The sequence below is a fragment of the Salvelinus fontinalis genome, unplaced genomic scaffold, assembly GCF_029448725.1.
Source record: "Salvelinus fontinalis isolate EN_2023a unplaced genomic scaffold, ASM2944872v1 scaffold_0132, whole genome shotgun sequence".
Taxonomy (NCBI): domain Eukaryota; kingdom Metazoa; phylum Chordata; class Actinopteri; order Salmoniformes; family Salmonidae; genus Salvelinus; species Salvelinus fontinalis.
Genome location: NW_026600341.1, coordinates 305,091 through 377,179, shown reverse-complemented (window position 1 = coordinate 377,179; position 72,089 = coordinate 305,091). Strand labels below are relative to the sequence as shown.

The following is a 72,089-nucleotide window of genomic DNA, read 5'->3' as shown; positions in this document are numbered from 1 at the left end:
TTTTGATTAATTTAATGGAGTGAGTTAGGTCTGCTCTATACCAAATTAGCATTCCCCCTGAGTCCCTTCCCTGTTTCACACCTGGTAGTTTGGTGGATGGGACTACCAGCTCTCTGTAACCTAGAGGGCAACCAGTGGGTCCGTCTCCTCTGTACCAGGTTTCTTGCAGGATGACAATGTCTGCATTACCGATTTCTTTGGTGAAGTCCGGGTTCCTGCTCTTTAGGCCAAAGGCAGATGACCTCAGGCCTTGGATATTCCAGGATGATATAGTGAAGGCTTTTTGTTCCATAAAGTGTCCAATGTTGTTGGTCGTGGTTTGGCCTCAGGCCAGTAAGTGTGAGCAGAGCCTGCTGAGCATCTGGTACATGCCGTTGGCTTGGGCGAGTGTAAGAGTGGGGGTTGGGCCTGTTTGCCCGCTCACTACCTGGGCGTATGTGTGACTTCCATGTTGATGCCCTCTTTGCGGGGGTGTGGTGCATGGGGTGGGCAGGAGTGGCATAGGTCTGATCTGAGGGGGCCTAAATTGGGTGTGGGCATGGTTGATGTGGGGGGGTGTTGATTGGTTGGGGTGGGGGTGTGTCTGGGGGTGCTGTGGTCTGGATGTAAGTCCTCTTGGTGTGGGTCCTCTATGTGTAGGTCCAGGGGGGGGTCCTGAAGGTCTTGGAGGGTGTCTCGCTGGTCTGGGTGGGGTGTCTATTGATCTGTTGCTCCTGTGTGAAGTGTTGGGGCTGCGTTTGAGAGCGATGTCCTTTAGAGTCCGGGCAAAGGTGGGCACTGCTGCCTTGTAGAGGTGGACCTGGTCATAGAGGCTGTTCAAGTCCAGGGTGGAGTGATGGGCCAGAAAGACATTTGGTTTTGAGGCACAGTCACGGGAAATGCTTGCGTTTACCCGCTGTATTGTAGCAGGGTGGAAGTCTTTTCGTGGTAGCAGGGTGGAGATAACCACTTGTGCGTTGGGGAAAGTAGAAGAAGCTTTTTCAATCACTCCCTTCAGTGCTGTGGCCACCCTTTCCTGCTGTGCTCTCAGGTCGTTTGTGCCTGTGTGTATTATTATGTGGCTAGGTGAGCCTAGTTTGTCCTCAGACAGAAGGTCTAGGGCGCACTGGGTGTTTGGACACCAGAGTTTAGACACACTGTGTTTGGGGAAAAACATTTTTTCTTCTATATATTTCCCATTTGAGTCCATAAGGAGGACAATCTGTGTCTTGTGTTTGTCCTCAGTGGGTGTGGGGGGGTTATCAGGGTGGCTGACAGGGGGGGTGCTCAGAGGGGGTGAGAGCTGCTGGACTTGGGGTTTTTCTTTTGTCTGTTCTGCTGTGATGTCGACTCTATGGTCAGGGTCTGGTGTGGACTGTTCTGCTGTGGTGTTGAGACTTTTATTTTTTTATTTTTTATTTTTTTAATTTTTTTAAACCTTTTTATATTTTTTTATTTTTTTATTTTTAAAAAATTTCTCCCCTTTTCTCCCCAATTTTCGTGGTATCCAATCGCTAGTAATTACTATCTTGTCTCATCGCTACAACTCCCGTACGGGCTCGGGAGAGACGACGGTTGAAAGCCATGCGTCCTCCGAAGCACAACCCAACCAAGCCGCACTGCTTCTTTAACACAGCGCGCCTCCAACCCGGAAGCCAGCCACACCAATGTGTCGGAGGAAACACCGTGCACCTGGCCCCCTTGGTTAGCGCGCACTGCGCCCGGCCCGCCACAGGAGTCGCTGGAGCGCGATGAGACAAGGATATCCCTACCGGCCAAACCCTCCCTACCCCGGACGACGCTAGCCCAATTGTGCGTCGCCCCACGGACCTCCCGGTCGCGGCCGGCTGCGACAGAGCCTGGGCGCGAACCCAGAGACTCTGGTGGCGCAGTTAGCACTGCGATGCAGTGCCCTAGACCACTGCCCCACCCGGGAGGCCCGGTGTTGAGACTTTTGTCGGGTGCTGAGGTGGGCTGTTCTGCTGGCTTCTCTGTGGGGATGGCCACCTCCCTAGTGGGTTGTTCTCTGTCACATGCCATCCCCCTCCACCTCTCCTCCAGCAGTCTGATCCTCTCCTCCATCCCCCTCTCCCTCTCCTCCAGCAGTCTGATCCTCTCTTCTTGTGCTCTGTTCTGCTCCTGCTCCTGCTTCTGCTCTTTCTCCTGTTGAAGTTGTCCCACCACTGTCCAGAGTGCAGATATGTCTCTCTCCACCTCCAGCACTCCGGGTCTGGTTAAAGGGGTGTTGTTGTGCTGGACTGTTGTCTGGGTCTGTGCTGACTGGAGTGTAATCACCTGCTGTTCCAGCTCCACCTGCCTTACCTCCAGCTGGGTGAATTTATCCTTCATTTCAATGAGGGAGAAGTACTCTGTGCTGGGAGGTTGACTGTCTGCTGAGGGTTGCTCGTCTGTGGGGTTATATGATGATGATGATGAAGAGGTCTGGTCTGACCCGCTTGGGGTGGGGGTATCTTTATCAAGGGAGAGCTTCTCCAGCTGGGCTAATTCTTTGATTAGGTGAAAGTCCAGCTGAAATTGTTTGGGGTTGCCCTGTACCAATACTGTTCCAGACTTATAAAGATTTATGTTAGCTGACTCCTCGTCCTCGTTGTCAAGCATCCTGAGTTTCCACCCCTCGTTAACCCCCCCTCTCTTAACAGAGGGGTAGTGTGCTAATATAGCACTGTGCCATGCCAGGGGATGGTTTGTGTGGAAGATAAGGTTGCTGATGTTCCCATTTTTGTAATAGTCAGCAAAAAGTGTCTCTTGATTTTCCATAAGGAGCTTCATTTTGTGCTCTTTTCTTGCCTTATCATTCTTTACACTCACCGGGTACTGTATTTTAATTGCCTCTGAACAGCAGGAGGGAGCTTCTAAGGCCTCTCCATTTGGTTGGGGTAGACTATTCGACTCTCCTGCCATTGTTGGGCTAATGGTCTTTGACACCTCTCACTTGACACGTCAGTGCTAGTTGAAGCTGTATCAAGCTTGGCAATTATGTTTCATTCAATGCTTATGAAGTAATGTCATGTATTTTTCTTCTTGGCTTTTGGAAATAGAATATAGTTTCAGACTAAACATTACTCACTCAGTTCCAGGTTGGGTGGTGTTTTCAGGTTTCTGTTGTTTTCCAGAGAATTTGCTGTATAATAATCCTTGGTATTTGTGAATCTTTCAGGTGATTCCGTAATTCCGTCCAAAATCAGGTTGTAGGTTTTGAGTTTTGATTTGAATTTAGGGTTATGTTGTAGAGGGTAGCATCCTGTATGCGTTCCTGACAAAAAAATCAGAGTTTAACTAACTCTAAATCTAAATTTTTTAAAGAAAATGCTGAAAAATGCAGGAGCTCATCTGATCATGACCTCTCTCTCTCACTCTCTCTCTCTCTCGCATTCATCTAACCATCTATCTCCATACAGACAGAGAGATATGCATTCATCTAACCATCTATCTCCATACAGACAGAGAGATATCCATTCATCTAACCATCTATCTCCATACAGACAGAGAGATATGTATTCATCTAACCATCTATCTCCATACAGACAGAGAGATATGTATTCATCTAACCATCTATCTCCATACAGACAGAGAGATATACATTCATCTAACCATCTATCTCCATACAGACAGAGAGATATGCATTCATCTAACCATCTATCTCCATACAGACAGAGAGATATGTATTCATCTAAGCATCTATCTCCATACAGACAGAGAGATATGCATTCATCTAACCATATATCTCCACTGCCAAGCCAGTGTGTCTTGTTTGCAATGAAAATTTCAATGTTTTCAAATAATTCAATCTCAGTCTGCATTATGAATCTAAGCATGATACTTTCAAAGTGGACTTCCTGCCCCAGACAGAGGCCTTCCCGCCCCAGACAGAGAGATATGCATTCATCTAACCATCTATCTCCATACAGACAGAGAGATATGCATTCATCTAACCATCTATCTCCATACAGACAGAGAGATATACATTCATCTAACCATCTCCATACAGACAGAGAGATATGCATTCATCTAACCATCTATCTCCAAACAGACCGAGAGATATACATTCATCTAACCATCTATCTCCATACAGACAGAGAGCTATGCATTCATCTAACCATCTATCTCCATACAGAGAGATATGCATTCATCTAACCATCTATCTCCAAACAGACAGAGAGATATGCATTCATCTAACCATCTATCTCCATACAGACAGAGAGATATGCATTCATCTAACCATCTATCTCCATACAGACAGAGAGATATCCATTCATCTAACCATCTATCTCCATACAGACAGAGAGATATGTATTCATCTAACCATCTATCTCCATACAGACAGAGAGATATGTATTCATCTAACCATCTATCTCCATACAGACAGAGAGATATACATTCATCTAACCATCTATCTCCATACAGACAGAGAGATATGCATTCATCTAACCATCTATCTCCATACAGACAGAGAGATATGTATTCATCTAAGCATCTATCTCCATACAGACAGAGAGATATGCATTCATCTAACCATATATCTCCACTGCCAAGCCAGTGTGTCTTGTTTGCAATGAAAATTTCAATGTTTTCAAATAATTCAATCTCAGTCTGCATTATGAATCTAAGCATGATACTTTCAAAGTGGACTTCCTGCCCCAGACAGAGGCCTTCCCGCCCCAGACAGAGAGATATGCATTCATCTAACCATCTATCTCCATACAGACAGAGAGATATGCATTCATCTAACCATCTATCTCCATACAGACAGAGAGATATACATTCATCTAACCATCTCCATACAGACAGAGAGATATGCATTCATCTAACCATCTATCTCCAAACAGACCGAGAGATATACATTCATCTAACCATCTATCTCCATACAGACAGAGAGCTATGCATTCATCTAACCATCTATCTCCATACAGAGAGATATGCATTCATCTAACCATCTATCTCCAAACAGACAGAGAGATATGCATTCATCTAACCATCTATCTCCATACAGACAGAGAGATATGCATTCATCTAACCATCTATCTCCATACAGACAGAGAGATATCCATTCATCTAACCATCTATCTCCATACAGACAGAGAGATATGCATTCATCTAACCATCTATCTCCATACAGACAGAGAGATATGCATTCATCTAACCATCTATCTCCATACAGACAGAGAGATATACATTCATCTAACCATCTATCTCCATACAGACAGAGAGATATGCATTCATCTAACCATCTATCTCCATACAGACAGAGAGATATGCATTCATCTAACCATCTATCTCCATACAGAGAGATATGCATTCATCTAACCATCTATCTCCATACAGACAGAGAGATATGCATTCATCTAACCATCTATCTCCATACAGACAGAGAGATATGCATTCATCTAACCATCTATCTCCATACAGACAGAGAGATATACATTCATCTAACCATCTATCTCCATACAGACAGAGAGATATGCATTCATCTACCCATCTATCAGTGTGTCTTGTCTGCAATGAAAATATCACTGTTTTCAAATAATTCAATCTCAGTCTGCATTATGAATCTAAGCATGATACTTTCAAAGAGGACTTCCCGCCCCAGACAGAGGCTTGACACTCCTGATATGGTGGGCAGACACAGGGGCCTGGTCAGCAGGTTGAAGGAGATCTCCCCACAAATGAATGGCTGGCATTGTCTCATCCATCAGAGTGTGCTGTATGTCAGACTAAACATGGTTTACATTGTCTCATCCATCAGAGTGTGCTGTCTACCAGACTAAACGTGGTTTACATTGTCTCATCCATCAGAGTGTGCTGTGTACCAGACTAAACATGGTCTACATTGTCTCATCCATCAGAGTGTGCTGTGTACCAGACTAAACATGGTTTACATTGTCTCATCCATCAGAGTGTGCTGTGTGTCAGACTAAACATGGTTTACATTGTCTCATCCATCAGAGTATGCTGTGTGTCAGACTAAACATGGTTTACATTGTCTCATCCATCAGAGTGTGCTGTGTGTCAGACTAAACATGGTTTACATTGTCTCATCCATCAGAGTGTGCTGTGTACCAGACTAAACATGGTTTACATTGTCTCATCCATCAGAGTGTGCTGTGTACCAGACTAAACATGGTTTACATTGTCTCATCCATCAGAGTGTGCTGTGTACCAGACTAAACATGGTCTACATTGTCTCATCCATCAGAGTGTGCTGTGTACCAGACTAAACATGGTTTACATTGTCTCATCCATCAGAGTGTGCTGTGTACCAGACTAAACATGGTTTACATTGTCTCATCCATCAGAGTGTGCTGTGTACCAGACTAAACATGGTTTACATTGTCTCATCCATCAGAGTGTGCTGTGTACCAGACTAAACATGGTCTACATTGTCTCATCCATCAGAGTGTGCTGTGTACCAGACTAAACATGGTTTACATTGTCTCATCCATCAGAGTGTGCTGTGTACCAGACTAAACATGGTTTACATTGTCTCATCCATCAGAGTGTGCTGTGTGTCAGACTAAACATGGTTTACATTGTCTCATCCATCAGAGTGTGTTGTGTACCAGACTAAACATGGTTTACATTGTCTCATCCATCAGAGTGTGCTGTGTACCAGACTAAACATGGTTTACATTGTCTCATCCATCAGAGTGTGCTGTGTACCAGACTAAACATGGTCTACATTGTCTCATCCATCAGAGTGTGCTGTGTACCAGACTAAACATGGTTTACATTGTCTCATCCATCAGAGTGTGTTGTGTACCAGACTAAACATGGTTTACATTGTCTCATCCATCAGAGTGTGCTGTGTACCAGACTAAACATGGTCTACATTGTCTCATCCATCAGAGTGTGCTGTGTACCAGACGAAACATGGTTTACATTGTCTCATCCATCAGAGTGTGCTGTGTACCAGACTAAACATGGTTTACATTGTCTCATCCATCAGAGTGTGCTGTGTACCAGACTAAACATGGTCTACATTGTCTCATCCATCAGAGTGTGCTGTGTGTCAGACTAAACATGGTCTACATTGTCTCATCCATCAGAGTGTGCTGTGTGTCAGACTAAACATGGTCTACATTGTCTCATCCATCAGAGTGTGCTGTGTACCAGACTAAACATGGTTTACATTGTCTCATCCATCAGAGTGTGCTGTGTGTCAGACTAAACATGGTTTACATTGTCTCATCCATCAGAGTGTGCTGTGTACCAGACTAAACATGGTCTACATTGTCTCATCCATCAGAGTGTGCTGTGTACCAGACTAAACATGGTTTACATTGTCTCATCCATCAGAGTGTGTCAGACTAAACATGGTTTACATTGTCTCATCCATCAGAGTGTGCTGTATGTCAGACTAAACATGGTTTACATTGTCTCATCCATCAGAGTGTGCTGTGTACCAGACTAAACATGGTCTACATTGTCTCATCCATCAAAGTGTCAGACTAAACATGGTCTACATTGTCTCATCCATCAGAGTGTGCTGTGTCAGACTAAACATGGTCTAGATTGTCTCATCCATCAGAGTGTGTCAGACTAAACATGGTTTACATTGTCTCATCCATCAAAGTGTGCTGTGTACCAGACTAAACATGGTTTACATTGTCTCATCCATCAGAGTGTGCTGTATGTCAGACTAAACATGGTTTACATTGTCTCATCCATCAGAGTGTGTTGTGTGTCAGACTAAACATGGTTTACATTGTCTCATCCATCAGAGTGTGCTGTGTACCAGACTAAACATGGTTTACATTGTCTCATCCATCAGAGTGTGCTGTATGTCAGACTAAACATGGTTTACATTGTCTCATCCATCAGAGTGTGTTGTGTGTCAGACTAAACATGGTTTACATTGTCTCATCCATCAGAGTGTGCTGTGTACCAGACTAAACATGGTCTACATTGTCTCATCCATCAGAGTGTGCTGTGTACCAGACTAAACATGGTTTACATTGTCTCATCCATCAGAGTGTGTTGTGTACCAGACTAAACATGGTTTACATTGTCTCATCCATCAGAGTGTGCTGTGTACCAGACTAAACATGGTTTACATTGTCTCATCCATCAGAGTGTGTTGTGTACCAGACTAAACATGGTCTACATTGTCTCATCCATCAGAGTGTGCTGTGTACCAGACTAAACATGGTCTACATTGTCTCATCCATCAAAGTGTCAGACTAAACATGGTCTACATTGTCTCATCCATCAGAGTGTGCTGTGTGTCAGACTAAACATGGTCCACATTGTCTCATCCATCAGAGTGTGCTGTGTACCAGACTAAACATGGTCTACATTGTCTCATCCATCAGAGTGTGCTGTGTGTCAGACTAAACATGGTTTACATTGTCTCATCCATCAGAGTGTGCTGTGTACCAGACTAAACATGGTTTACATTGTCTCATCCATCAGAGTGTGCTGTGTACCAGACTAAACGTGGTTTACATTGTCTCATCCATCAGAGTGTGCTGTGTGTCAGACTAAACATGGTCTACATTGTCTCATCCATCAGAGTGTGCTGTGTACCAGACTAAACATGGTTTACATTGTCTCATCCATCAGAGTGTGCTGTGTACCAGACTAAACATGGTCTACATTGTCTCATCCATCAGAGTGTGCTGTGTACCAGACTAAACATGGTTTACATTGTCTCATCCATCAGAGTGTGCTGTGTACCAGACTAAACATGGTTTACATTGTCTCATCCATCAGAGTGTGCTGTGTACCAGACTAAACATGGTTTACATTGTCTCATCCATCAGAGTGTGCTGTGTACCAGACTAAACATGGTTTACATTGTCTCATCCATCAGTGCTGTGTACCAGACTAAACATGGTTTACATTGTCTCATCCATCAGAGTGTGCTGTGTTCCAGACTAAACATGGTCTACATTGTCTCATCCATCAGAGTGTGTTGTGTACCAGACTAAACATGGTCTACATTGTCTCATCCATCAGTGTGTCAGACTAAACATGGTCTACATTGTCTCATCCATCAGTGTGCTGTGTGTCAGACTTAACATGGTTTACATTGTCTCATCCATCAGTGTGTCAGACTAAACATGGTCTACATTGTCTCATCCATCAGTGTGCTGTGTGTCAGACTAAACATGGTTTACATTGTCTCATCCATCAGAGTGTGCTGTGTGTCAGACTAAACATGGTTTACATTGTCTCATCCATCAGAGTGTGCTGTGTACCAGACTAAACATGGTTTACATTGTCTCATCCATCAGAGTGTGTTGTGTACCAGACTAAACATGGTTTACATTGTCTCATCCATCAGAGTGTGCTGTGTACCAGACTAAACGTGGTTTACATTGTCTCATCCATCAGAGTGTGCTGTGTGTCAGACTAAACATGGTTTACATTGTCTCATCCATCAGAGTGTGCTGTGTGTCAGACTAAACATGGTTTACATTGTCTCATCCATCAGAGTGTGCTGTGTGTCAGACTAAACATGGTTTACATTGTCTCATCCATCAGAGTGTGCTGTGTGTCAGACTAAACATGGTTTACATTGTCTCATCCATCAGAGTGTGCTGTGTGTCAGACTAAACATGGTTTACATTGTCTCATCCATCAGAGTGTGCTGTGTGTCAGACTAAACATGGTTTACATTGTCTCATCCATCAGAGTGTGCTGTGTACCAGACTAAACATGGTTTACATTGTCTCATCCATCAGAGTGTGTTGTGTACCAGACTAAACATGGTTTACATTGTCTCATCCATCAGAGTGTGCTGTGTCAGACTAAACATGGTTTACATTGTCTCATCCATCAGAGTGTGCTGTGTACCAGACTAAACATGGTTTACATTGTCTCATCCATCAGAGTGTGCTGTGTACCAGACTAAACGTGGTTTACATTGTCTCATCCATCAGAGTGTGCTGTGTGTCAGACTAAACATGGTTTACATTGTCTCATCCATCAGAGTGTGCTGTGTGTCAGACTAAACATGGTTTACATTGTCTCATCCATCAGAGTGTGCTGTGTACCAGACTAAACATGGTTTACATTGTCTCATCCATCAGAGTGTGTCAGACTAAACATGGTTTACATTGTCTCATCCATCAGAGTGTGCTGTGTGTCAGACTAAACATGGTTTACATTGTCTCATCCATCAGTGTGCTGTGTACCAGACTAAACATGGTTTACATTGTCTCATCCATCAGAGTGTGCTGTGTGTCAGACTAAACATGGTTTACATTGTCTCATCCATCAGAGTGTGCTGTGTGTCAGACTAAACATGGTTTACATTGTCTCATCCATCAGAGTGTGCTGTGTGTCAGACTAAACATGGTTTACATTGTCTCATCCATCAGAGTGTGCTGTGTACCAGACTAAACATGGTCTACATTGTCTCATCCATCAGAGTGTGCTGTGTGTCAGACTAAACATGGTTTACATTGTCTCATCCATCAGAGTGTGCTGTGTACCAGACTAAACATGGTTTACATTGTCTCATCCATCAGAGTGTGCTGTGTACCAGACTAAACATGGTTTACATTGTCTCATCCATCAGAGTGTGCTGTGTGTCAGACTAAACATGGTTTACATTGTCTCATCCATCAGAGAGTGCTGTGTGTCAGACTGAACATGGTTTACATTGTCTCATCCATCAGAGTGTGCTGTGTACCAGACTAAACATGGTTTACATTGTCTCATCCATCAGAGTGTGCTGTGTACCAGACTAAACATGGTTTACATTGTCTCATCCATCAGAGTGTGCTGTGTACCAGACTAAACATGGTTTACATTGTCTCATCCATCAGAGTGTGCTGTGTACCAGACTAAACATGGTTTACATTGTCTCATCCATCAGAGTGTGCTGTGTACCAGACTAAACATGGTTTACATTGTCTCATCCATCAGAGCTGTGTGTCAGACTAAACATGGTTTACATTGTCTCATCCATCAGAGTGTGCTGTGTACCAGACTAAACATGGTTTACATTGTCTCATCCATCAGAGTGTGCTGTGTGTCAGACTAAACATGGTTTACATTGTCTCATCCATCAGAGTGTGTCAGACTAAACATGGTTTACATTGTCTCATCCATCAGAGTGTGCTGTGTGTCAGACTAAACATGGTTTACATTGTCTCATCCATCAGAGTGTGCTGTGTACCAGACTAAACATGGTCTACATTGTCTCATCCATCAGAGTGTGCTGTGTGTCAGACTAAACATGGTTTACATTGTCTCATCCATCAGAGTGTGCTGTGTACCAGACTAAACATGGTTTACATTGTCTCATCCATCAGAGTGTGCTGTGTACCAGACTAAACATGGTTTACATTGTCTCATCCATCAGAGTGTGCTGTGTACCAGACTAAACATGGTCTACATTGTCTCATCCATCAGAGTGTGCTGTGTGTCAGACTAAACATGGTTTACATTGTCTCATCCATCAGAGTGTGCTGTGTGTCAGACTAAACATGGTTTACATTGTCTCATCCATCAGAGTGTGCTGTGTACCAGACTAAACATGGTTTACATTGTCTCATCCATCAGAGTGTGCTGTGTACCAGACTAAACATGGTTTACATTGTCTCATCCATCAGAGTGTGCTGTGTACCAGACTAAACATGGTTTACATTGTCTCATCCATCAGAGTGTGCTGTGTACCAGACTAAACATGGTTTACATTGTCTCATCTATCAGAGTGTGCTGTGTGTCAGACTAAACATGGTTTACATTGTCTCATCCATCAGAGTGTGCTGTGTACCAGACTAAACATGGTCTACATTGTCTCATCCATCAGAGTGTGCTGTGTACCAGACTAAACATGGTCTACATTGTCTCATCCATCAGAGTGTGCTGTGTACCAGACTAAACATGGTCTACATTGTCTCATCCATCAGAGTGTGCTGTGTGTCAGACTAAACATGGTTTACATTGTCTCATCCATCAGAGTGTGCTGTGTGTCAGACTAAACATGGTTTACATTGTCTCATCCATCAGAGTGTGCTGTGTACCAGACTAAACATGGTTTACATTGTCTCATCCATCAGAGTGTGCTGTGTACCAGACTAAACATGGTTTACATTGTCTCATCTATCAGAGTGTGCTGTGTACCAGACTAAACATGGTTTACATTGTCTCATCCATCAGAGTGTGCTGTGTGTCAGACTAAGCATGGTTTACATTGTCTCATCCATCAGAGTGTGCTGTGTACCAGACTAAACATGGTTTACATTGTCTCATCTATCAGAGTGTGTCAGACTAAACATGGTTTACACTTCCCACACTGCCCCTACTCGGATGGTATCGCGCCGTCCCAACCTTCGCTCTCTCTCCCCCGCTACTCTCTCCTCTTCCATCCTATCATCTCTTCCCTCTGCTCAAACCTTCTCCAACCTATCTCCTGATTCTGCCTCCTCAACCCTCCTCTCCTCCCTTTCTGCATCCTTGGACTCTCTATGTCCCCTATCCTCCAGGCCGGCTCGGTCCTCCCCTCCTGCTCCGTCGCTCGACGACTCATTGCGAGCTCACAGAACAGGGCTCCGGGCAGCCGAGCGGAAATGGAGGAAAACTCGCCTCCCTGCAGACCTGGCATCCTTTCACTCCCTCCTCTCTACATTTTCCTCTTCTGTCTCTGCTGCTAAAGCCACTTTCTACCACTCTAAATTCCAAGCATCTGCCTCTAACCCTAGGAAGCTCTTTGCCACCTTCTCCTCCCTCCTGAATCCTCCTCCCCCTCCTCCCCCCTCCTCCCTCTCTGCGGATGACTTCGTCAACCATTTTGAAAAGAAGGTCGACGACATCCGATCCTCGTTTGCTAAGTCAAACGACACCGCTGGTTCTGCTCACACTGCCCTACCCTGTGCTCTGACCTCTTTCTCCCCTCTCTCTCCAGATGAAATCTCGCGTCTTGTGACGGCCGGCCGCCCAACAACCTGCCCGCTTGACCCCATCCCCTCCTCTCTTCTCCAGACCATTTCCGGAGACCTTCTCCCTTACCTCACCTCGCTCATCAACTCATCCTTGACCGCTGGCTACGTCCCTTCCGTCTTCAAGAGAGCGAGAGTTGCACCCCTTCTGAAAAAACCTACACTCGATCCCTACGATGTCAACAACTACAGACCAGTATCCCTTCTTTCTTTTCTCTCCAAAACCCTTGAACGTGCCGTCCTTGGCCAGCTCTCCTGCTATCTCTCTCAGAATGACCTTCTTGATCCAAATCAGTCAGGTTTCAAGACTAGTCATTCAACTGAGACTGCTCTTCTCTGTGTCACGGAGGCGCTCCGCACTGCTAAAGCTAACTCTCTCTCCTCTGCTCTCATCCTTCTAGACCTATCGGCTGCCTTTGATACTGTGAACCATCAGATCCTCCTCTCCACCCTCTCCGAGTTGGGCATCTCCGGCGCGGCCCACGCTTGGATTGCGTCCTACCTGACAGGTCGCTCCTACCAGGTGGCGTGGCGAGAATCTGTCTCCGCACCACGTGCTCTCACCACTGGTGTCCCCCAGGGCTCTGTTCTAGGCCCTCTCCTATTCTCGCTATACACCAAGTCACTTGGCTCTGTCATATCCTCACATGGTCTCTCCTATCATTGCTATGCAGACGACACACAATTAATCTTCTCCTTTCCCCCTTCTGATGACCAGGTGGCGAATCGCATCTCTGCATGTCTGGCAGACATATCAGTGTGGATGACGGATCACCACCTCAAGCTGAACCTCGGCAAGACGGAGCTGCTCTTCCTCCCGGGGAAGGACTGCCCGTTCCATGATCTCGCCATCACGGTCGACAACTCCATTGTGTCCTCCTCCCAGAGTGCTAAGAACCTTGGCGTGATCCTGGACAACACCCTGTCGTTCTCAACTAACATCAAGGCGGTGGCCCGTTCCTGTAGGTTCATGCTCTACAACATTCGCAGAGTACGACCCTGCCTCACACAGGAAGCGGCGCAGGTCCTAATCCAGGCACTTGTCATCTCCCGTCTGGATTACTGCAACTCGCTGTTGGCTGGGCTCCCTGCCTGTGCCATTAAACCCCTACAACTCATCCAGAATGCCGCAGCCCATCTGGTGTTCAACCTTCCCAAGTTCTCTCACGTCACCCCGCTCCTCCGCTCTCTCCACTGGCTTCCAGTTGAAGCTCGCATCCGCTACAAGACCATGGTGCTTGCCTACGGAGCTGTGAGGGGAACGGCACCTCCGTACCTTCAGGCTCTGATCAGGCCCTACACCCAAACAAGGGCACTGCGTTCATCCACCTCTGGCTTGCTCGCCTCCCTACCTCTGAGGAAGTACAGTTCCCGCTCAGCCCAGTCAAAACTGTTCGCTGCTCTGGCACCCCAATGGTGGAACAAACTCCCTCACGACGCCAGGTCAGCGGAGTCAATCACCACCTTCCGGAGACACCTGAAACCCCACCTCTTTAAGGAATACCTAGGATAGGATAAAGTAATCCTTCTAACCCCCCCCCTTAAAAGATTTAGATGCACTATTGTAAAGTGGTTGTTCCACTGGATATCATAAGGTGAATGCACCAATTTGTAAGTCGCTCTGGATAAGAGCGTCTGCTAAATGACTTAAATGTAAAATGTAAATGTACATTGTCTCATCCATCAGAGTGTGCTGTGTGTCAGACTAAACATGGTCTACATTGTCTCATCCATCAGAGTGTGCTGTGTACCAGACTAAACATGGTTTACATTGTCTCATCCATCAGAGTGTGTTGTGTGTCAGACTAAACATGGTTTACATTGTCTCATCCATCAGAGTGTGCTGTGTACCAGACTAAACATGGTTTACATTGTCTCATCCATCAGAGTGTGCTGTGTGTCAGACTAAACATGGTCTACATTGTCTCATCCATCAGAGTGTGCTGTGTACCAGACTAAACATGGTCTACATTGTCTCATCCATCAGAGTGTGCTGTGTACCAGACTAAACATGGTTTACATTGTCTCATCCATCAGAGTGTGCTGTGTACCAGACTAAACATGGTTTACATTGTCTCATCCATCAGAGTGTGCTGTGTACCAGACTAAACATGGTTTACATTGTCTCATCCATCAGAGTGTGCTGTGTACCAGACTAAACATGGTTTACATTGTCTCATCCATCAGAGTGTGTACCAGACTAAACATGGTTTACATTGTCTCATCCATCAGAGTGTGTACCAGACTAAACATGGTTTACATTGTCTCATCCATCAGAGTGTGCTGTGTACCAGACTAAACATGGTTTACATTGTCTCATCCATCAGAGTGTGCTGTGTACCAGACTAAACATGGTTTACATTGTCTCATCCATCAGAGTGTGCTGTGTACCAGACTAAACATGGTTTACATTGTCTCATCCATCAGAGTGTGTACCAGACTAAACATGGTTTACATTGTCTCATCCATCAGAGTGTGTTGTGTACCAGACTAAACATGGTTTACATTGTCTCATCCATCAGAGTGTGTTGTGTACCAGACTAAACATGGTTTACATTGTCTCATCCATCAGAGTGTGTACCAGACTAAACATGGTTTACATTGTCTCATCCATCAGAGTGTGCTGTGTACCAGACTAAACATGGTTTACATTGTCTCATCCATCAGAGTGTGCTGTGTACCAGACTAAACATGGTTTACATTGTCTCATCCATCAGAGTGTGCTGTGTGCCAGACTAAACATGGTTTACATTGTCTCATCCATCAGAGTGTGTTGTGTACCAGACTAAACATGGTTTACATTGTCTCATCCATCAGAGTGTGCTGTGTACCAGACTAAACATGGTTTACATTGTCTCATCCATCAGAGTGTGCTGTGTGTCAGACTAAACATGGTTTACATTGTCTCATCCATCAGAGTGTGCTGTGTACCAGACTAAACATGGTTTACATTGTCTCATCCATCAGAGTGTGCTGTGTACCAGACTAAACATGGTCTACATTGTCTCATCCATCAGAGTGTGCTGTGTACCAGACTAAACATGGTTTACATTGTCTCATCCATCAGAGTGTGCTGTGTACCAGACTAAACATGGTTTACATTGTCTCATCCATCAGAGTGTGTTGTGTACCAGACTAAACATGGTTTACATTGTCTCATCCATCAGAGTGTGCTGTGTACCAGACTAAACATGGTTTACATTGTCTCATGCATCAGAGTGTGCTGTGTGTCAGACTAAACGCTGAGCTGAAAGATGTGATGGACAAAGTCACACGAATAATCAACGACATCAAGCACAACACCATCTTTTCAGCGTTCTGTCTGAGTAAAGGAAAAGCAAGCTGGTGACAGAATCAGAGGAGGCCATCAGGATGATCTCCTGCTTCACAACAACATGCGCTGGCTGAGTAAAGGAAAAGCAAGCTGGTGACAGAATCAGAGGAGGACATCCAGGATGATCTCCTGCTTCACAACAACGTGCGCTGGCTGAGTAAAGGAAAAGCTCCAGAGCCATTCTGTCAGCTGCATGACCAGGTTGTGGGTTTTGTCAGAAAAAGCTAAATGAGGGCAGCAGCTGATCACCTTCGTATTCTGGAAATTGAGGAATTCAGGGAAAACAGTCGTGGACTTGAGACCTTTACTTGTAAGCTTGAGTTGTTGGATTTGGACTTGTCCTCTGGAAGACTACTGCACTTCAGCACACTGAAGAAATGACAGGCAGAGGGACCAGGCCGATTTGGAAGATTTCATCAAGCAGATGAGGGACAACTTCTCCACCAGATTTGAAGACTACAGCAGCCCAACGATATCAGGATATCAGTGCGTTTTTACGTGATCCTTTCACAGTCCACCCAGGTGTGGAATTCTCCTCCCTTGCTAAGAAAACGATACTCTCGCTGGATGAGGCTGCAATTCAAACTGAGCTGATTGAATTTCAAACATCGAGCCAAATCAGGGATTCGCTCAGGAGTGTTGAGTCCCTGTGTGTGTTTTGGGTGTTATGCTCAGAGGAATAAGGCACAATAAAGAATCATCTAACAATATATAGTACAGTACAGGTATAATAACTAATAATGTTGTGGGTGTTATGCTCAGAGGAATACAGCACAATAAAGAAACAACTAATAATATATAGTACAGTACAGGTATAATAACTAATAATGTTGTGGGTGTTATGCTCAGAGGAATACAGCACAATAAAGAAACATGCCTTTTATCTGCTAACAATGTTTGGATCGACTTACACCTGAGAGTTTCACCTTTTCCTCTATGAACACAATCAGGACTCACGACAGGAACCAGCTTCAACATAAGTCAATCAAGACTCAGGACAGGAACCGGCTTTCACATGAGTCAATCAAGACTCAGGACAGGAACCAGCTTCAACATAAGTCAATCAAGACTCACGACAGGAACCAGCTTTCACATGAGTCAATCAAGACTCAGGACAGGAACCGGCTTCAACATAAGTCAATCAAGACTCAGGACAGGAACTGGCTTTCACGTAAGTCAATGTAGGACTGCCTGCACATCAACCTCACATCCCTCTCACACGACATCCACAAGATCGTGTCCGAGGGGAAATGCAACTTTTCCCATTAAGTAAATAACTTAGTATTTAATACATAGTGATATAGGCTGCTAACATTATTATTATTATTATTATTGTTATTATTATTTTTATTGTGATTATTATTATTATTATTGTGATTATTAGTGCTTATCCATGGCTATTTTAGGTCTCATGCTGACAGTATTTTCTGTTTGTTTTGTCATTACAGGAGCAGGTTATCCCAGACTCCCGAAACAGGACTACAGACATTCAGACACAGACATCACCTTTTTTTCTTTAAATTATTGTTTTATGTAGGATGCTGCCTTTTAAACTATGTTGCAGTTGTTAGTAGCCCTAATAAATAAATACAAACCCCACTTCTATGAGGCCATTTTGTTTTCTTGTGAAAGATGCTGTTTAGCCACATAGCCTAGCTCAGCCAGTTAAGTTACTTTATATGGGCCTTCGCTCTGAAGAAATAGACTCCAATTAAGCCATCTTGTTGTTTTTAAAGTCAAATTAAAATGAAGATTATTGTTGAAATGAATTATTCAACTGGTGTAGGTTTTCTCCATCTGTTGCCTAACAAGTTATCTATATTTTCAGCACCAGGCGCTGTTCACTTCCTATTGATTGTGCTGCAGTTGGCGCTTTAGGTTTCAGCACCACAAAATGGTCCCCTGCTTTATTAGTCTCCTGCATTCTCTCCTCATGAATGAAGTTAACATGTAACTTGTGCATTATTTAGGGAGGTCACATTGTAGATACACTACACCACCATTTAGAATACAGTAGGAACTCTTTCCATTTGTCCTATTGAAACACACAGAAAACTATAGTATTTAGTCTAAAGCAGCATCTGATTTTACAGTAGACTATAGATGTAGGCTACTGTATAGTCACATGGCTCAGTGTTAATATGTTAAAGCAGCATCTGATTTTACAGTAGACTATAGATGTAGGCTACTGTATAGTCACATGGCTCAGTGTTAATATGTTAGAGCAGCATCTGATTTTACAGTAGACTATAGATGTAGGCTACTGTAGAGTCACATGGCTCAGTGTTAAAATGTTAGAGCAGCATCTGATTTTACAGTAGACTATAGATGTAGGCTACTGTATAGTCACATGGCTCAGTGTTAATATGTTAAAGCAGCATCTGATTTTACAGTAGACTATAGATGTAGGCTACTGTAGAGTCACATGGCTCAGTGTTAATATGTTAAAGCAGCATCTGATTTTACAGTAGACTATAGATGTAGGCTACTGTAGAGTCACATGGCTCAGTGTTAATATGTTAAAGCAGCATCTGATTTTACAGTAGACTATAGATGTAGGCTACTGTAGAGTCACATGGCTCAGTGTTAATATGTTAAAGCAGCATCTGATTTTACAGTAGACTATAGATGTAGGCTACTGTAGAGTCACATGGCTCAGTGTTAAAATGTTAGAGCAGCACATTGGTCTGAACAACTTATATCCTCTTAGTGAATGTCTCTTAATGAGAAAGAATCATCAAAATGGATGAGAGTACTGCATTTTGAAATGAAAATACTATTGAGTCTGCAGACAAATTGAAATAGTGATTCCGACGTCAGTGGATCTGCGTGAGGGGTGAGTCAGGACTACAACTCCCTGTTTCACGTTGCATCACGTCCAGTGTTGAGGAACTGTAATGGTTTGAAAACACCTGCTCTTTAAGAAGAACTACAACTCCCTGTTTCACGTTGCATCGCGTCCAGTGGCGGCGACCGGGAAATGGCGCAGGAATTGTAGTTCTGACCCCTTTGTGGTTTGTTTAGAATAATGATGTATTAAATGTGCTACTGTGACCACACCATGGCCTCCAGTCTCTTCTCTCCAGCAAAGTCCATTTATCTGAAATGACGAGTCTACAAGGCTTGATCTCTAAATGTGTTTCTCTGTAGGCTACATACTGAACCCTTAAAGATACAATCCTTAGTTACTAAACCCATTTATGGACCGTTACATGTTGAGGGATTCAGGCAGGATCAGAAGTTATTATTTATTTAAAGATGACAATGGTGATCTAGATATTCACATGACAATATTTACACAATAATATATATTAACTTGCCTTGTTAAATAAAGGTTAAATAAAATATATTTACAAACTCCACAACTAACAGGTCAAGGAAAAGACAGTACTTTGGAGGAAGCAAACCTGTCTATTCCATTAGACTCTTGGGGTTTATCAGACTCAGGTTCTCCTCACCATGACATCAATAGTAAATGACCTGCAACAATGGCCTGTATCACATCTAACAACTAAACAGAAATGTGCTTCTATTAACCCCAAAAGAGCAATAAAACATTCCATTATAAACAAAGGGCAGGAATACAATGACATCAATTAAAACAGAATGGACATGTTAAAAACACACCCTCAGCCTTCTTCATCTATTCCTCATCAATATCACCATCGTTGTTGTAGTCATCACCCTCAGCCTTCTTCATCTATTCCTCATCAATATCACCATCGTTGTTGTAGTCATCACCCTCAGCCTCATTAATCTATTCCTCATCAATATCACCATCGTTGTTGTAGTCATCACCCTCAGCCTTCTTCATCTATTCCTCATCAATATCACCATCGTTGTTGTAGTCATCACCCTCAGCCTCATTAATCTATTCCTCATCAATATCACCATCGTTGTTGTAGTCATCACCCTCAGCCGCATTCATCTATTCCTCATCAATATCACCATCGTTGTTGTAGTCATCACCCTCAGCCTCATTCATCTATTCCTCATCAATATCACCATCGTTGTTGTAGTCATCACCCTCAGCCTCATTAATCTATTCCTCATCAATATCACCATCGTTGTTGTAGTCATCACCCTCAGCCTCATTAATCTATTCCTCCATCAATAACACCATCGTTGTTGTAGTCATCACCCTCAGCCTCATTAATCTATTCCTCCATCAATATCACCATCGTTGTTGTAGTCATCACCCTCAGCCTCATTAATCTATTCCTCCATCAATATCACCATCGTTGTTGTAGTCATCACCCTCAGCCTCATTAATCTATTCCTCCATCAATATCACCATCGTTGTTGTAGTCATCACCCTCAGCCTTCTTCATCTATTCCTCCATCAATATCACCATCGTTGTTGTAGTCATCACCCTCAGCCTCATTCATCTATTCCTCCATCAATATCACCATCGTTGTTGTAGTCATCACCCTCAGCCTCATTCATCTATTCCTCCATCAATAACACCATCGTTGTTGTAGTCATCACCCTCAGCCTCATTCATCTATTCCTCCATCAATATCACCATCGTTGTTGTAGTCATCACCCTCAGCCTCATTAATCTATTCCTCCATCAATATCACCATCGTTGTTGTAGTCATCACCCTCAGCCTCATTAATCTATTCCTCCATCAATATCACCATCGTTGTTGTAGTCATCACCCTCAGCCTCATTCATCTATTCCTCATCAATATCACCATCGTTGTTGTAGTCATCACCCTCAGCCTCATTCATCTATTCCTCATCAATATCACCATCGTTGTTGTAGTCATCACCCTCAGCCTCATTCATCTATTCCTCATCAATAACACCATCGTTGTTGTAGTCATCACCCTCAGCCTTCTTCATCTATTCCTCCATCAATATCACCATCGTTGTTGTAGTCATCACCCTCAGCCTCATTAATCTATTCCTCCATCAATATCACCATCGTTGTTTTAGTCATCACCCTCAGCCTCATTAATCTATTCCTCATCAATATCACCATCGTTGTTGTAGTCATCACCATCAGCCTCATTCATCTATTCCTCCATCAATATCACCATCGTTGTTGTAGTCATCACCCTCAGCCTCATTCATCTATTCCTCATCAATATCACCATCGTTGTTGTAGTCATCACCCTCAGCCTCATTCATCTATTCCTCCATCAATATCACCATCGTTGTTGTAGTCATCACCCTCAGCCTTCTTCATCTATTCCTCATCAATATCACCATCGTTGTTGTAGTCATCACCCTCAGCCTCATTCATCTATTCCTCATCAATATCACCATCGTTGTTGTAGTCATCACCCTCAGCCTCATTAATCTATTCCTCCATCAATATCACCATCGTTGTTGTAGTCATCACCCTCAGCCTCATTAATCTATTCCTCCATCAATATCACCATCGTTGTTGTAGTCATCATCCTCAGCTTCAATCATCTATTCCTCCATCAATATCACCATCGTTGTTGTAGTCATCACCCTCAGCCTCATTCATCTATTCCTCATCAATATCACCATCGTTGTTGTAGTCATCACCCTCAGCCTCATTCATCTATTCCTCATCAATATCACCATCGTTGTTGTAGTCATCACCCTCAGCCTCATTCATCTATTCCTCATCAATATCACCATCGTTGTTGTAGTCATCACCCTCAGCCTCATTCATCTATTCCTCATCAATATCACCATCGTTGTTGTAGTCATCACCCTCAGCCTCATTCATCTATTCCTCCATCAATATCACCATCGTTGTTGTAGTCATCACCCTCAGCCTTCTTCATCTATTCCTCATCAATATCACCATCGTTGTTGTAGTCATCACCCTCAGCCTCATTCATCTATTCCTCATCAATATCACCATCGTTGTTGTAGTCATCACCCTCAGCCTCATTAATCTATTCCTCCATCAATATCACCATCGTTGTTGTAGTCATCACCCTCAGCCTCATTCATCTATTCCTCCATCAATATCACCATCGTTGTTGTAGTCATCACCCTCAGTCTCATTAATCTATTCCTCATCAATATCACCATCGTTGTTGTAGTCATCACCCTCAGCCTCATTCATCTATTCCTCCATCAATATCACCACCGTTGTTGTAGTCATCACCCTCAGCCTCGTTAATCTATTCCTCCATCAATATCACCATCGCTGTTGTAGTCATCACCCTCAGCCTCATTAATCTATTCCTCCATCAATATCACCATCGTTGTTGTAGTCATCACCCTCAGCCTCGTTAATCTATTCCTCCATCAATATCACCATCGCTGTTGTAGTCATCACCCTCAGCCTCATTAATCTATTCCTCATCAATATCACCATCGTTGTTGTAGTCTTCACCCTCAGCCTCATTCATCTATTCCTCATCAATATCACCATCGTTGTTGTAGTCATCACCCTCAGCCTCATTAATCTATTCCTCCATCAATATCACCATCGTTGTTGTAGTCTTCACCCTCAGCCTCATTCATCTATTCCTCATCAATATCACCATCGTTGTTATGAGACACAATCACTTCCTATTGGTCAACTGCAGGGAACCGCCCACGTCTCTGAGACACAATCACTTCCTATTGGTCAGCCGCAGGGAACCGCCCAGGTCTAAGGAGATATGTATTTTAGGCAGTAAGTAGAACTGTCTGGGCCTTGGAGAATCAGGCCCTAATAGACAGACCATCTGTTTATCTGTAATGTACTTATCCTCATACAGTTTATCTCCTGGATTCATCTTTGTGTTTTCTGGTTGTGTTGAGTGGAACAATGGAACATAGTGTTTAACATGATCCTATTGTCTATTGGCTTCAAGAAGATATTCACTTTATCCATTACAACAATCTGAGCCCCTTATCTGCTGGTTTCATCACTATATTCTGATTGATGTTCAATGTTTCTAGAGCTTGATTAAAATAATAAATGCTTCTGAATTGTGAAAAGGAAGCCACATCCCTACGTATAAGAGTCTGTATAGTTTCTGACACTGACTCCAACTGAGGTTCCCAATGTGAGGGGTTTGGAAATAGTATATGAGGAAAATCTGTTTAATATTCAAAATGATCTGTTTAGGAGTTGGAATGAAAGTCAGTCCTCTTTCTAGAACCTCACTCTCGGCTTGGTTGAGCCCAATGGGACATTGCTGGTCAAGACCTCAAATCAGTTGTGAAGTAGTATGGACATATTGATGGAACAAGGTCACTAAACTGGTGGTTAGACAGGGTAGATCCAAGAGCCTCTGCTGTCATCTAGAGGGTGTTTCTCTGTACTGCTTGACACATGGAGACTCAATGGAGGCCCAGTGGTTAGACAGGGTAGATCCAAGAGCCTCTGCTGTCATCTAGAGGGCGTTTCTCTGTACTGCTTGACACATGGAGACTCAATGGAGGCCCAGTACAAGTGCTCAAAGTAAGGCCCAAACAATTGTTTGTCAGGTTGGGATCTATAAAGCAGTATGTTCTTTATTTAATAGCAACTGGTTCATAAAAAGAGAGTGCCTGGAATACTCGGTTACTGAAGACATTGCCGAAAGTTATTAATTTATTTTTAATGAATAAAGCTTGTTTTACAAATCATGATCCTCATCTTGAAGAGTCACCTGTGACAGTATTCATAAAGAGTAGGAGAGCTGATCTAGGATCAGTTTAGCCTTTTAGATCATAATGAATCAGATTACATGGAGAGGAGGGACCTGATCCTAGATCATAATGAATCAGATTACATGGACAGGGGAACCTGATCCTAGATCATAATGAATCAGATTACATGGAGAGGAGGACCTGATCCTAGATCATAATGAATCAGATTACATGGAGAGGAGGACCTGATCCTATATCATAATGAATCAGATTACATGGAGAGGGGACCTGATCCTAGATCATAATGAATCAGATTACATGGAGAGAGGGGGGACCTGATCCTAGATCATAATGAATCAGATTATATGGAGAGGAGAGACCTGATCCTAGATCATAATGAATCAGATTACATGGAGAGGGGGACCTGATCTCAAAAATCCCCCAAAGGCTCTTTTAAAGAATATAACTTTTATAAATCATGAGCCTCATCTTGAGGAGTCACTTGTGACAGTATTCATAGAGTAGGAGAGCTGATCTAGGATCAGTTTAGCCTTTTAGATCATAATGAATCAGATTACATGGAGAGGAGGACCTGATCCTAGATCATAAGGAATCAGAATACATGGAGAAGGGGACCTGATCCTAGAACATCACTCCTCCTCTGGGACACCACCTGTATGAAACAGAACACATAGTTGTAAAGTCTAGTTACAGCATGTGTTTACTGCCATCTAGTGGAAGATACCAATAAAACACTTTATTATCAGGGTGGGGAGACAGCTGAGCTGAAACAGAAAGTAAAGCTGTTCTATTTTAGAGGGTCCATTTTGCGACGACAGAGTAGAAAACGCAATATGGAGAGAAGAAGAAAAAAGAGGTGAGAATCTCTATCTTTGAACAATAGTTTATTCTAAAGGACAGAGTAAGATAATGAATACCTGTAATGAGATATTACTAGTTGGTAGAACTGCTACTTGAGCCGAGTTGCTGACAGACAGCAGTTTTCAAAGTGGAAACTAATCAGAAGGCCGAAATGTTATCAGTAAAACGTCTGTTAAATATGGTGGAGGAGCTTTTCAATTATATGGTTTTATGTTTATCTCAGGGTTTCTCAATCCTTTTGTTCTTACCAGCACTTACACACCTGATTCAACTAATCATCAAATATTTTAAGACAGTTTAATATTTGAGGCATACAAATGAACATTCTCAAATTAAAACCTTTTGGTTTGTAGGCCTGTTTATAATTATTAAAGTCCGACAGTAACTCACATTTTGGAGGAAAAAAACACAGCTAAACTTGGTTTCAAGTAAATTATATGTTTATCAAAAATAATGTAAGAGAGATGTCTTGAAGAAACGCGTCTGGGTTTAGAACTCTGTGTCTCAGTGCGCTGCGACAGTGGGAAGTTCGTTTTGCATGGCCCGGTGCTACAGCTGAGTGGACATTTATTTTAAGGACCAATGGAATGGTATTAAATGCGCAAATTATTCTCACCCGGGGAGCCGGGCAATACAAAACGAATTCCCCCAGTGACCGTTACTTTGTTTCCTGATATGAAATGTAAAGTAACTTTGTACCCGACGCAGTTCCAGAATGTCTGTTGAAACTGTGTCTCATATGGAACGTTAGAACAGTGGTGGAAACAGAACTCAGTTCTCAAACTGGAGTAAAAGGAAAGATTCCTTCATAGAACATGACTCAAGTAAAAGTGAAAGTCACACAGTAAAATACTACTTCAGTAAAAGTCTAAAAGTATTTGGTTTTAAATATAATTAAGTATCAAAAGTAAATGTAATTGCTAAAATATACTTAAGCATCAAAAGTAAAAATAAAGTAGTAATAATTTAAAATTAATTTTATTAAGCAAACCAGACGGCACAATTTTCTTGTTATTTTAATTTACGGATAGCCAGGGTCACACTCCAACACTCAGACGTCATTTAAAAACAAAACATTTGTGTTTAGTGAGTCCACCAGGTCAGAGGCAGTAGGGATGACCAGGGATGTTCTCTGTTTAATGAGTCTGCCAGATCAGAGGCAGTAGGGATGACCGGGAATGTTCTCTTGATAAGTGTGTGAATTGGACCATTTTCCTGTCCTGCTAAGCATTCAAAATGTGACGAGTACTTTTGGTGTCAGTGAAAATGTATGGAGTAAAAAGTACATCATTTTCTTTATGAATGTAGTGAAGTAAAAGTAAAAGTTGTTAAAAATATAAATAGTAAAGTACAGATACCCCCCAAAAAACTACTTAAGTAGTACTTTAAAGTATTTTTACTGAAGTACTTTACACCACTGCATTAGAAGACAGATACATGTGTTGATTTGAAGGAAAGACGGGCAGATTCTGGTAGGTAGGCTACAAACTATTATAAAGTTCGGTCGTCGTCAGACATTCAACAGTCACAGTAGGTTTGAGCTACAGTATGATCACTAATCATGCCGACCAACCTGATGGTCTCTGTTGGAAATGTTGTGAAAAGTATCTGGCCCAGGCTATAAATATCTGGCATTACTCATCTCATATGTATATACTGTATTCTATACTATTCTACTGTATCTTAGTCTATGCATTACTCATCTCATATGTATATACTGTATTCTATACTATTCTACTGTATCTTAGTCTATGCATTACTCATCTCATATGTATGTACTGTATTCTATACTATTCTACTGGAACATTAGTCTATGCATTACTCATCTCATATGTATATACTGTATTCTATACTATTCTACTGTATCCTAGTCTATGCCGCTCAGACATTGTGACCAATAACATTTGATCTGATTTGATTTGATTTAGATTAGGCTTTATACACTACATTACCAAAATGTGGACACCTGCTAGTCGAACATCTCATTCCAAAATCATAGGCATTCATATGGAGTTGTTCCCCCTTTGCTGCTATAACAGCCTCCACTCTTCTGGGAAGGCTTTCCACTAGATGTAGGAACATTGCTGCGGGGACTTGCTTCCATTCAGCCACAAGAGCATTAGGGAGGTCGGGCACTGATGTTGGGTGATTAGGCCTGGCTCGCAATCGGCATTCCAATTCATCCCAAAGGTGTTCGATGGGGCTGAGGTCAGGGCTCTGTGCAGGCCAGTCAAGTTCATCCACACCGATCTCGACAAGCCATTTCTGTATGGACCTCGCTTTCTGCACGGGGACATTGTCATGCTGAAACAGGAAAGGTACTTCCCCAAACTGTTGCCACAAAGTTGGAACACTAGAATTGTCTAGAATGTTATTTTATGCTGTAGCGTTCAGACTTCCCTTCACTGGAACTAAGAGGCCCGAACCATGAAAAACAGCACCAGACCATTATTCCTCCTCCACCAAACTTTACAGTTGGCACTATGCATTCGGGCAGGTAGCGTTTTCGAGGCATCCGCCAAACCCAGATTCTTCTGTCGGACTGCCAGATGGTGAAGCGTGATTCATAACTCTAAAGACCACGTTTCCACTGCTCCAGAGTCCAATGGCGGTGAGCTTTACATCACTCAAGCCGATGCTTGGCATTGAACATGGTGATCTTGTGTGCGGCTGCTCTGTCATGGAAACTGATTTCATGAAGCTCCCGACGAACAGTTATTTTGCTGACGTTGCAGTTTGGAACTCAGTAGTGAGTGTTGCAACCGAGGACAGACCATTTTTATGCGCTTCCTCACTCGGCGGGCCCGTTCTGTGAGCTTGTGTGGCCTACCACTTCACGGTTGAGCCGTTGTTGCTCCTAGACGTTTCCCCTTCACAATAACAGCACTTACAATTGATGGTGCCACGTTGAAAGTCACTGAGCTCTTCAGTATCGGTCGTTCTACAATGTTTGTCTATGGAGATTGCATGGCTGTCTGCTCGATTTTATACACCTGTTAGCAACGGGTGTGGCTGAAATTGCCGAATCCACTAATTTGAAAGGGGTGTCCACATACTTTTGTATATTTAGTGTACATGCTCTGTCCTGCTACTGGAAGGACTTTAACATTATGTGAACTGACCTGAACAGGTTTAGACTGGTCATCTATGATATGTAGGTTATATACAGTACATTCTCTGTCCTGCTACTGGTAGGCCTATAACATTATGTGAACTGACCTGAACAGGTTTAGACTGGTCATCTATGATATGTAGGTTATATACAGTACATTCTCTGTCCTGCTACTGGTAGGACTATAACACTATGTCAAATCAAATCAAATTTATTTTATATAGCCCTTCGTACATCAGCTAATATCTCGAAGTGCTGTACAGAAACCCAGCCTAAAACCCCAAACAGCAAGCAATGCAGGTGTAGGAGCACGGTGGCTAGGAAAAACTCCCTAGAAAGGCCAAAACCTAGGAAGAAACCTAGAGAGGAACCAGGCTATGAGGGGTGGCCAGTCCTCTTCTGGCTGTGCCGGGTGGAGATTATAACAGAACTATGCCAAGATTTTCAAAATATTCATAAGTGACAAGCATGGTCAAATAATAATCATGAATAATTTTCAGTTGGCTTTTCATAGCCGATCATTAAGAGTGTGAACTGATCTGAACAGGTTTAGACTGGTCATCTATGATATGTAGGCTATATCTGAGGTATAGACCTTGATCTGCATATCACTAACAAACCTCTACTATACATTATAACCTAGCCTACTTTACATAATATAAACTCTCTTACTTGATGCAAAAAAACTTTATGAATGGATCAAAGATTTCCCCCTTCGATCAATCATGACCGTTTTTGCCCTTCTGTCTACATTCTCAGATACGTTTAAAAAAAAAAACAGATTGAAAGACATTAAATAGCCTACTGTTAGTGAATACAAATAATTGTGAGGCCTGGCCTTGTGTTGCTGTACTGTCTAGAACTACCTTAACAAACAGTGACTTATTATTATTATTGACATACACAAATACGTGTTTATATCACCTACTTGGGACACCTGTTCTCACACCACATTCTGGGGACACCACTTTCCTGACAACCTAGAGACAAGATGAAAACATCAAATAATCTAAAATAAACCTATAATGAATACACCCCTTTAAATGTAATTGATTCATTGAAATAAGGGTAGATGACATTGTGGGGACTGGGAAGGTGAACAATGTGGGGACCCAAGAGGAAACTTCTTATTTGGCGTCATCTGGGGACCAAGTTCCGATCAACTAGTACCATCTGGGGACACTAGAGATCATTGCCGGGCGTCCTCTTTAGCATATTGTCACGCCCTGAGTTATCTTTGTTTCCTTTATTATTTTGGTTAGGTCAGGGTGTGACATGGGGGATTTATGTGTTTTGGTTTGTCTAGGGGTTTTGTATGTTTATGGGGTGTTTTACTAGTCTAGGTGTTTGTATGTCTATGGTTGCCTAGATTGGTTCTCAATGAGAGGCAGCTGTTTATCGTTGTCTCTGATTGGGAACCATATTTAGGCAGCCATATTCCGTTGGGTATTTCGTGGGTTATTGTCTATATGTAAGTTGCCTGTGTCTGCACTTGTTTAATATATAGCTTCACGTTCGTTTGTTGTTTTGCATAGTTTGTTTAAGTGTTCTTCGGTTTGTTTAATAAATAGAAGATGTATTGTTATCACGCTGCGCCTTGGTCCTCTCTTCCACATTACGACGAACGTGACACATATATTGAATATATATTGAATATATATTGAATATATATATATATATATAGAATATATATATATAGAATATATATATATAGAATATATATATATATATATATATATATATATATATATATATTATTGTGTGGGCTAGGCGTCCCGCTAGCGGAACAACTTCTGGTGAAATTGGTGGGCGCGCAATTCAAATAAATAATCATAAAAATGATGGATATTAAACATTTAGGTACATACAAGTGTCTTATATCGGTTGAAAGCTTAAATTCTTGTTAATCTAACTGCACTATCTGATTTACAGTAGCTATTACAGCGAAAACATGCTATGCGATTTTTTGAGGATGACTCCCCACAAAATATGTTTCCACCGGCACAGGTTTCATAAATTCACAAATAGCGATTAAATATTCACTTACTTTTTGAAAAATCTTCCTCTGATTTGTCATCCAAAGGGTCCCAGCTATAACATGTAGTATCGTTTTGTTAGATAAAAAAATAATTATAAAATCATTCTTTATATCTCAGTAAGTCAGTTTAGTTGGTGCCATCGATTTGAGTAATCAACTCGTTCAACATGCAGAGAAAGGAATCCAAAAATCTGCCACTAAACTTTGTTTCAACAAGTCAAAATAAGTTTCTATTTAATCCTCAGATACCCTAAAATATAATCAAACTCTAATATTTCTTACGGAAAGAAGTATGTTCAATAGGAAACCGAATTTAGCAGGTGCGTCCTGCCTAAAACCTTGAACATAGACTGCTGACACCCTGTGGAAGCCATAGGAATTGCATTCTGGGAGCTAGAATTCAGTATGCCCCTATACTTTCCATTGTAAGCGCACAGGCTCTCAAAAAACAAATATCAGGTTGGTTTTCCTTTGGGTTTTCTCCTACCATATCTATTATGTTATATTCTCCTACATTATTTTTAAATTTCTACAAATTTCAAAGTGTTTTCTTTCCAATGGTACCAATTATTTGCTTATCCTGCCTTCAGGGCCTGAGCAACAGGCAGTTTACTTTGGGCACGTCATTCAGGCGGAAATTAAGAAAAAAGGGGCCTAGCCCTAAGTAAGTGTGAGACATGGCCTTGTGTTGCTGTACTGTCTTTAATTACCTTAACAAACAGTGACTTATTATTATTGACAGTTACCATGGAGATAACCTGACTGTTTCGATATGTCTGTTAGTAAATATTTTTTTATCTCAAAGAGTTAATGAATAAATGATAACAATTGACATTCAATAATTAGTTGTCACTGTGTTAACCACAACCAACATGCTGGATCTCTGTTTAGGGGTCAGTGCTCTAAAATGAGTCTCTCTGTGGAGAGAGAGGAGGGGGGCCCTGCCTCTAAAATGCATCTCTCTGGGGAACATGACACCAAAGCTAAGAGGTAAGATGACAATTTTATGAAGAATTTATTACGTTTATTTCCAAAATAAATAGCTATTTTAAGATGGATGCACTTACTGTAAATCTCTCTGGATAAGAGCATCTGCTAAATCAGGGGTTCTCAATCCGGGGTCTGTGGAGGTACTGCAGGGGTTCTCAATCCGGGGTCTGTGGAGGTACTGCAGGGGTTCCACGGCACCCTGACTGTACTCGTTGCAATGTAAGACATTTGATAGAATTTTCACACGACACGACCACTTTGCCTACTCTTAATTATTGACTAATATAATGGAATGCATATTGTTTTAACCAATTCTGATGGTTGTTACAAGCAGAATTTTGACAATATTACCGTTATATCAACACACTCTTCACACCCGTTTAACAACTCTAAATAGCTTTGGAATAGTAGCATCAAGTCCCTTGCCAATAATGTTGCCTACAACGTTGCATACAATGTTCATATTCATTGAACACATATTACGCCCTAGATGCCTTCAATTGCCCATTTTATAGCAATGCCCAATTTAGGATTATTATTTAACAACATGATGTTGTGCTCCAAAGGGAGAACTTGAAATAACATGATGTAGATAATTAAATAATCAAAAGAAAAACATGTTTAGAAAATACGTTTCCTTATAGAACCAAAAAGGCTATCACTTCCTTAATATATGGAATCACTAAAAGTTAAATATATTTTTGGGTTCAGTGAAGAAGAACCTCTAGAGTTCTGATCAACGAAAGGTGAATGTTTTGAGGATGTGAACCCAGCAGCTCTCCAGTGGTCAGATCAATTCCACCTGTATTTTCCAGCACCGGCCAGGGATTCGAACCAGCCACCTTTCGGTCACAGCTCCAACTCCAACCTGAGTTTCTCTTCAGAAATAAGCATGAGTTAATCTGCCAAAATGAAGACAAAATGCTATGCAGACATACATGGTATCACTTGTGATACATAATTATTATACATAAATCATTGCCAAAAGCACAAGACATACTGTTGCATGTAGGTCTATATTATTAATGGATTGATCATATAGAAATATAAAACATTATTTTTAACTACTACAAAGCAATTACATGTGGCGCAGGAACCACTGACTAACTGCATTATTCTATAGTATTATCAAGACACCTGCTGTTAACTCTTAACTACTTAGGACAGCTCACGAGGTGTCCTAAATATCTGCCGACTAGGTGGGACTAGAGACTTCATGCATAGCTTTAATTTATACCAATAAGTGTAAAATGTCTTTATTCTCAGCACTTATACGACCAATTTTCTACTCTGAGACACTTTGGCAATATGGGCCCAGATCTCAAAATATTGTTATAAAAAACACTGAATGTTTGTTTTACATAATAATAAAATGAATATTACTAATGTAACCCACTGTAAAGACTGGGTTTAGTTGATTGTGTTGCACTGCTCATGTCCGCGTCCTGGAACTGTCCGCGTCCCCGTACAGAACTGTCCGCGTCCCCGTTCGGTGTGGCGCCAAGCATATTGTCCGGTTACGCGCAGAGTTGTCTGAGGTGATCTTGGGGAATAACGACGGAGTTCACTACAGTTTTGAGACACCGAAGTTTATTGTTCAATTTGCTTTTTTCTTTACGGTCAGGGACAGTATGAGTGTAGCCAGATAATTTTCACTCTCTGTCCTTGTTTCATTCTGTGGTTCACCGGATTCGTCATTTTCATCGAGACGAGGTACAGAACGACCAGCTAGGTAAGCTAGCTAGCTACTATACCAGCAGCATCCTAGTTAACTTAGCTAACAATACATCATTCTCTCGTTGACGGAGGGATGCTGGCTACCTCTGTCCGGTTCTCCTCTCTTTACTAGATGGACGGTAACTTTAGTGTTTAACCCCTCTGTGTCCAAGGACCGATCTTTTGAATATTATTTTCAGGGCGCCTCAATAGCAGGTATTGTACACCGGGTAAATAATCACTATTCAGAGCCTCAACCTCAGTAAACATTCATTATAAAAAACATCTTAATATCTGATATTGCGAGTAAACAACCTCGGAATAGAAAAGACAAGAGTGCGTCTTCCAGCCCACCAATAAATTACATAATTCAACCCTCCCGGTTAGTAAATTTACCTCAACATGCCCCTGGAGAAGGCAGAGTAACGACACCAGCCTTTTAGCGGGGCTGACTACAACGCTCGAGTCGCTAAATGAATTTCGTTATTAAAAATGACACACTGCTCGCGCGCGCCAACGAGCGTCTAGAAGTCAGTTCTATTTGTGACGCAATTCGCGCTGCATCTCATTGGTTTATAGAAGCAGGTACCCACATGCCATCTCCTCATTGGTTTATAGAAGCAGGTACCCACGTGCCATCTCCTCATTGGTTTATAGAAGCAGGTATCCACGTGCCATCTCCTCATTGGTTTATAGAAGCAGGTACCCACGTGCCATCTCATTGGTTTATAGAAGCAGGTATCCACGTGCCATCTCCTCATTGGTTTATAGAAGAAGGTACCCACGTGCCATCTCCTCATTGGCTTATAGAAGCAGGTACCCACGTGCCATCTCCTCATTGGCTTATAGAAGCAGGTACCCACGTGCCATCTCCTCATTTAGCAAAAAACATAACTTAACATAAACATAACTTCTTTATACAACAAAAGCTAATTTACGAACATTTCTGAAAATGGATATATAGCTTTTTGGAATGAAACTCTTCTTCTGTTTCCCCATCTGAGCTCAGAGTAGATGAGAGATGTAATGTTTGTCTCTGTTGTGTTGAAGCCCAATCAAGCAGGAGAGACCAGCCTCCCCTGTACCGAGCTGTGTGTCCATGAAGAGTGACAGGTCTATGGAACTACCTCTAACCTTTAGAGAGGGAGACTTTTCTACTGAACAAAGGTAAGAAGAACTCATGGGTCATGGTCAGTGAGTTAAACAACACTGTCTCTAGTCATTTCTCCTCTCCCATTTTCCCATTTATTTTTGTTGTTTTCATAATCCATAGGCTAATCCTTTTGTCCATTTTCATAGTCCTAAAACAATATTAAACAAACACAACATTCCCCCCCTGTGTGTGTGTGTGTGTGTGTGTGTGTGTGTGTGTGTGTGTGTGTGTGTGTGTGTGTGTGTGTGTGTGTGTGTGTGTGTGTACTCCCTGGATGAGGAGATGTAATCTCATGTTTTGTCCACAGAAACCAACAGGAGAGATCAGAGTCAGAGATTCTCAGTGGTCAGTCTTCCCAGAGTCATCAAACAGACCTGGCCTCCATATTCAGTGTATGTGGTCCTGTTATGTACATTTGTTTTTGTTTACCTCAAATAAAGTTGATCTGTCAATCATTCATTAATGTGTTAATGAGAAACATTTATTCTCTTGCTTAACTCATTTACTTAATTTATTCCAGATGCTTGAAGAGAATATTATGACATTTGTGAAGAACGAGCTGAATAAGTTCAAGAGGATTCTTAGTCCAGAACTCCCAGAAGGCTTTGAGAGTCAGAAGCAGGAAGTGGTGGATGCTGAAGATGAGAAGCAGGAGAGCAGTGCCAGAGAGGGGGCTCTGAAGATCACACTGCACGTCCTGAGGAAAATGAACCAGAAGGAGCTTGCTGACACACTGGAGAAATGTAAGATCTGTCTGCCTCATGTTGAATGCTGTTTTATAACATTTAAAAGCTGTAGCTAAAGTACAGCTAAAGTAGCTGTGTAACTCAATGATATTGTAGCAGCCTTAACTAGAGGTCGACCGATTATGATTTTTCAACGCAGATACCGATACCGATTATTGGACGACCAAAAAAGCCGATACCGATTAATCGGCCAATTTAAAAAAAAATGTATTTGTAATAATTACAATTACAACAATACTGAATGAACACTTATTTTAACTTAATATAATACATTTAATGTATTTAATGCATTTTACAAAAAAAGGCTGCACACAGCCGTGCACCCAACTGATGGTTTGATGACAACAATTTGTCTGCATACACACATAAACCTGCAAACATTAAATAATTACTACAGCAGCTACACATAAATAATATGTAATCAACTAAAAATACCAAAATAAAGGTTGACTCAGTTCACAACTATATTGGTCAAGTTTTTCGGTTAGTCTTTGATGAGGAGATGCTGCCTGTCCTTGAACACACCAAGTGGATTCTCTCTCTACTATCGATTGATCATGTTCTGAAAATGATAAACACAAAACAAAATGCAAGCACAATCATTAAATTGCACACAGTTTAACTGTTCTTCTTCTTGGTTGAATTACATTTTATTATATTTTAATTAAGTTTAAAAAAAAAAATGCTTGCCTGTGTGTTTTCTGACCAGATGTCTGACACCGTTTTCCCGTTACCAGTGTGTCAATGTCTGGTTTTAGGTCCTGTGCTGAGGCAATGCGTAGAACAGCATGGAGGTTGTCATCCGTGAGGCGTGATCTGTGCTTGTTTTTGTTCAGATTCATTATGGAAAAAAACTGTTCGCACAGATAGGTGCTCCCAAACATGGACAGAACACGGGCAGCATGAAGTCGAAGCTGTGGCATCAAACCAGGAGGCAGCAGACGGTAAAAGTCCTGGATTGTAGCATCCTGAAACTTTGCTCTCAGGCCACTGTCGCTTTGAAGCTCAATTAGCTCCATCTGAAGGTGTTGGGGTGCAGTGCAGACATCGGTGGTGAAAGGATTGGCAAAGATGTCAAAGCCAGACTGTTGTGCTCTGAAGTCAGAGAAGCGCCGATCAAACTCAGTCTTTAACCAGCTCAGTTTGGTAGCCAACTGAGCACATGAAAAAGTCTCGGGAAATGAGGCTGACATGCTCTGACAAACAGGAAAGTGAACAAGATTGTCCTGTTTCACTTGCCACATCCATAAGTCCAATTTACGCTGGAAAGCCGTGATCGTGTCGGACATCTGCGTGATGACTTGTTTGCGTCCCTGCAGCTTCTGATTCAGCTGGGCGAGATGGTCGGTTATGTCACACAACACAGCAAAGTCACACATCCACTTTGGATCTGATAGTTCAGACATGAGTTTTCCTTTACTCTGCATAAAAAGAGCAATGTCTTTCCTGAGCTCGAAAAATCGCTTGAGGACTTTGCTCCTACTCAGCCACCGCACTTCTGTATGGTACAGCACATCCCCGTGTTCCGAGCCCATCTCCAGCAAAAACTGCTGGAACTGACGGTGATTCAGGCCACGCGCCCGAATGAAGTTCACTGTTTTCATGACTGTGGTCACAATGTCCTCCATCCCCAGCACCTTCCCACACAAAGCTTCTTGATGGATAATGCAATGATACGTTATCAAAGGCGTGTGACAGTTCATTTTTTGCATTTTCCCCTTCATTAGTCCAACCAAGCCCACTTTTCCTCCACACATTGCCGGTGCACCGTCTGTAGTTAATCCTACCAAGTTTTCCCACTGCAATGCATTTTTACTTACGGACTTCTCTACCGCATCAAAAATGTTCTGTCCCGTCGTGGTCCCATGCATTGCAGCCACATCCAACAGCTCCTCAGTGATAGAGAGGTCCGACTTTACGCCTCTAATAAAAATTGATAACTGCGCTGTGTCCGTGTTATCTGTGCTTTCATCAACAGCTAATGAAAAAGCTGTGTAGCTGCGTGTCTCCTCGGCCAGCTGTGTTGTAAGATTTTCTGCTAGTTCCTTCACTCGGTCGACGATGGTGTTTCTTGATAAACTGACATTTTTAAACGTCTGTAACTGGTCGGGACACACCTGCTCACAGACCTTCACCATGCACTGCTTCAAAAACGCTCCCTCTGAAAAAGACTTGGAAGCGTGGGCGATTTCTTCAGCCACAATGAAGCTAGCTTTCACCGCGGCCTCGTTTTTGGCTGTGGATTTCATGAACAAACTCTGCTGCGACCGCAGTTTGCCTTTTAATTCTTGGGCAATTTGTTGCTTTTCTTGAAGGCTAGCTTTAGCGTACTTAGCTCCGTGTTTGGTGTCAAAATGTCGACGCAGATTGTACTCTTTGACAACCGACACCGCCTCGTAACACAAAAGACATACCGGTCTTTCTCCTTGAAGCGCAAACAAGTATTCGCCTTCCCATCTTTCTTGAAACAGTCTTCCGTCTGCATCAACTTTTCTCTTTCTGGACATTTTGGGATCATTATTTATATCTCAATTCCACTCGTTGGCATGGACACTGCCGTGGCTAGCGTAGTCGAAAGGCATTGTGGGAATGTAGTTTTTGGTCAAAGCACGCTCTTAATTTATTTTTTGGTATTTATTTTTAGACACTCAACTTTTAAGCTCTCGCGGGCCACATAAAATGACCTGGCGGGCCACATCTGGCCCGCGGGCCTTGAGTTTGACACATGTGCTCTATACCATTTGTATTTCATTAACCTTTGACTATTGGATGTTCTTATAGGCACTTTAGTATTGCCAGTGTAGCAGTATAGCTTCCGTCCCTCTCCTCGCTCCTCCCTGGGCTCGAACCAGGAACACAACGACAACAGCCACCCTCGAAGCAGCGTTACCCATGCAGAGCAAGGGGAACAACTACTCCAAGTCTCAGAGCGAGTGACGTTTGAAACGCTATTAGCGCGCGCTAACTAGCCAGCCATTTCACATCGGTTACACCAGCCTCATCTCGGGAGTTGATAGGCTTGAAGTCATAAACAGTGCGATGCTTGACGCACAACGAAGAGGTGCTGGCAAAACGCACGAAAGTGCTGTTTGAATGAATGTTTACGCTCCTGCTTCTGCCTACCACCGCTCAGTCAGATACTTAGATACTTAGATACTTGTATGCTTGTATGCTCAGTCAGATTATATATATTATCTAGCAGGACACGCTAGATAATATCTAGTAATATCATCAACCATGTGTAGTTAACTAGTGATTATGATTGATTGTTTTTTATAAGATACGTTTAATACTAGCTAGCAACTTACCTTGGCTTACTGCATTCGCGTAACAGGCAGTCTCCTTGTGGAGTGCAACGAGAGGCAGGCAGGTCGTTATTGCATTGAACTAGTTAACCTGAAGGTTGCAAGATTGGATCCCTCGAGCTGATAAGGTGAAAATCTGTCATTCTGCCCCTGAACGAGGCAGTTAACCCACCGTTCCTAGGCCGTCATTGAAAATAAGAATGTGTTCTTAACTGACTTGTTAAATAAAGGTGTAAAAAATAAAAAAAATAGAAAAACATCTGCAAAATCGGTGTCCAAAAATACCGATTTCCGATTGTTATGAAAACTTGAAATCGTCCCTAATTAATCGGCCATTCCGATTATTCGGTTGACCTCTAGCCTTAACACAACACCCAGTGACCTCATCAAGTAGCAGCAGGGATGTGTTGTGGTGATTAATTTAGAGACAGAGAGACAACATTAATAATACCATCAATAATACCAATAATAATATAATCAGTCACACCAGTCTGTAATGCATTATGAAAACATTTACACATGTATACAGTCAGTTAAGAGAATAAATGATTATAATTTAAAACTTTATAACAGTCCTACAATACTGTAGTCATTAAAACAGACGTAATATTAATATCCTCTGTGTTATTTCTAGATTCAGATGAGCTTGCTGTGATTTGCCAACGTGAACTCAAATCTAATCTAAAGAAGAAGTTTCAATGTGTATTTGAGGGGATCGCTGAACAAGGAAAACCAACACTTCTCAATAAGATATACACAGAGCTCTACATCACAGAGGGTGGAACAGGAGAGGTCAATAATGAACATGAGCTGAGACAGATTGAGACAACAACCAGGAAACAAGCAAGACCAGAGACTGCAATCAAATGTAACGACATCTTCAAACCCTTAACTGGACATGACAAACATATCAGAACTGTGCTGACAAAGGGAGTCGCTGGCATTGGAAAAACAGTCTCTGTGCAGAAGTTCATTCTGGACTGGTCTGAAGGAAAAGCAAATCAGGATGTCCAATTTGTATTTTCATTCCCTTTCCGGGAGCTGAATTTGATGAAAGAGGACAAACACACTTTCATTGAACTCCTCAATCACTTCTCAATGGAAACCAAACAATCAGGAATCTCCATCTACAACAAGTACAAAGTTCTGTTCATCTTTGATGGTCTGGATGAGTGCCGACTGCCCCTAGACTTCCAGAAGAACAAGATCTGTTGGGACGTCACAAAGTCAACCTCAGTGGATGTTCTGCTGACAAATCTCATCAAGGGAAATCTGCTTCCCTCTGCTCTCCTCTGGATAACTACCCGACCTGCAGCAGCCAATAAGATTCCTTCAGGGTGTGTTCACCAGGTGACAGAGGTACGAGGGTTCAATGACCCACAGAAGGAGGAGTACTTCAGGAAGAGATTCAGTGATGAGGACCTGGCCAGCAGAATCATCTCACACATAAAGACATCAAGGAGCCTCCACATCATGTGCCACATTCCAGTCTTCTGTTGGATTTCTGCAACAGTCCTTGAACACATGCTGAAACATAAGAGAGAAGAGATGCCCAAGACTCTGACTGAGATGTACACACACCTTGTGGAGTTTCATACCAAACAGAAGAATGAAAAGTATCTTGGGAATGAAGAGACAGGTCCACACTGGAATAAAGAGAGCATTCTGTCACTGGGAAAACTGGCTTTTCAACAGCTTGTGAATGGCAATCTGATTTTCTATGAAGAAGACCTGAAAGAGGCTGGCATTGATGTCAATGAAGCCTCAGTGTACTCAGGATTGTGCACACAGCTCTTTAAAGAGGAATGTGGGCTGTACCGGGACAAGGTGTACTGCTTTGTTCATCTGAGCATTCAGGAGTTTCTGGCTGCTGTATATGTGTTCCTCTCATTCATCAACAACAATGAGAATCTAATGGACAAACTGCAAACAAACGACGAGCCTGAAGTTACTGTCTACAAGAGTGCTGTGGATAAAGCCTTACAAAGTGAGACGGGAAACCTGGACCTTTTCCTCCGCTTCCTTCTGGGCCTCTCACTGGAGTCCAATCAGAAGCACTTACGAGGTCTACTGACAAAGACAAGAAACAGCTCAAAATCCCATGAAGAAACAGTCAAGTACATCAAGGAGAAGATCGGGGAGAATCCCTCTCCAGAGAGGAGCATCAATCTGTTCCACTGTCTGAATGAACTGAATGACCATTCTCTAGTGGAGGAGATCCAAAGCTACCTGAGATCAGGAAGTCTCTCAAAACCCAAACTGTCACCTGCACAGTGGTCAGCTCTGGTCTTTGTGTTGCTGACTTCAGAAAAGGAGCTGGATGTGTTTGACCTGAAGAAATACTCCAGATCAGAGGAAGGTCTTCTGAGGCTGCTGCCAGTGGTCAAAGCCTCCAGAGCTGCTCTGTGAGTAAATAAAATGACATATCAGAACTAACCATCAGGAAGCATTATCCAGTTTAGAGAAAATGATGTATTATAATATGTATATAATATTATATTGAAAAATATATTAAATAAATGCATTGATTTTCACATTAGTATAACAATATGACCACATAGTTCTAGGAGATGGAAGATGAATCTATATGTTGTTTTGGATAATTAACCAAATGCATCTGCCATTGTCCTTCTACACTACTCGTGTTAAATTAACAGTGTGTTTGTGAAGTCATGATGATCTCTTTGTCAGGCTGTCAGGCTGTGGAGTGACAGAGGAAGGCTGTGCTTCTCTGGTCTCAGTTCTGAGGTCAAACCCCTCACACCTGAGAGAGCTGGACCTGAGTAACAATGACCTGAAGGATTCAGGAGTGAAGCTGCTCTCTGCTGTACTGGGGAATCCCCACTGTAAACTGGAGACTCTGAGGTCAGTATTCCTATAGTTGGTCAACAAGTGATAACTGTTCACCAGATCCACATGTGTTTACCAGACACACATAGTCCACACCATATGTGTTTGGACAGTGAAGCTCACAGTTTTAAATTTGGTTCTATGCTCCAGCATTTTGGATTTGAGATATAATGTTTCATATTAGATGACAGTACAGAATGTCACCTTTCATATTTATGTTTGTACAGTGGCTTGCAAAACTTTTCACCCCCCTTGGCATTTTTCCTATTTTGTTGCCTAAAAAACTGTAATTAAAATAGATGTTTTGGGGTTTGTATCAGTTGATTTACACAACATGCCTACCACTTTGAAGATGCATAATATTTTTTATTGTTAAACAACCAATAAATAAAAAAGAAAACAACTTGAGTGTACATAACTATTCACCCCCAAAGTCAATACTTTGTAGAACCACCTTTTGTAGCAATTACAGTTGCAAGTCTTTTGGGGTATGTCTCTATAAGCTTGGCACATTTAGCCACTGGGATGTTTGAACATTTTTCAAGGCAAAACTGCTCCAGCTCCTTCAAGTTGGATGGGCTCCGCTGGTGTACCGCAATCTGAAAGTCATTCCACAGATTCTCAATTGGATTGAGGTCTATGCTTTGACTTGACCATTACAAGACATTTACATTTTTCCCTTTTAACCACTCGAGTGTTGCTTTAGCAGTCTCAAAATCTCTGGAAGACTGAAACAGGTTTCCCTCAAGACTTTCCCTGTATTTAGCTCCATCCATCATTCCTTCAATTCTAACCAGTTTCCCAGTCCCTGCCGATGAAAAACATCCCCACAGCATGATGCTGCCACCACCATGCTTCACTGTGGGGATGGTGTTCTCGGGGTGATGAGAGGTGTTGGGTTTGCGCCAGACATAGCGTTTTCCTTGATGGCCATAAAGCTCAATTTTAGTCTCATCTGACCAGAGTACCTTCTTCCATATGTTTTGGGAGTCTCCCACGTGCCTTGTGGCGAACGCCAAACGTGTTTGTATTTTTCTTCTGGCCACACTTCCGTAAAGCCCAGCTCTGTGGAGTGTACGGCTTAAAGTGGTCCTATGGACAGATACTCCAATCTCTGCTGTGGAGCTTTGCAGCTCCTTCAGGGTTATCTTTGGTCTCTTTGTTTCCTCTCTGATTAATGCCCTCCTTGCCTGGTTCGTGAGTTTTCCCTCTCTTGGCAGGTTTGTTGTGGTGCCATATTCTTTCAATTTTTTAATAATGGATTTAAAGGTGCTCCGTGGGATTTTCAAAGTTTCAGATATTTTTTTATAACCAAACCCTGATCTGTACTTCTCCTCAACTTTGTCCCTGACCTGTTTGGAGAGCTCCTTGGTCTTCATGGTGCCGCTTGCTTGGTGGTGTCCCTTGCTTAGTGGAGTTGTAGACTCTGGGGCCTTGCAGAACAGGTGTATATACACTGAGGTCATGTGACAGATCATGTGACACTTAGATTGCACACAGGTGGACTTTATTTAACTAATTATGTGACTTCTGAAGGTAATTGGTTGCACCAGATCTTATTTAGGGGCTTCATAGCAAAGGGGGTGAATACATATTCACACACCACTTTTCAGTTTTTAATTTTATTTTTTAACGAAGTTATTTTTTTAAATTTCTCTTGACCAATTTGGACTATTTTGTGTTTGTCCATTACATGAAATCCAAATATAATCTATTTAAATGACATGTTGTAATGAAACAAAATAGGAACAACACCAAGGGGGATGAATACCTCTGCAAGGCACCGTAGTCTCCCATTTGAAGAAGTCTTCATTATTTGGACATATTCACATATATTGTATTAAAATAGTCATACTTTTAGTATTTGGTCCCATATCTGTGATTCTACTAACTTGTTGAATGCAACCAATGAGTTTGGAACCAAATACTACACATTTGACTACTTTAATACACTATAAGTAAATTGATCAGAATATTTACGACTTCAAATTATCAAAGTATGGGGGGACTAGATACATAAAGTGCTTTCATTTCCAATTGGTGAAACTGATAATTATTTAAATATCCTCAAATAAAAGGTGACATTATATACTGTCACCTCATATGAAACATTTGATCTCAAATCCAAAATGTTGGAGTATAGAGCCACATTTAAAATGTTAGCTTCACTGTCATTATAGATATGGTGTGGACTGTATACTCAATACAATCTAAATCTGATACCTCACTGTCATTATAGATATGGTGTGGACTGTATACTCAATACAATCTAAATCTGATACCTCACTGTCATTATAGATATGGTGTGGACTGTTTACTCAATACAATCTAAATCTGATACCTCACTGTCATTATAGATATGGTGTGGACTGTTTACTCAATACAATCTAAATCTGATACCTCACTGTCATTATAGATATGGTGTGGAATGTTTACTCAATACAATCTAAATCTGATACCTCACTGTCATTATAGATATGGTGTGGACTGTTTACTCAATACAATCTAAATCTGATACCTCACTGTCATTATAGATATGGTGTGGACTGTTTACTCAATACAATCTAAATCTGATACCTCACTGTCAAAATAGATATGGTGTGGACTGTATACTCAATACAATCTAAATCTGATACCTCACTGTCATTATAGATATGGTGTGGACTGTTTACTAAATACAATCTAAATCTGATACCTCACTGTCATTATAGATATGATGTGGACTGTTTACTCAATACAATCTAAATCTCATACCTCACTGTCATTATAGATATGATGTGGACTGTTTACTCAATACAATCTAAATCTGATACCTCACTGTCATTATAGATATGGTGTGGACTGTTTACTCAATACAATCTAAATCTGATACCTCACTGTCTGTCTTTTGACTGATGCTGCTTTTTAAACTGGTCTGGTCAGTCTACTCAAATATTTGTACTATATATGTTTCTATCTGCAGGCAATACTTTGATAATTAGTAATTTCTAATAATGATACGTTCATTTATGAATAGATAAGACAGGTTTCAGGACACTGTATCTGAATATGTTGAAAAAATATACTGCCACTATTTTCACCACCAAAGAATAGCAGTGTGATTTTAATATGATTTGACTCTTTGTAGGCTGTCAGGCTGTCTAGTCACAGAGGAAGGCTGTGCTTCTCTGGTCTCAGCTCTGAGGTCAAACCCCTCACACCTGAGAGAGCTGGACCTGAGCTACAATCACCCAGGAGACTCAGGAGTCAGACTGCTCTCTGCTGGACTGGAGGATCCACACTGCAGACTGGAGAAACTCAAGTATGTAGAGGGTTTATGTCCATGTTCATATCAGACATGCTTGACTTATCAGGCTGGTTAAGACAAACATTCTGACCACCACTTGGACAAGGGTGTGTGTGTGTGTGTGTGTGTGTGTGTGTGTGTGTGTGTGTGTGTGTGTGTGTGTGTGTGTGTGTGTGTGTGTGTGTGTGTGTGTGTATATTGGACACACACACACGTCACACACGTCACACACGTCACACACTTACACATTGGACACACACAAACACTGGACACACACACAAACACTGGACACACACACACTGGACACACACACAAACACTGGACACACACACACACACACACACACACACTGGACACAAACAGACAATTATTTTCACAAATGCTTGACCATGTGTGTGTGTGTGTATCCCTTAATGACTGTCTGTTCTTCTGCTTATCGCTACAGTGTGGAACATGGTGGAGAGAACAGAATGAAACCTGGCCTTAGAAAATGTGAGTGTTGACTGCTGTGAAGAATATGACTAAGAATAAGTCTTAATTCAAGTTAAGTCAAAGTCAAAGACCACCATCATTACTGACTTGGTCATATTAAATATCAGCTGTAGTTCTACAGAAGCAGAAATCAGGGACACCAACGTTTACAAAGAGTTGCTTTGACAGTGTGTGTGTGTGTGTGTGTGTGTGTGTGTGTGTGTGTGTGTGTGTGTGTGTGTGTGTGTGTGTGTGTGTGTGTGTGTGTGTGTGTGTGTGTGTGTGTGTGTGTGTGTGTGTGTGTGTGTGTGTGTGTGTGTGTAATTCATGGGAATAAGTGTGTTTTATATTACCATACAGTATAACATATGATCATTCAACAAGTCTCAAGTTACCTTAATTTCTCCTTTTGATACCTAGAAACATCTACATTAAATGAATTAGTGAAAAGTGAGTTAACATTCTAATGTGAATGATGATGATTTCTAATATTGTGTCTGGTTTCATCCATCAGATGTCTGTGATCTCACACTGGACCCAAACACAGTAAACAGACGCCTCTCTCTGTCTGAGGAGAACAGAAAGGTGACATGGAGGAGAGAGAAGCAGCCGTATCCTGATCACCCAGAGAGATTTGAGGACTGTGAACAGGTGCTGTGTAGAGAGGGTCTGACTGGGCGCTGTTACTGGGAGGCAGAGTGGAGTGGGATAATGGGGGCTGTTATAGGAGTGACATATAAAGGAATCAGCAGGAGAGGAGACCTTAAGGACTGTTGTCTTGGATACAATGACAAGTCCTGGAGTCTGACCTGCTATAACAACCGTTACACTGCCAGTCACAATAATAATGACACTAGCATAGACGTCCCCTCCTCCAGCTCCCACAGAGTAGGAGTGTATCTGGACTGGCCAGCCGGCACTCTGTCCTTCTATAGAGCCTCCTCTGACACACTGACACACCTGATCACATTCACCTCCACATTCACTGAGCCCCTCTATCCAGGTTTTAGGGTTTATGAAGACTCCTCAGTGACCCTGAAATAATAACCTGACACACACACACACACACACACACACACATTGGACTCACACACACACACACACACTGGACTCACACACACACACACACACACACACACACAGAAACATACACACTGGACACACACACTGGACTCACACACACACAAACACACACACACACACACACACTGGACTCACACACACACACACACACACACACACTCACACTCACACTCACTGGACACATACACACACACTGTACACACACACACTGGACACACTGTACACACACACACACTTGACACACACACACACACACACACACACACACACTGGACACATACACACACACACACTGGACACACACACATACACACTCACACACACTGGACACACACACATACACACTCACACACACACACTGGACACATACACACACACACACACTGGACACACACACACACACACACACACTGGACACACACACACACACACACACACACTGGACAGACACACACACACTGCACACACACACACACTTGACACATACACACACACACACACACACACTGGACACATACACACACACACACTGGACACACACACACACACACTGGACACACACACACACACACACACTGGACACACACACACATACACACTGGACACACACACACACACTGGACACACACACACTGGACACATACACACACACACACACTGGACACACACACACACTGGACACATACACACACACACACTGGACTCACACAGACACTGGACACACACACACTGGACACAAACACACACACACTGGACTCACACACAAACACACACACACACTGGACACACACACACTGGACACAAACACACACACACTGGACTCACACAGACACTGGACACACACACCTGCTGGACACACACACACTGGACTCACATACACACACGCTGGACTCATACACACACACACTGGACACACACAGACACACACTGGACACACACACACTGGACAAACAAACACACACACACATTGGACACACACAGACTGGACACACACACACACACACACACTGGACACACACTGGACACACACACACACACACACACACAAACACACTGGGCAAAGACACACACACACACACACACTGGACAAACAAACACACACTGGACACACACACACACTGGACTCACACACACTGAACTCACACACACACACTGGGCAAAGACACACACACAAGCACACACTGGACAAACACACACACACACACTGGACAAACACACACAAACACTGGACAAACACACACACACTGGACACACAAACACTGGACAAACAAAAAAACACACACACACACTGGACACACACACCTGCTGGACACACACACACACACACACACTGGACTCACAGACACAGACTGGACACACACACACACACACTCACACTGGACACACACACACTAGACACTCACACACACACACACACACACATGCATGTCTTCCTATAATTGTGACAATAACACCGTTAAAATACCAATGTGATCATTTGTTGTCTTTTATGTTGAATAACAAATTGTACAATTATATATGGACATACGCTCCATAGTTGTACAAGTATACAAGGATATATTGTACTTTTCATAATAAAACATACTTGAAACAAGAAAAGCATTTTAATTGTGAAAACAGTTTGGTTATTGATGTTACGTTTCCTCTGTCAGGTTGACGTTAACCTGCGACTGGTTGAAACATGAAACTAATATGAAATGAAATACAAAACAATTAAATATGTGAAATTGAATTAAACAAATTGTACAACAGAGTGTTGTGATGCAGGGTTACTATAGCAACAGAGTTCTCTCTCACTCTGCTCTCTCACTCTCTTTTATTTCTCAGCCTGCTCTCTGCTCTCTATTGCTCTCTCTTCTCTCTGCTCTATCTCTCACTCTGCTCTCTCCCTCCCTGCTCTCTCTCGCTCTCTCTTCTCTCTCAGCCTGCTCTCTGTCTGCTCTGCTGTTCTCTCTTTTTTTCTGCTCTCTGCTCTCTCCCTGCTCTCTCACTCTCTCTTTGCTTTATCAGTCTGCTCTCTATTGCTCTCTCAGCATTCTCTCTGCTCTCTCTCTCTGCCCTCTCTGTTCTCTCTCTCTGCTCTCTCTACTCTCCCTCTGCTCTCTCTCTGCTTTTTCAATCTGCTCTCTGTCTCTCCCTCTCTCTGCTCTTCTCTCCCTGCTATCTCTCTCTGCTCTCACTTTTCTCTATGCTCTCTATGCTCTGCTCTCTCTGCTTGCTCTCTCTCAGCACTCTGTGTTCTCGCTCTGCTCTCTCTCTGCCCTCTCTGTTTTCTCTCACTCTGCTCTCTCTTCTCTCTCAGCACTCTCTGTTCTCTCTCTGCTCTCTCACTCTGCTGTCTCTCTGTCCTCTCTGCTCTTTCTCTCTGCTCTCTCTCTCTCTGCTCTTTCTGCTCTGTTCTCTCTGCTCTCTCTCTTTTCTCTGCTCTCTCTGCCCTCTTTCTTCTCTCTGCTCTCTCTTTGCTTTCTCAGCCTGCTCTCTCTCTCTGCTCTCTCCCTCTGCTCTCTCTGCCTTCTCTGTTCTCTCTGCTCTCTCTGCCTTCTCTGCTCTCTCTCTGCCTTCTCTGTTCTCTTTCTGCTCTCTCTCTGCCTTCTCTGCTCTCTCACTCTGCCCTCTCCCCTCTCTCTCTGCTCTCTCTCTATGCTCTCTCTGTGCTCAGCTCTCTCTGCCTTCTGCTCTCTCTCTGCTCTTTCTCTCTGCTCTCTGTCTCTGTTCTCTGCTCTCTCTGCTCTGCTCTCCCTGCTATCTCTCTGCTCTCTCTTCTCTCTGTTATCTGCTCTCTCTCCCTCTGCTCTGTTCTCTCTGCCCTCTCTGCTCTCTCTTTGCTTTCTCAGCCTGCTCTCTCTCTGCTCTCTCAGCCTGCTCTCTCTCCCTCTGCTCTCTCAGCCTGCTCTCTCTTTTCTCTGCTCTCTCTCTGCTCTCACTCTATGCTCTCTCACTCTCTCTTTGCTTTCTCAGCCTGCTCTCTCGCTCTGCTCTCTGTTCTCTGCTCTCTCTCTCCCTCTGCTCTCTGCCCTCTTCTCTCTCTGCTCTCTCTCTGCCTTCTCTGCTCTCTCTCTGCTCTCTCTCTGCCTTCTCTGCTCTCTCTCACTCTGCCCTCTCCCCTCTCTCTCTCTCTGCTCTCTCTCTATGCTCTCTCTGTGCTCAGCTCGCTCAGCTCTCTCTGCTCTCAGCTCTCTCTGCTGTCTCTCTCTGCTCTCTCTCTCACCCTGCTTTCTCTCCCTCTCTTCTCTCTCACTGCTCTCTCTATGTTCTCTCTATGTTCTCTGCTCTCTGCCTTCTGCTCTCTCTCTGCTCTTTCTCTCTGCTCTCTGTCTCTGTTCTCTCTGCTCTGCTCTCCCTGCTATCTCTCTCTGCTATCTCAGTCTCTGCTCTCTCTGCTCTCGCTCTCTCTGCTCTCTCTTCTCTCTCAGCACTCTCTGTTCTCTCTCTGCTCTCTCTCTCTGCCTTCTCTGTTCTCTCTCACTCTGCTCTCTCTCTCTCGGCTCTCTCTCTCTGCTGTCTCTCTCTGCTGTCTCTGCTCTCTCTGCTGTCTATCTCTGCTCTCTCTATCCTCTGCTCTCGCTCTGCTCTCTCTTCCCTCTCTTTTCTCTTTCTCTCTGCCCTCTCTTTTCTCTGCTCTCTGCTCTCTCTCTCACCCTGCTCTCTCTCCCTCTCTTCTCTCTCACTGCTCTCTCTATGTTCTCTGCTCTCTCTCTTTCTCTACTCTTCTTGCGCTGCTTTCTCTCTCTGCTCTCTCTCTCTGTTCTCTGATCTATCTCTCCCTCTGCTCTCTCTGCTCTTTTCTCTGCTCGCTCTCTCTCTCTCTGCTCTCTCTCTTTGCCCTCTGCTCTCTCTGCTCTCTCACTCTCTCTTTGCTTTCTGCTCGCTCTCTCTCTCTGCTCTCTCTCTTTGCCCTCTGCTCTCTCTGCTCTCTCACTCTCTCTTTGCTTTCTGCTCGCTCTTCTCTCTGCTCTCTGCTATCTCACTCTGCTTTCTCCCTCGCTCTGCTCTCTCAGCCTGCTCTCTGCTCTCTCTCTGTTCTCTGATCTCTCTCCCTCTGCTCTCTCTTCTCTGCCCTCTCTGCTCTCTCTCTCACTCTCTCTTTGCTTTCTCAGCCTGCTTTCTGCTCTCTCTCTCTCTGCTCTCTCAGCCTGCTCTCTGCCCTCGCTCTTCTCTCTGCTCTCTCGCTCTGCTCTCTCTCTGCTCTCTCTCTCTCTTCCTCGCTCTCTCTTTCTCTCTCTCTCTCTTTCTCTCTCTCTTCCTCGCTCTTTGTCTCTCTCTCTCTCTCTCTCTCTCTCTCCCCTCTTATTCAATCTCTTTAAATGCAGCAATCAGCAGACCAGGGTTCCCTGGACAGAGCTGCTAAGAGAACGAGGGAGGGCTGGGACGTGTGTGTGTGTGTGTGTGTATAATACATAGGGTTTAGAATCTAGTGTTAAAGCAAGGCCGACCTAAAAATAGGAAAACCATCTCTGGTAATATTCCCAAAAAACAGAAGAACCTTCTCTATAGTCCCTGGTCCATTCTGTCTCTATAGTCCCTGGTCCATTCTGTCTCTATAGTCCCTGGACCATTCTGTCTCTATAGTCCCTGGACCATTCTGTCTCTATAGCCCCTGGACCATTCTGTCTCTATAGTCCCTGGTCCATTCTGTCTCTATAGTCCCTGGACCATTCTGTCTCTATAGTCCCTGGTCCATTCTGTCTCTATAGTCCCTGGTCCATTCTGTCTCTATAGCCCCTGGACCATTCTGTCTCTATAGCCCCTGGACCATTCTGTCTCTATAGTCCCTGGACCATTCTGTCTCTATAGCCCCTGGACCATTCTGTCTCTATAGTCCCTGGACCATTCTGTCTCTATAGTCCCTGGACCATTCTGTCTCTATAGTCCCTGGACCATTCTGTCTCTATAGCCCCTGGACCATTCTGTCTCTATAGCCCCTGGACCATTCTGTCTCTATAGTCCCTGGACCATTCTGTCTCTATAGTCCCTGGACCATTCTGTCTCTATAGCCCCTGGACCATTCTGTCTCTATAGCCCCTGGACCATTCTGTCTCTATAGTCCCTGGACCATTCTGTCTCTATAGTCCCTGGACCATTCTGTCTCTATAGCCCCTGGACCATTCTGTCTCTATAGCCCCTGGACCATTCTGTCTCTATAGTCCCTGGACCATTCTGTCTCTATAGTCCATTCTGTCTCTATAGCCCCTGGTCCATTCTGTCTCTATAGCCCCTGGACCATTCTGTCTCTATAGCCCCTGGACCATTCTGTCTCTATAGTCCATTCTGTCTCTATAGCCCCTGGACCATTCTGTCTCTATGATCCCTGGACCATTCTGTCTCTATAGTCCCTGGACCATTCTGTCTCTATAGCCCCTGGACCATTCTGTCTCTATAGCCCCTGGACCATTCTGTCTCTATAGTCCCTGGACCATTCTGTCTCTATAGTCCATTCTGTCTCTATAGCCCCTGGTCCATTCTGTCTCTATAGCCCCTGGACCATTCTGTCTCTATAGCCCCTGGACCATTCTGTCTCTATAGTCCATTCTGTCTCTATAGCCCCTGGACCATTCTGTCTCTATAGTCCCTGGACCATTCTGTCTCTATAGCCCCTGGACCATTCTGTCTCTATAGTCCCTGGACCATTCTGTCTCTATAGCCCCTGTACCATTCTGTCTCTATAGCCCCTGGACCATTCTGTCTCTATAGCCCCTGGACCATTCTGTCTCTATAGCCCCTGGACCATTCTGTCTCTGTAGCCCCTGGACCATTCTGTCTCTATAGGCCCTGGACCATTCTGTCTCTATAGCCCCTGGACCATTCTGTCTCTATAGCCCCTGGACCATTCTGTCTCTATAGCCCCTGGACCATTCTGTCTCTATAGCCCCTGGACCATTCTGTCTCTATAGCCCCTGGACCATTCTGTCTCTATAGCCCCTGGACCATTCTGTCTCTATAGCCCCTGGACCATTCGGTCTCTATAGCCCCTGGACCATTCTGTCTCTATAGCCCCTGGACCATTCGGTCTCTATAGCCCCTGGACCATTCGGTCTCTATAGCCCCTGGACCATTCGGTCTCTATAGCCCCTGGACCATTCGGTCTCTATAGCCCCTGGACCATTCTGTCTCTATAGCCCCTGGACCATTCTGTCTCTATAGCCCCTGGACCATTCTGTCTCTATAGCCCCTGGACCATTCTGTCTCTATAGCCCCAGGACCATTCTGTCTCTATAGTACCTGGACCATTCTGTCTCTATAGTCCATTCTGTCTCTATAGCCCCTGGACCATTCTGTCTCTATAGTACCTGGACCATTCTGTCTCTATAGTCCATTCTGTCTCTATAGCCCCTGGACCATTCTGTCTCTATAGTCCCTGGACCATTCTGTCTCTATAGTCCCTGGACCATTCTGTCTCTATAGTCCCTGGACCATTCTGTCTCTATAGTCCCTGGTCCATTCTGTCTCTATAGCCCCTGGACCATTCTGTCTCTATAGTCCCTGGTCCATTCTGTCTCTATAGCCCCTGGACCGTTCTGTCTCTATAGCCCCTGGACCGTTCTGCCTCTATAGTCCCTGGACCATTCTGTCTCTATAGTCCCTGGACCATTCTGTCTCTATAGTCCCTGGACCATTCTGTCTCTATAGCCCCTGGACCATTCTGTCTCTATAGTCCCTGGACCATTCTGTCTCTATAGTCCCTGGACCATTCTGTCTCTATAGTCCCTGGACCATTCTGTCTCTATAGCCCCTGGACCGTTCAGTCTCTATAGCCCCTGGACCGTTCTGTCTCTATAGTCCCTGGACCGTTCTATCTCTATAGTCCCTGGACCGTTCTGTCTCTATAGTCCCTGGACCGTTCTGTCTCTATAGCCCCTGGACCATTCTGTCTCTATAGCCCCTGGACAATTCTGTCTCTATAGCCCCTGGTCCATTCTGTCTCTATAGCCCCTGGACCATTCTGTCTCTATAGTCCCTGGACCATTCTGTCTCTATAGTCCCTGGACCGTTCTGTCTCTATAGTCCCTGGACCGTTCTGTCTTTATAGCCCCTGGACCGTTCTGTCTCTATAGCCCCTGGACCGTTCTGTCTCTATAGCCCCTGGCCCGTTCTGTCTCTATAGCCCCTGGACCGTTCTGTCTCTATAGCCCCTGGACCGTTCTGTCTCTATAGTCCCTGGACCATTCTGTCTCTATAGTCCCTGGACCATTCTGTCTCTATAGTCCCTGGACCATTCTGTCTCTATAGCCCCTGGACCATTCTGTCTCTATAGTCCCTGGTCCATTCTGTCTCTATAGTCCCTGGACCATTCTGTCTCTATAGTCCCTGGACCATTCTGTCTCTATAGTCCCTGGACCATTCTGTCTCTATAGCCCCTGGACCATTCTGTCTCTATAGTCCCTGGACCATTCTGTCTCTATAGTCCCTGGACCATTCTGTCGCTATAGTCCCTGGACCATTCTGTCTCTATAGTCCCTGGACCATTCTGTCTCTATAGTCCCTGGACCATTCTGTCTCTATAGTCCCTGGACCATTCTGTCTCTATAGCCCCTGGACCATTCTGTCTCTATAGCCCCTGGACCATTCTGTCTCTATAGTCCCTGGTCCATTCTGTCTCTATAGTCCCTGGACCATTCTGTCTCTATAGTCCCTGGTCCATTCTGTCTCTATAGTCCCTGGTCCATTCTGTCTCTATACCCCCTGGACCATTCTGTCTCTATAGTCCCTGGACCATTCTGTCTCTATAGTCCCTGGACCATTCTGTCTCTATAGACCCTGGACCATTCTGTCTCTATAGTCCCTGGACCATTCTGTCTCTATAGTCCCTGGACCATTCTGTCTCTATAGCCCCTGGACCATTCTGTCTCTATAGCCCCTGGACCATTCTGTCTCTATAGCCCCTGGACCATTCTGTCTCTATAGTCCCTGGACCATTCTGTCTCTATAGCCCCTGGACCATTCTGTCTCTATAGTCCCTGGACCATTCTGTCTCTATAGCCCCTGGACCATTCTGTCTCTATACCCCCTGGACCATTCTGTCTCTATAGTCCATTCTGTCTCTATAGTCCTTGGTCCATTCTGTCTCTATAGTCCCTGTTCCATTCTGTCTCTATAGTCCCTGGACCATTCTGTCTCTATGATCCCTGGTCCATTCTGTCTCTATAGTCCCTGGACCATTCTGTCTCTATAGTCCCTGGACCATTCTGTCTCTATAGTCCCTGGACCATTCTGTCTCTATAGTCCCTGGACCATTCTGTCTCTATAGTCCCTGGACCATTCTGTCTCTATAGTCCCTGTACCATTCTGTCTCTATAGTCCCTGTACCATTCTGTCACTATAGCCCCTGGACCATTCTGTCTATAGTCCCTGGACCATTCTGTCTCTATAGTCCCTGGTCCATTCTGTCTCTATAGCCCCTGGTCCATTCTGTCTCTATAGCCCCTGGACCATTCTGTCTCTATAGTCCCTGGACCATTCTGTCTCTATAGCCCCTGGACCATTCGGTCTCTATAGCCCCTGGACCATTCGGTCTCTATAGCCCCTGGACCATTCGGTCTCTATAGCCCCTGGACCATTCGGTCTCTATAGCCCCTGGACCATTCTGTCTCTATAGCCCCTGGACCATTCTGTCTCTATAGCCCCTGGACCATTCTGTCTCTATAGCCCCTGGACCATTCTGTCTCTATAGCCCCTGGTCCATTCTGTCTCTATAGCCCCTGGACCATTCTGTCTCTATAGTCCCTGGACCATTCTGTCTCTATAGTCCCTGGACCATTCTGTCTCTATAGCCCCTGGACCATTCTGTCTCTATAGCCCCTGGACCATTCTGTCTCTATAGTCCCTGGACCATTCTGTCTCTATAGTCCCTGGACCGTTCTGTCTCTATAGTCCCTGGACCGTTCTGTCTCTATAGTCCCTGGACCGTTCTGTCTCTATAGTCCCTGGACCGTTCTGTCTCTATAGCCCCTGGACCGTTCTGTCTCTATAGCCCCTGGACCATTCTGTCTCTATAGCCCCTGGACCATTCTGTCTCTATAGCCCCAGGACCATTCTGTCTCTATAGTACCTGGACCATTCTGTCTCTATAGTCCATTCTGTCTCTATAGCCCCTGGACCATTCTGTCTCTATAGTACCTGGACCATTCTGTCTCTATAGTCCATTCTGTCTCTTTAGCCCCTGGACCATTCTGTCTCTATAGTCCCTGGACCATTCTGTCTCTATAGTCCCTGGACCATTCTGTCTCTATAGTCCCTGGACCATTCTGTCTCTATAGTCCCTGGTCCATTCTGTCTCTATAGCCCCTGGACCATTCTGTCTCTATAGTCCCTGGTCCATTCTGTCTCTATAGCCCCTGGACCGTTCTGTCTCTATAGCCCCTGGACCGTTCTGCCTCTATAGTCCCTGGACCATTCTGTCTCTATAGTCCCTGGACCATTCTGTCTCTATAGCCCCTGGACCATTCTGTCTCTATAGTCCCTGGACCATTCTGTCTCTATAGTCCATTCTGTCTCTATAGCCCCTGGACCATTCTGTCTCTATAGTCCATTCTGTCTCTATAGCCCCTGGACCATTCTGTCTCTATAGTCCCTGGACCATTCTGTCTCTATAGCCCCTGGACCATTCTGTCTCTATAGTCCCTGGACCATTCTGTCTCTATAGCCCCTGTACCATTCTGTCTCTATAGCCCCTGGACCATTCTGTCTCTATAGCCCCTGGACCATTCTGTCTCTATAGCCCCTGGACCATTCTGTCTCTATAGCCCCTGGACCATTCTGTCTCTATAGCCCCTGGACCATTCTGTCTCTATAGTCCCTGGACCATTCTGTCTCTATAGCCCCTGGACCATTCTGTCTCTGTAGCCCCTGGACCATTCTGTCTCTATAGGCCCTGGACCATTCTGTCTCTATAGCCCCTGGACCATTCTGTCTCTATAGCCCCTGGACCATTCTGTCTCTATAGCCCCTGGACCATTCTGTCTCTATAGCCCCTGGACCATTCTGTCTCTATAGCCCCTGGACCATTCTGTCTCTATAGCCCCTGGACCATTCGGTCTCTATAGCCCCTGGACCATTCTGTCTCTATAGCCCCTGGACCATTCGGTCTCTATAGCCCCTGGACCATTCGGTCTCTATAGCCCCTGGACCATTCGGTCTCTATAGCCCCTGGACCATTCTGTCTCTATAGCCCCTGGACCATTCTGTCTCTATAGCCCCTGGACCATTCTGTCTCTATAGCCCCTGGACCATTCTGTCTCTATAGCCCCTGGACCATTCTGTCTCTATAGCCCCAGGACCATTCTGTCTCTATAGTACCTGGACCATTCTGTCTCTATAGTCCATTCTGTCTCTATAGCCCCTGGACCATTCTGTCTCTATAGTACCTGGACCATTCTGTCTCTATAGTCCATTCTGTCTCTATAGCCCCTGGACCATTCTGTCTCTATAGTCCCTGGACCATTCTGTCTCTATAGTCCCTGGACCATTCTGTCTCTATAGTCCCTGGACCATTCTGTCTCTATAGTCCCTGGTCCATTCTGTCTCTATAGCCCCTGGACCATTCTGTCTCTATAGTCCCTGGTCCATTCTGTCTCTATAGCCCCTGGACCGTTCTGTCTCTATAGCCCCTGGACCGTTCTGCCTCTATAGTCCCTGGACCATTCTGTCTCTATAGTCCCTGGACCATTCTGTCTCTATAGTCCCTGGACCATTCTGTCTCTATAGCCCCTGGACCATTCTGTCTCTATAGTCCCTGGACCATTCTGTCTCTATAGTCCCTGGACCATTCTGTCTCTATAGTCCCTGGACCGTTCTGTCTCTATAGCCCCTGGACCGTTCAGTCTCTATAGCCCCTGGACCGTTCTGTCTCTATAGTCCCTGGACCGTTCTATCTCTATAGTCCCTGGACCGTTCTGTCTCTATAGTCCCTGGACCATTCTGTCTCTATAGCCCCTGGACCATTCTGTCTCTATAGCCCCTGGACAATTCTGTCTCTATAGCCCCTGGTCCATTCTGTCTCTATAGCCCCTGGACCATTCTGTCTCTATAGTCCCTGGACCATTCTGTCTCTATAGTCCCTGGACCGTTCTGTCTCTATAGTCCCTGGACCGTTCTGTCTCTATAGTCCCTGGACCGTTCTGTCTCTATAGTCCCTGGACCGTTCTGTCTCTATAGTCCCTGGACCGTTCTGTCTTTATAGCCCCTGGACCGTTCTGTCTCTATAGCCCCTGGACCGTTCTGTCTCTATAGCCCCTGGCCCGTTCTGTCTCTATAGCCCCTGGACCGTTCTGTCTCTATAGCCCCTGGACCGTTCTGTCTCTATAGTCCCTGGACCGTTCTGTCTCTATAGTCCCTGGACCATTCTGTCTCTATAGTCCCTGGACCATTCTGTCTCTATAGCCCCTGGACCATTCTGTCTCTATAGTCCCTGGTCCATTCTGTCTCTATAGTCCCTGGACCATTCTGTCTCTATAGTCCCTGGACAATTCTGTCTCTATAGTCCCTGGACCATTCTGTCTCTATAGCCCCTGGACCATTCTGTCTCTATAGTCCCTGGACCATTCTGTCTCTATAGTCCCTGGACCATTCTGTCGCTATAGTCCCTGGACCATTCTGTCTCTATAGTCCCTGGACCATTCTGTCTCTATAGTCCCTGGACCATTCTGTCTCTATAGTCCCTGGACCATTCTGTCTCTATAGCCCCTGGACCATTCTGTCTCTATAGCCCCTGGACCATTCTGTCTCTATAGCCCCTGGTCCATTCTGTCTCTATAGTCCCTGGACCATTCTGTCTCTATAGTCCCTGGTCCATTCTGTCTCTATAGTCCCTGGTCCATTCTGTCTCTATACCCCCTGGACCATTCTGTCTCTATAGTCCCTGGACCATTCTGTCTCTATAGTCCCTGGACCATTCTGTCTCTATAGACCCTGGACCATTCTGTCTCTATAGTCCCTGGACCATTCTGTCTCTATAGTCCCTGGACCATTCTGTCTCTATAGCCCCTGGACCATTCTGTCTCTATAGCCCCTGGACCATTCTGTCTCTATAGCCCCTGGACCATTCTGTCTCTATAGTCCCTGGACCATTCTGTCTCTATAGCCCCTGGACCATTCTGTCTCTATAGTCCCTGGACCATTCTGTCTCTATAGCCCCTGGACCATTCTGTCTCTATACCCCCTGGACCATTCTGTCTCTATAGTCCATTCTGTCTCTATAGTCCTTGGTCCATTCTGTCTCTATAGTCCCTGTTCCATTCTGTCTCTATAGTCCCTGGACCATTCTGTCTCTATGATCCCTGGTCCATTCTGTCTCTATAGTCCCTGGACCATTCTGTCTCTATAGTCCCTGGACCATTCTGTCTCTATAGTCCCTGGAAAATTCTGTCTCTATAGTCCCTGGACCATTCTGTCTCTATAGTCCCTGGACCATTCTGTCTCTATAGTCCCTGGACCATTCTGTCTCTATAGTCCCTGTACCATTCTGTCTCTATAGTCCCTGTACCATTCTGTCTCTATAGCCCCTGGACCATTCTGTCTCTATAGTCCCTGGACCATTCTGTCTCTATAGTCCCTGGTCCATTCTGTCTCTATAGTCCCTGGTCCATTCTGTCTCTATAGCCCCTGGACCATTCTGTCTCTATAGTCCCTGGACCATTCTGTCTCTATAGCCCCTGGACCATTCGGTCTCTATAGCCCCTGGACCATTCGGTCTCTATAGCCCCTGGACCATTCGGTCTCTATAGCCCCTGGACCATTCTGTCTCTATAGCCCCTGGACCATTCTGTCTCTATAGCCCCTGGACCATTCTGTCTCTATAGCCCCTGGACCATTCTGTCTCTATACCCCCTGGACCATTCTGTCTCTATAGTCCATTCTGTCTCTATAGTCCCTGGTCCATTCTGTCTCTATAGTCCCTGTTCCATTCTGTCTCTATAGTCCCTGGACCATTCTGTCTCTATGATCCCTGGTCCATTCTGTCTCTATAGTCCCTGGACCATTCTGTCTCTATAGTCCCTGGACCATTCTGTCTCTATAGTCCCTGGAAAATTCTGTCTCTATAGTCCCTGGACCATTCTGTCTCTATAGTCCCTGGACCATTCTGTCTCTATAGTCCCTGGACCATTCTGTCTCTATAGTCCCTGTACCATTCTGTCTCTATAGTCCCTGTACCATTCTGTCTCTATAGCCCCTGGACCATTCTGTCTCTATAGTCCCTGGACCATTCTGTCTCTATAGTCCCTGGTCCATTCTGTCTCTATAGTCCCTGGTCCATTCTGTCTCTATAGCCCCTGGACCATTCTGTCTCTATAGTCCCTGGACCATTCTGTCTCTATAGCCCCTGGACCATTCGGTCTCTATAGCCCCTGGACCATTCGGTCTCTATAGCCCCTGGACCATTCGGTCTCTATAGCCCCTGGACCATTCTGTCTCTATAGCCCCTGGACCATTCTGTCTCTATAGCCCCTGGACCATTCTGTCTCTATAGCCCCTGGACCATTCTGTCTCTATAGCCCCTGGACCATTCTGTCTCTATAGCCCCTGGACCATTCTGTCTCTATAGACCCTGGTCCATTCTGTCTCTATAGCCCCTGGACCATTCTGTCTCTATAGTCCCTGGACCATTCTGTCTCTATAGTCCCTGGACCATTCTGTCTCTATAGCCCCTGGACCATTCTGTCTCTATAGCCCCTGGACCATTCTGTCTCTATAGTCCCTGGACCATTCTGTCTCTATAGTCCCTGGACCATTCTGTCTCTATAGTCCCTGGACCGTTCTGTCTCTATAGTCCCTGGACCGTTCTGTCTCTATAGTCCCTGGACCGTTCTGTCTCTATAGCCCCTGGACCGTTCTGTCTCTATAGCCCCTGGACCATTCTGTCTCTATAGCCCCTGGACCATTCTGTCTCTATAGCCCCAGGACCATTCTGTCTCTATAGTACCTGGACCATTCTGTCTCTATAGTCCATTCTGTCTCTATAGCCCCTGGACCATTCTGTCTCTATAGTACCTGGACCATTCTGTCTCTATAGTCCATTCTGTCTCTATAGCCCCTGGACCATTCTGTCTCTATAGTCCCTGGACCATTCTGTCTCTATAGTCCCTGGACCATTCTGTCTCTATAGTCCCTGGTCCATTCTGTCTCTATAGCCCCTGGACCATTCTGTCTCTATAGTCCCTGGTCCATTCTGTCTCTATAGCCCCTGGACCGTTCTGTCTCTATAGCCCCTGGACCGTTCTGCCTCTATAGTCCCTGGACCATTCTGTCTCTATAGTCCCTGGACCATTCTGTCTCTATAGTCCCTGGACCATTCTGTCTCTATAGCCCCTGGACCATTCTGTCTCTATAGTCCCTGGACCATTCTGTCTCTATAGTCCCTGGACCATTCTGTCTCTATAGTCCCTGGACCATTCTGTCTCTATAGCCCCTGGACCGTTCAGTCTCTATAGCCCCTGGACCGTTCTGTCTCTATAGTCCCTGGACCGTTCTATCTCTATAGTCCCTGGACCGTTCTGTCTCTATAGTCCCTGGACCATTCTGTCTCTATAGCCCCTGGACCATTCTGTCTCTATAGCCCCTGGACAATTCTGTCTCTATAGCCCCTGGTCCATTCTGTCTCTATAGCCCCTGGACCATTCTGTCTCTATAGTCCCTGGACCATTCTGTCTCTATAGTCCCTGGACCATTCTGTCTCTATAGTCCCTGGACCGTTCTGTCTCTATAGTCCCTGGACCGTTCTGTCTCTATAGTCCCTGGACCGTTCTGTCTCTATAGTCCCTGGACCGTTCTGTCTTTATAGCCCCTGGACCGTTCTGTCTCTATAGCCCCTGGACCGTTCTGTCTCTATAGCCCCTGGACCGTTCTGTCTCTATAGCCCCTGGACCGTTCTGTCTCTATAGCCCCTGGACCGTTCTGTCTCTATAGTCCCTGGACCATTCTGTCTCTATAGTCCCTGGACCATTCTGTCTCTATAGTCCCTGGACCATTCTGTCTCTATAGTCCCTGGACCATTCTGTCTCTATAGCCCCTGGACCATTCTGTCTCTATAGTCCCTGGTCCATTCTGTCTCTATAGTCCCTGGACCATTCTGTCTCTATAGTCCCTGGACCATTCTGTCTCTATAGTCCCTGGACCATTCTGTCTCTATAGCCCCTGGACCATTCTGTCTCTATAGTCCCTGGACCATTCTGTCTCTATAGTCCCTGGACCATTCTGTCGCTATAGTCCCTGGACCATTCTGTCTCTATAGTCCCTGGACCATTCTGTCTCTATAGTCCCTGGACCATTCTGTCTCTATAGTCCCTGGACCATTCTGTCTCTATAGCCCCTGGACCATTCTGTCTCTATAGCCCCTGGACCATTCTGTCTCTATAGTCCCTGGTCCATTCTGTCTCTATAGTCCCTGGACCATTCTGTCTCTATAGTCCCTGGTCCATTCTGTCTCTATAGTCCCTGGTCCATTCTGTCTCTATAGTCCCTGGTCCATTCTGTCTCTATAGTCCCTGGACCATTCTGTCTCTATAGTCCCTGGACCATTCTGTCTCTATAGTCCCTGGACCATTCTGTCTCTATAGTCCCTGGACCATTCTGTCTCTATAGCCCCTGGACCATTCTGTCTCTATAGCCCCTGGACCATTCTGTCTCTATAGCCCCTGGACCATTCTGTCTCTATAGCCCCTGGACCATTCTGTCTCTATAGTCCCTGGACCATTCTGTCTCTATAGCCCCTGGACCATTCTGTCTCTATACCCCCTGGACCATTCTGTCTCTATAGTCCATTCTGTCTCTATAGTCCATTCTGTCTCTATAGTCCCTGGTCCATTCTGTCTCTATAGTCCCTGTTCCATTCTGTCTCTATAGTCCCTGGACCATTCTGTCTCTATGATCCCTGGTCCATTCTGTCTCTATAGTCCCTGGACCATTCTGTCTCTATAGTCCCTGGACCATTCTGTCTCTATAGTCCCTGGACCATTCTGTCTCTATAGTCCCTGGACCATTCTGTCTCTATAGTCCCTGGACCATTCTGTCTCTATAGTCCCTGGACCATTCTGTCTCTATAGTCCCTGTACCATTCTGTCTCTATAGTCCCTGTACCATTCTGTCTCTATAGCCCCTGGACCATTCTGTCTCTATAGTCCCTGGACCATTCTGTCTCTATAGTCCCTGGTCCATTCTGTTTCTATAGTCCCTGGTCCATTCTGTCTCTATAGCCCCTGGACCATTCTGTCTCTATAGTCCCTGGACCATTCTGTCTCTATAGTCCCTGGACCATTCTGTCTCTATAGTCCCTGGACCATTCTGTCTCTATAGTCCCTGGACCATTCTGTCTCTATAGTCCCTGGACCATTCTGTCTCTATAGTCCCTGGACCATTCTGTCTCTATAGTCCCTGTACCATTCTGTCTCTATAGCCCCTGGACCATTCTGTCTCTATAGTCCCTGGACCATTCTGTCTCTATAGTCCCTGGTCCATTCTGTCTCTATAGTCCCTGGTCCATTCTGTCTCTATACCCCCTGGACCATTCTGTCTCTATAGTCCATTCTGTCTCTATAGTCCCTGGTCCATTCTGTCTCTATAGTCCCTGTTCCATTCTGTCTCTATAGTCCCTGGTCCATTCTGTCTCTATAGTCCCTGGTCCATTCTGTCTCTATAGCCCCTGGACCATTCTGTCTCTATAGTCCCTGGACCATTCTGTCTCTATAGTCCCTGGTCCATTCTGTCTCTATAGTCCCTGGTCCATTCTGTCTCTATACCCCCTGGACCATTCTGTCTCTATAGTCCCTGGACCATTCTGTCTCTATAGTCCCTGGACCATTCTGTCTCTATAGACCCTGGACCATTCTGTCTCTATAGTCCCTGGACCATTCTGTCTTTATAGTCCCTGGACCATTCTGTCTCTATAGCCCCTGGACCATTCTGTCTCTATAGTCCCTGGACCATTCTGTCTCTATAGCCCCTGGACCATTCTGTCTCTATAGTCCCTGGACCATTCTGTCTCTATAGCCCCTGGACCATTCTGTCTCTATACCCCCTGGACCATTCTGTCTCTATAGTCCATTCTGTCTCTATAGTCCCTGGTCCATTCTGTCTCTATAGTCCCTGTTCCATTCTGTCTCTATAGTCCCTGGACCATTCTGTCTCTATGATCCCTGGTCCATTCTGTCTCTATAGTCCCTGGACCATTCTGTCTCTATAGTCCCTGGACCATTCTGTCTCTATAGTCCCTGGACCATTCTGTCTCTATAGTCCCTGGACCATTCTGTCTCTATAGTCCCTGGACCATTCTGTCTCTATACCCCCTGGACCATTCTGTCTCTATAGTCCCTGGACCATTCTGTCTCTATAGTCCCTGGACCATTCTGTCTCTATAGACCCTGGACCATTCTGTCTCTATAGTCCCTGGACCATTCTGTCTCTATAGTCCCTGGACCATTCTGTCTCTATAGCCCCTGGACCATTCTGTCTCTATAGTCCCTGGACCATTCTGTCTCTATAGCCCCTGGACCATTCTGTCTCTATAGTCCCTGGACCATTCTGTCTCTATAGCCCCTGGACCATTCTGTCTCTATACCCCCTGGACCATTCTGTCTCTATAGTCCATTCTGTCTCTATAGTCCCTGGTCCATTCTGTCTCTATAGTCCCTGTTCCATTCTGTCTCTATAGTCCCTGGACCATTCTGTCCCTATGATCCCTGGTCCATTCTGTCTCTATAGTCCCTGGACCATTCTGTCTCTATAGTCCCTGGACCATTCTGTCTCTATAGTCCCTGGACCATTCTGTCTCTATAGTCCCTGGACCATTCTGTCTCTATAGTCCCTGGACCATTCTGTCTCTATAGTCCCTGGACCATTCTGTCTCTATAGTCCCTGTACCATTCTGTCTCTATAGTCCCTGGACCATTCTGTCTCTATGATCCCTGGTCCATTCTGTCTCTATAGTCCCTGGACCATTCTGTCTCTATAGTCCCTGGACCATTCTGTCTCTATAGTCCCTGGACCATTCTGTCTCTATAGTCCCTGGACCATTCTGTCTCTATAGTCCCTGGACCATTCTGTCTCTATAGTCCCTGTACCATTCTGTCTCTATAGTCCCTGGACCATTCTGTCTCTATGATCCCTGGTCCATTCTGTCTCTATGGTCCCTGGACCATTCTGTCTCTATAGGCCCTGGACCATTCTGTCTCTATAGTCCCTGGACCATTCTGTCTCTATAGTCCCTGGACCATTCTGTCTCTATAGTCCCTGGACCATTCTGTCTCTATAGTCCCTGGACCATTCTGTCTCTATAGTCCCTGGACCATTCTGTCTCTATAGTCCCTGGACCTTTCTTTCTCTATAGTCCCTGGTCCATTCTGTCTCTATAGTCCCTGGACCATTCTGTCTCTATAGTCCCTGGACCATTCTGTCTCTATAGTCCCTGTACCATTCTGTCTCTATAGTCCCTGGACCATTCTGTCTCTATCATCCCTGGTCCATTCTGTCTCTATAGTCCCTGGACCATTCTGTCTCTATAGTCCCTGGACCATTCTGTCTCTATAGTCCCTGGACCATTCTGTCTCTATAGTCCCTGGACCATTCTGTCTCTATAGTCCCTGGACCATTCTGTCTCTATAGTCCCTGTACCATTCTGTCTCTATAGTCCCTGGACCATTCTGTCTCTATAGTCCCTGTACCATTCTGTCTCTATAGTCCCTGGACCATTCTGTCTCTATGATCCCTGGTCCATTCTGTCTCTATAGTCCCTGGACCATTCTGTCTCTATAGTCCCTGGACCATTCTGTCTCTATAGTCCCTGGACCATTCTGTCTCTATGATCCCTGGTCCATTCTGTCTCTATAGTCCCTGGACCATTCTGTCTCTATAGTCCCTGGACCATTCTGTCTCTATAGTCCCTGTACCATTCTGTCTCTATAGTCCCTGGACCATTCTGTCTCTATAGTCCCTGGACCATTCTGTCTCTATAGTCCCTGGACCATTCTGTCTCTATAGTCCCTGGTCCATTCTGTCTCTATAGTCCCTGGACCATTCTGTCTCTATAGCCCCTGGACCATTCTGCCTCTATAGTCCCTGGACCATTCTGCCTCTATAGTCCCTGGACCATTCTGTCTCTATAGTCCCTGGTCCATTCTGTCTCTATTGTCCCTGGACCATTCTGTCTCTATAGTCCCTGGACCATTCTGTCTCTATAGTCCCTGGACCATTCTGTCTCTATAGTCCCTGGACCATTCTGTCTCTATAGTCCCTGGACCATTCTGTCTCTATAGTCCCTGGTCCATTCTGTCTCTATAGTCCCTGGACCATTCTGTCTCTATTGTCCCTGGACCATTCTGTCTCTATAGTCCCTGGACCATTCTGTTCTATAGAGTTCTGCCTTATCACTGACATGGGGAAATGACAGGTAAATGTTAAGATGAGTACTGGGTTATCACTGACTAATGCGAAATGACTTGTAAATAATTGTAAAGAAAATGAAAAATAAGTGACTTTATGTTAGATAATAATACGTGTTATAAATTAATTGATTAAATATAGTATATATTTAATATATGTACTTAGAGACCCAGGTGTTTCTTTATAATGGTAATTATATCGTGTAAACAATTATTGAGACTTTTGAAACCATTCAAAATGCATTGGTCTGAGATGTCTCTGACCCCTCACAGTAGAGGTTGTCAGCCATTTATACAAGAAATTGATTTTTAATTCCATTTCAAGTGGACCGTCCCAAGTCTGAGATGTCTCTGACCCCTCACAGTAGAGGTTGGCAGCCATTTATACAAGAAATTGATTTTTAATTCCATTTCAAGTGGACCTTCCCAAGTCTGAGATGTCTTTGACCCCTCACAGTAGAGGATGGCAACCATTTATACAAGGAATTAACTTTTAATTCCATTTCAAGTGGACCGTCCCAAGTCTGATCGTGGCTCTTCCTGACTGATCTGTTAACTGATGAGTAATATTCACAACTCTAAATGTAATTTGTGTCTAGATTCCACAGGGATGCTGACCCATGTTGACTCCACACGGATGCTGGTCCATGTTGACTCCACAGGGATGCTGGTCCATGTTGACTCCACAGGGATGCTGACCCATGTTGACTCCACAGGGGTGGTGGCCCATGTTGACTCCACAGGGATGCTGGCCCATGTTGACTCCACAGGGATGCTGGCCCATGTTGACTCCACAGGGATGCTGGCCCATGTTGACTCCACAGGGATGCTGGTCCATGTTGACTCCACAGGGATGCTGGCCCATGTTGACTCCACAGGGATCCTGGCCCATGTTGACTCCACAGGGATGCTGACCCATGTTGACTCCACAGGGATGCTGGTCCATGTTGACTCCACAGGGATGCTGGCCCATGTTGACTCCACAGGGATGCTGGTCCATGTTGACTCCACAGGGATGCTGACCCATGTTGACTCCACAGGGATGCTGGCCCATGTTGACTCCACAGGGATGCTGACCCATGTTGACTCCAGTGCTTCCCACAGTGGTGTCCAGTTGGCTGAATATCCTTTGGGTGGGTGGACCATTCTGGATACACACGGGGGAAACTGTTGAATGTGGGAAAACCCAGCAACGTTGCAGTTCTTGACACACTCAAACCGGTGCGCCATTTCATTCATCCCAACAACAGTTACACATGTTGGATGTGTTGAGTGGTTACTGCATATTAACTTAATTAAACAGTCTTTATACGGATCGTCCCAAAGCATATCTACAGAGGGGGAACTAAAGTGTTCATCAGTCGATACATAGTTGAATGTGAGGTAGATAGACGGATCGTCCCAAAATACCATGACAACAACATGGTAGCAACACAACATACAACAACATGGTAGAAACACATGACAACAACATGGTAGAAACACATGACAACAACATGGTAGCAGCATAAAACATGGTACAAACATTATTGGGCTCAGACAACAGCACAAAGGGCAAGAAGGTAGAGACAACAATACGTCACGCTAAGCAGTAGGTCAGACAACACGGATTTCAAGAACATTGAAAAGTTCAGTCGCAAAGACCATCCAGCGATATGATGAAACTGGCTCTCATGAGGACCGCCACAGGAAAGGAAGACCCAGAGTTACCTCTGCTGCAGAGGATAAGTTCATTAGAGTTACCAGCCTCAGAAATCTCAGCCCAAATAAATGCTTCACAGAGTTCAAGTAACAGACACATCTCAACATCAACTGTTAGGAGGAGACTGCGTGAATCGGGCCTTCATGGTCGAATTTCTGCAAAGAAACCACTACTAAAGGACACCAATGAGAAGAAGAGACTTGCTTGGGCCAAGAAACACGAGCAATGGACATTAGACCGGTGGAAATCTGTCCTTTGGTCTGATGAGTCCAAATTTGCTATTTTTGGTTCCAACCGTCATGTCTTTGTGAGACGCAGAGTAGGTTAACGGATGTGTGGTTCCCACCGTGAAGCATGGCGGAGGAGGTGTGATGTTGTGGGGGTGCTTTGCTGGTGACACCGTCTGTGATTTATTTTAATAATTCAAGGCATACTTAAGCAGAGGGCGAGAGAGAGAGAAAGAGAGCCCCAGAGAGTGACAGACACTATAATATCAGCTAATCGTTATCCTCTGTTCTATGAGTCACGATCAGTCATTGGGTATTATTATGAACCTCGTCAGCATGGAAACACCAGCATCCTACACGTTTGTTTTGGCAGCGTTGGAGACAGTGTCTCGTCATACTAATGGAGCTGATTTGAATTTAATTGAAAATGGGAAAGAGATGGAAGGATGGAGGGAGAGATGGAAGGATTGAGGGGGAGATGGAAGGATTGAGGGGGAGATGGAAGGATGGAGGGGGAGATGGGAGGATGGAAGAATGGAGGGAGAGATGGAGGGGTAGATGGATGGATTGAGGGGGAGATGGAAGGATGGAGAGGAGAGATGGAAGGATGAAGGGAGAGATGGAAGGATGGAGGGGGAGATGGAAGGATGGAGGGGGAGATGGAAGGATGGAGGGGGAGATGGAAGGATGGAGGGGGAGATGGAAGGATGGAGGGGGAGATGGAAGGATGGAGGGGGAGATGGAAGGATGGAGGGGGAGATGGAAGGATGGAGGGGGAGATGGAAGGATGGAGGGGGAGATGGAAGGATGGAGGGGGAGATGGAAGGATGGAGGGGGAGATGGAAGGATGGAGGGGGAGATGGAAGGATGGAGGGAGAGATGGAAGGATGGAGGGAGAGATTGAAGGATGGAGGGAGAGATGGAAGGATGGAGGGAGAGATGGAAGAATGGAGGGAGAGATGGAAGGATGGAGGGGAGAGATGGAAGGATGGAGGGAGAGATGGAAGAATGGAGGGAGAGATGGAAGGATGGAGGGAGAGATGGAAGAATGGAGGGAGAGATGGAAGGATGGAGGGGAGAGATGGAAGGATGGAGGGAGAGATGGAAGGATGGAGAGGGAGATGGAAGGATGGAGGGAGAGATGGAAGGATGGAGGGAGAGATGTAAGGATGGAGGGGGAGATGGAAGGATGGAGGGAGAGATGTAAGGATGGAGGGGGAGATGGAAGGATGGAGGGAGAGATGTAAGGATGGAGGGGTAGAAGGAAGGATGGAGGGAGAGATGGAAGGATGGAGGGGGAGATGGAAGGATGGAGGGGGAGATGGAAGGATGGAGGGGGAGATGGAAGGATGGAGGGAGAGATGGAAGGATGGAAGGATGGAGGGGGAGATGGAAGGATGGAAGGATGGAGGGGGGATGGAAGGATGGAGGGAGAGATGGAAGGATGGAGGGGAGATGGAAGGATGGAGGGAGAGATGGAAGGATGGAGGGGAGATGGAAGGATGGAGGGAGAGATGGAAGGATGGAGGGGAGATGTAAGGATGGAGGGGGAGATGGAAGGATGGAGGGGGAGATGGAAGGATGGAGGGGGAGATGGAAGGATGGAGGGGAGATGGAAGGATGGAGGGGAGATGGAAGGATGGAGGGAGAGATGGAAGGATGGAGGGAGAGATGTAAGGATGGAGGGGGAGATGGAAGGATGGAGGGGGAGATGGAAGGATGGAGGGAGAGATGGAAGGATGGAGGGAGAGATGTAAGGATGGAGGGGGAGATGGAAGGATGGAGGGGGAGATGGAAGGATGGAGGGGGAGATGGAAGGATGGAGGGGAGATGGAAGGATGGAGGGGAGATGGAAGGATGGAGGGAGAGATGGAAGGATGGAGGGAGAGATGGAAGGATGGAGGGGTAGATGGATGGATTGAGGGGGAGATGGAAGGATGGAGGGGGAGATGGAAGGATGGAGGGGGAGATGGAAGGATGGAGGGGGAGATGGAAGGATGGAGGGAGAGATGGAAGGATGGAGGGAGAGATTGAAGGATGGAGGGAGAGATGGAAGGATGGAGGGAGAGATGGAAGAATGGAGGGAGAGATGGAAGGATGGAGGGGAGAGATGGAAGGATGGAGGGAGAGATGGAAGAATGGAGGGAGAGATGGAAGGATGGAGGGAGAGATGGAAGAATGGAGGGAGAGATGGAAGGATGGAGGGGAGAGATGGAAGGATGGAGGGAGAGATGGAAGGATGGAGAGGGAGATGGAAGGATGGAGGGAGAGATGGAAGGATGGAGGGAGAGATGTAAGGATGGAGGGGGAGATGGAAGGATGGAGGGAGAGATGTAAGGATGGAGGGGTAGAAGGAAGGATGGAGGGAGAGATGGAAGGATGGAGGGGGAGATGGAAGGATGGAGGGGGAGATGGAAGGATGGAGGGGGAGATGGAAGGATGGAGGGAGAGATGGAAGGATGGAAGGATGGAGGGGGAGATGGAAGGATGGAAGGATGGAGGGGGGATGGAAGGATGGAGGGAGAGATGGAAGGATGGAGGGGAGATGGAAGGATGGAGGGAGAGATGGAAGGATGGAGGGGAGATGGAAGGATGGATGGAGAGATGGAAGGATGGAGGGGAGATGGAAGGATGGAGGGAGAGATGTAAGGATGGAGGGGGAGATGGAAGGATGGAGGGGGAGATGGAAGGATGGAGGGGAGATGGAAGGATGGAGGGGAGATGGAAGGATGGAGGGAGAGATGGAAGGATGGAGGGAGAGATGTAAGGATGGAGGGGGAGATGGAAGGATGGAGGGGGAGATGGAAGGATGGAGGGAGAGATGGAAGGATGGAGGGGGAGATGGAAGGATGGAGGGAGAGATGGAAGGATGGAGGGAGAGATGGAAGGATTGAGGGGGAGATGGAAGGATGGAGGGGGAGATGGAAGGATGGAGGGGGAGATTGAAGGATGGAGAGGAGAGATGGAAGGATGAAGGGAGAGATTGAAGGATGGAGGGAGAGATGGAAGAATGGAGGGGGAGATGGAAGGATGGAGGGAGAGATGGAAGGATGGAGAGGGAGATGGAAGGATGGAAGGATGGAGGGAGAGATGGAAGGATGGAGAGGGAGATGGAAGGATGGAGGGAGAGATGGAAGGATGGAGGGAGAGATGGAAGGATGGAGGGAGAGATGTAAGGATGGAGGGGGAGATGGAAGGATGGAGGGGGAGATGGAAGGATGGAGGGGGAGATGGAAGGATGGAGGGGGAGATGGAAGGATGGAGGGGAGATGGAAGGATGGAGGGAGAGATGGAAGGATGGAGGGGAGATGGAAGGATGGAGGGGAGATGGAAGGATGGAGGGAGAGATGGAAGGATGGAGGGGGAGATGGAAGGATGGAGGGGGAGATGGAAGGATGGAGGGGGAGATGGAAGGATGGAGGGGGAGATGGAAGGATGGAGGGAGAGATGGAAGGATGGAAGGATGGAGGGGGAGATGGAAGGATGGAAGGATGGAGGGGGAGATGGAAGGATGGAGGGAGAGATGGAAGGATGGAGGGGGAGATGGAAGGATGGAGGGGGAGATGGAAGGATGGAGGGAGAGATGGAAGGATGGAGGGGAGATGGAAGGATGGAGGGAGAGATGGAAAGGATGGAGGGGAGATGGAAGGATGGAGGGGAGATGGAAGGATGGAGGGAGAGATGGAAGGATGGAGGGGGAGATGGAAGGATGGAGGGAGAGATGGAAGGATGGAGGGGGAGATGGAAGGATGGAGGGGGAGATGGAAGGATGGAGGGGGAGATGGAAGGATGGAGGGAGAGATGGAAGGATGGAGGGGGAGATGGAAGGATGGAGTTTAGCATTGGAATGATGGACGGGAGACAATGGAAGGATGGAGGGAAAGATGGAAGGATGGAGGGGGAGATGGAAGGATGGAGGGGAGATGGAAGGATGGAAGGATGGAGGGGGAGATGGAAGGATGGAGGGAGAGATGGAAGGATGGAGGGAGAGATGGAAGGATGGAGGGGAGATGGAAGGATGGAGGGGAGATGGAAGGATGGAGGGAGAGATGGAAGGATGGAGGGGAGATGGAAGGATGGAGGGGAGATGGAAGGATGGAGGGGAGATGGAAGGATGGAGGGAGAGATGGAAGGATGGAGGGGGAGATGGAAAGATGGAGGGGAGATGGAAGGATGGAGGGAGAGATGGAAGGATGGAGGGGAGATGGAAGGATGGAAGGGGAGATGGAAGGATGGAGGGGGAGATGGAAGGATAGAGGGAGAGATGGAAGGATGGAGGGAGAGATGGAAGGATGGAGGGGAGATGGAAGGGTGGAGGGGAGATGGAAGGATGGAGGGGAGATGGAAGGATGGAGGGGAGATGGAAGGATGGAGGGAGAGATGGAAGGATGGAGGGGAGATGGAAGGATGGAGGGGGAGATGGAAGGATGGAGGGGAGATGGAAGGATGGAGGGGAGATGGAAGGATGGAGGGAGAGATGGAGGGGGAGATGGAAAGATGGAGGGGAGATGGGAGGATGGAAGGGGAGATGGAAGGATGGAGGGAGAGATGGAAGGATGGAGGGAGATGACAGAGGGAGGAAGAGAGATGACAGAGAGAGGAAGATGGAGGGATGAAGGGAGATGACAGAGAGAGGAAGATGAAGGGATGAAGGGAGATGACAGAGAGAGGAAGATGGAGGGATGAAGGGAGATGACAGAGGGAGGAAGATGGAGGGATGAAGGGAGATGACAGAGAGAGGAAGATGGAGGGATGAAGGGAGATGACAGAGGGAGGAAGATGAAGGGATGAAGGGAGATGACAGAGGGAGGAAGATGGAGGGATGAAGGGAGATGACAGAGGGAGGAAGAGACATGACAGAGGGAGGAAGATGGAGGGATGAAGGGAGATGACAGAGAGAGGAAGATGGAGGGATGAAGAGAGATGACAGAGGGAGGAAGATGGAGGCATGAAGGGAGATGACAGAGAGAGGAAGATGGAGGGATGAAGGGAGATGACAGAGGGAGGAAGATTAAGGGATGAAGGGAGATGACAGAGGGAGGAAGAAAGATGACAGAGGGAGGAAGATAAATGGATGAAGAGAGATGACAGAGGGATGAAGGGAGATGACAGAGAGAGGAAGATGGAGGGATGAAGGGAGATGACAGAGGGAGGAAGAGAGATGACAGAGGGAGGAAAATGAAGCGATGAAGAGAGATGACAGAGGGAGGAAGGGAGATGACAGAGAGAGGAAGATGAAGGGAGATGACAGAGGGAGGAAGGGAGATGACAGAGAGAGGAAGATGAAGGGATGAAGGGAGATGACAGAGAGAGGAAGATGGAGGGATGAAGAGAGATGACAGATGGAGGAAGAGAGATGACAGAGGGAGGAAGATGAAGGG

The 72,089-nt window shown here is 45.0% G+C and overlaps 2 protein-coding genes across 2 annotated transcripts; one reads left to right on the top strand and one right to left on the bottom strand.

Annotated features, from left to right (window-relative positions):
• The first annotated feature begins 24,580 nt into the window (after window positions 1-24,580).
• LOC129843412 (NLR family CARD domain-containing protein 3-like) lies at window positions 24,581-47,023 on the top strand. The gene is made up of 10 exons (XM_055912122.1): window positions 24,581-24,660; window positions 30,707-30,805; window positions 33,572-33,688; window positions 33,982-34,066; window positions 34,195-34,417; window positions 38,360-40,130; window positions 40,417-40,590; window positions 43,703-43,876; window positions 44,307-44,353; window positions 44,847-47,023. The coding sequence occupies exons 1-10, from the start codon at window positions 24,638-24,640 to the stop codon at window positions 45,374-45,376; spliced, it is 3,243 nt and encodes a 1,080-aa protein (XP_055768097.1). The 5' UTR covers window positions 24,581-24,637; the 3' UTR covers window positions 45,377-47,023.
• On the bottom strand, window positions 34,699-36,507 carry LOC129843408 (general transcription factor II-I repeat domain-containing protein 2B-like). The gene is made up of 2 exons (XM_055912117.1): window positions 35,111-36,507; window positions 34,699-34,982 (listed from the first exon to the last, which is right to left on the bottom strand). Exons 1-2 carry the CDS (start codon window positions 36,289-36,291, stop codon window positions 34,976-34,978), a joined length of 1,188 nt encoding a protein of 395 aa, XP_055768092.1. The 5' UTR covers window positions 36,292-36,507; the 3' UTR covers window positions 34,699-34,975.
• Window positions 47,024-72,089: the final 25,066 nt, after the last annotated feature.

Excerpts from the sequence above, each read along its gene's own strand:
- LOC129843412 (XM_055912122.1), top strand. The coding sequence starts at position 24,638 with ATGGAGAGAAGAAGAAAAAAGAG. Across the intron at positions 30,806-33,571 it reads CATGACACCAAAGCTAAGAG|CCCAATCAAGCAGGAGAGAC; the intron begins GTAAGATGACAA and ends GTTGTGTTGAAG. Across the intron at positions 33,689-33,981 it reads GACTTTTCTACTGAACAAAG|AAACCAACAGGAGAGATCAG; the intron begins GTAAGAAGAACT and ends TTTTGTCCACAG.
- LOC129843408 (XM_055912117.1), bottom strand. The coding sequence starts at position 36,291 with ATGCATGGGACCACGACGGGACAGAACATTTTTGATGCGGTAGAGAAG.